The sequence below is a fragment of the Oncorhynchus clarkii genome, chromosome 5 (genome assembly GCF_045791955.1).
Source record: "Oncorhynchus clarkii lewisi isolate Uvic-CL-2024 chromosome 5, UVic_Ocla_1.0, whole genome shotgun sequence".
Taxonomy (NCBI): Eukaryota; Metazoa; Chordata; class Actinopteri; order Salmoniformes; family Salmonidae; genus Oncorhynchus; species Oncorhynchus clarkii.
In genome coordinates, this window is record NC_092151.1 from 40545759 (window position 1) to 40617847 (window position 72089).

At 43.5% G+C, this 72089-nt stretch overlaps 1 protein-coding gene across 1 annotated transcript; it reads right to left on the reverse strand.

Moving 5' to 3' along the window:
* Positions 1-10814: 10814 nt before the first annotated feature.
* LOC139408837 (uncharacterized) lies at positions 10815-26811 on the reverse strand. Its single transcript, XM_071153205.1, has 10 exons — positions 26688-26811; positions 21689-21764; positions 20838-21087; positions 20194-20489; positions 14533-19919; positions 14192-14408; positions 13725-13966; positions 13233-13502; positions 12840-12946; positions 10815-11883 (listed from the first exon to the last, which is right to left on the reverse strand). Exons 2-10 carry the CDS (start codon positions 21752-21754, stop codon positions 11666-11668), a joined length of 7053 nt encoding a protein of 2350 aa, XP_071009306.1. The 5' UTR covers positions 21755-21764; positions 26688-26811; the 3' UTR covers positions 10815-11665.
* Positions 26812-72089: the final 45278 nt, after the last annotated feature.

A 72089-nucleotide genomic window follows, 5' to 3' on the forward strand; every position in this document is an offset into this window, starting at 1 on the left:
TTTAGTGCGGAACCGCTGTCAATAATGTGGTGTTTATCACAGCATGTGCTTACCAAATGTAGAAAGCCCTACTATATTAATAGCGTTTGTCTGTGACTGCAAATAGGGAAAGAAAAACCACAGTCCGCTCCTACGTGTTAGCTCATGGACTGGACCGGTAGAGATGGTTTGGTTGAGTTGAAGCAGAGTCTGACAGCCTGCCTGTTTGTCTGTATGTGTCTGCCTGCCTGTCTGTCTGTGTCTCTCTCCCTCTCTGGGTTTTCGCCACCCTCTCTTTTTCTTTCTTTCTTGCCCTTCCTTGCAATAGAATAAAATGAGCCCCATAGTCCTGCTCTTTTGCTAAGATGCTCATTTGTTTTATTAAGTTATTCTGGATGTCGTGGCTCGTGTAGGTTGTGTTGTGGGGAATGGTTGGTACAGTATCTTGGCCAACCCTGGGTCCTTTTGGAGGGTATACTCAAACAATGACAAGAACAGCCCTCTGCCTTCCTCTGCCATGCTTTGGAACAGTCCACTGCCTTCCTCTGCCATGCTTTAGAACAGCCCACTGCCTTCCTCTGTCATGCTTAAGAACAGCCCTCTGACTTCCTCTGCCATGCTTTGGAACAGCCCACTGCCTTCCTCTGCCATGCTTTGGAACAGCCCTCTGCCTTCCTCTGCCATGCTTTGGAACAGCCCACTGCCTTCCTCTGCCATGCTTTGGAACAGCCCTCTGCCTTCCTCTGCCATGCTTTGGAACAGCCCACTGACTTCCTCTGCCATGCTTTGGAACAGCCCACTGACTTCCTCTGTCATGCTTTAGAACAGCCCACTGACTTCCTCTGTCATGCTTAAGAACAGCCCACTGACTTCCTCTGTCATGCTTTAGAACAGGCCACTGCCTTCCTCTGTCATGCTTTAGAACAGCCCACTGACTTCCTCTGTCATGATTTAGAACAGCCCACTGCCTTCCTCTGTCATGATTTAGAACAGCCCACTGCCTTCCTCTGTCATGCTTTAGAACAGCCCACTGACTTCCTCTGTCATGCTTTAGAACAGCCCACTGACTTCCTCTGTCATGATTTAGAACAGCCCACTGCCTTCCTCTGTCATGATTTAGAACAGCCCACTGCCTTCCTCTGTCATGCTTTAGAACAGCCCACTGACTTCCTCTGTCATGCTTTAGAACAGCCCACTGACTTCCTCTGTCATGCTTTAGAACAGCCCACTGACTTCCTCTGTCATGATTTAGAACAGCCCACTGCCTTCCTCTGTCATGATTTAGAACAGCCCACTGCCTTCCGCTGTCATGCTTTAGAACAGCCCACTGACTTCCTCTGTCATGCTTTAGAACAGCCCACTGCCTTCCTCTGTCATGATTTAGAACAGCCCACTGCCTTCCTCTGTCATGCTTTAGAACAGCCCACTGACTTCCTCTGTCATGCTTTAGAACAGCCTACTGCCTTTCTCTTTCATGCTTTTGAATTCGTCATGATCTCCTCTTAGAGGGAGTAGATTAACTGCAAAAACTTGCAATTTCAAGGTAGCATGTTTGTTCAGTCCTTTATCTGTCTTTAATGCGTGCTTCCAATCACAGAACCCTTTAATGGTAAAGGTTGAATCTAATTACGCAGACGCGCTGAACCGGAGTTTTTGGCAGAGGAAACAAAAGGCCATGTCCCCTTGAGTACTGAATACTCTTGCCAATCTACAATTGTGGTACCATGTATTAGCAAAAGACTGCTTCTTCCCTGAATACAATCTTACTGTAAACGTGTCTAATGTCACCTGAATGGGCTTCTCAACCCCAAGGTCATCTGGGGGTGCTCCTCTGGATGTGGGTGGTTATGACTCTGCTAGCTTCACCGTTGACAGAGACTAGTCTAGCGAAACTCTGTGTGCTAGCCGCATTGCCATGATCGCCAGCAACTGTAGCAGTGGCGTTTCAGCAGAACTTGTTGCAGCAGATGATGCATTCTTTTTAAACCAATATCAAATATCAATTTTTAAGGTAGCCAGGCCTACTTATCACTGAGACACACTGTTGTGTTTAACAACGCTCCACCCACTACTAATTCAAAATGGTGGTAAAAAGACACGTGATTTAATGATGCATGTGATACAGTGCCTTGCGAAAGTATTCGGCCCCCTTGAACTTTGCGACCTTTTGCCACATTTCAGGCTTCAAACATAAAGATATAAAACTGTATTTTTTTTGTGAAGAATCAACAACAAGTGGGACACAATTATGAAGTGGAACGACATTTATTGGATATTTCAAACTTTTTTAACAAATCAAAAACTGAAAAATTGGGCGTGCAAAATTATTCAGCCCCTTTACTTTCAGTGCAGCAAACTCTCTCCAGAAGTTCAGTGAGGATCTCTGAATGATCCAATGTTGACCTAAATGACTAATGATGATAAATACAATCCACCTGTGTGTAATCAAGTCTCCGTATAAATGCACCTGCACTGTGATAGTCTCAGAGGTCCGTTAAAAGCGCAGAGAGCAGCATGAAGAACAAGGAACACACCAGGCAGGTCCGAGATACTGTTGTGAAGAAGTTTAAAGCCGGATTTGGATACAAAAAGATTTCCCAAGCTTTAAACATCCCAAGGAGCACTGTGCAAGCGATAATATTGAAATGGAAGGAGTATCAGACTACTGCAAATCTACCAAGACCTGGCCGTCCCTCTAAACTTTCAGCTCATACAAGGAGAAGACTGATCAGAGATGCAGCCAAGAGGCCCATGATCACTCTGGATGAACTGCAGAGATCTACAGCTGAGGTGGGAAACTCTGTCCATAGGACAACAATCAGTCGTATATTGCACAAATCTGGCCTTTATAGAAGAGTGGCAAGAAGAAAGCCATTTCTTAAAGATATCCATGAAAAGTGTCGTTTAAAGTTTGCCACAAGCCACCTGGGAGACACACCAAACATGTGGAAGAAGGTGCTCTGGTCAGATGAAACCAAAATTTAACTTTTTGGCAACAGTGCAAAACGTTATGTTTGGCGTAAAAGCAACACAGCTCATCACCCTGAACACACCATCCCCACTGTCAAACATGGTGGTGGCAGCATCATGGTTTGGGCCTGCTTTTCTTCAGCAGGGACAGGGAAGATGGTTAAAATTGATGGGAAGATGGATGGAGCCAAATACAGGACCATTCTGGAAGAAAACCTGATGGAGTCTGCAAAAGACCTGAGACTGGGACGGAGATTTGTCTTCCAACAAGACAATGATCCAAAACATAAAGCAAAATCTACAATGGAATGGTTCAAAAATAAACATATCCAGGTGTTAGAATGGCCAAGTCAAAGTCCAGACCTGAATCCAATCGAGAATCTGTGGAAAGAACTGAAAACTGCTGTTCACAAATGCTCTCCATCCAACCTCACTGAGCTCGCGCTGTTTTGCAAGGAGGAATGGGAAAAAATGTCAGTCTCTCGATGTGCAAAACTGATAGAGACATACCCCAAGCAACTTACAGCTGTAATCGCAGCAAAAGGTGGCGCTACAAAGTATTAACTTAAGGGGGCTGAATAATTTTGCACGCCCAATTTTTCAGTTTTTGATTTGTTAAAAAAGTTTGAAATATCCAATAAATGTCGTTCCACTTCATGATTGTGTCCCACTTGTTGTTGATTCTTCACAAAAAAATACAGTTTTATATCTTTATGTTTGAAGCCTGAAATGTGGCAAAAGGTCGCAAAGTTCAAGGGGGCCGAATACTTTCGCAAGGCACTATAGGTCTAAAACCCTGTCAGTCATAATTACTAGAGCCTTTTGGGGAGGTCATTTAAACTTTATATGGCCTAAATATCATACATAAAGCAGTTCCATTCATCCATGTATTTTATTTGGAGGGGCCAGGAGGTACCGTAGGGCAGGCCAGACCCCCTAAGGTTCGCCCATAACGCTGACCCTGGATACTGATTGCAGGTATGTAGCTTACCCATAACCCACATCAATTAAACAACTATATAAACATGGTGACACAAAACATCTGTTTAAAGTAGGATATTTCTAAGTCTCAGTCTGCCAAACAGCAATAGCCAGTCATTTTCATCCATCACGTCACGGTTTGTATTACTTTAGGCTATCCTCCATATTTTCGACAGTCACAAAACGAGTCAGGCCAAGTAAACAGTCATAGGTTCAATCCCAAATCACCCCCTTCCACTCAGCCTTCCATTTGCACATCTACGCGCGCCTCCGTCACATGCACAAGTGTCCGGTAGCTGAGGGAGAGAAAATGATGGAGGGAGTAGGAGCTAATTAGGGCCCCTGACCGAGTCCTTAACGCTGCCAGCTTCAGAGAAAAGTGGTAGTTAGTCTTGAGTTTAAGCAACTTCACACAAAATATTGGCAAGGCATGCTAATTATGAGCCCCCTATGTTTGTTTGTGTCTGATTTCGAGCCTTGACATATGTAACATTTGAAATACCTCCCAAATTAAATATTTAACTGTTACTGATGTTTATATCTTGTAAAATGAAGGGGGAATTTTCTCATTTGAATATAATGCTTGTTTTATAATGTAAATGTAGATAGTATGCACTTCTTCAAAATAGTCAGAATTAATCTAAGATAAGTCAAGAAATCGGACATTAATTTTGACATTTTGCAGAGGATATTTACATTTTACACCTAAGGCGTTTGGTGCAGTACTTATCATAGAAATGACAACAAATATTTTTTTGAAGAATCCCTACTGTTGACCAACCACCGACGAAGGGGTGTAGACTTCGGCTATCAACTTTCGGCTTGCCTCAAGAAAAAATGTTGTGTACCCAAAAAGCCGAAAAACCCTTACCAGTCCAAAACAAAGAAAAACGTCACAAAATGTCGTCACAATATATGTACAAACTCTTCCGAACTGTTTAATCTGGGAAGCATGCGGACACCTTTAGGCTAATGAAGCCGACTGTAGACGAAAGTCGGCGAGTGAAGTCAGGAATACTGCATCTGTGACAGACTAAAGTCGGACACTGTAGTGGTTTTCCAACAGCATGGCTCAGATCAACATGGCAATGTCAACATCGCTGCTATTGTTTAAAAATGTTTGTCTTTATAATGTAAAAATAAACTTCTGTACCCCCCATATTCTGGTTTTCGCTCAGATTATGGGACGGCGGGTAGCCTAGTAGTTAGAGCGTTGGACATTGTAAACGAAAGGTTGCAAGATCGAGTCACAAGGTAAAAATCAGTTAACCCACTGTTCCTTGGCCGTCATTAAAAATAAGAATGTGTTCTTAACTGACTTGCCTAGTTAAATAAAGATACAAATGTACAATTATGGAAGTGTCACTGCAACCTTAAAGGTCCTCAATGATATCACCATTGCCCTTGATTCTAAGCAATGTTGTGCTGCTATTTTTATTGACTTGGCCAAAGGAGTATTGGTGTCTCTGAGCGGTCTTTGGCTTTGTTTGCCAACTACCTCTCTCAAAGAGTGCAGTGTATAATGTCAGAGCATCTGCTGTCTCAGCCACTGCCTGTCACCAAGGGTGTACCCCAAGGCTCGATCCTAAGCCCCACGCTCTTCTCAATTTACATCAACATAGCTCAGGCAGTAGGAAGCACTCACATCCATTTATATGTAGATGATACAGTCTTATACTCAACTGGCCCCTCCCCGGATTTTGTGGTAAAAACGCTCTACAGCAAAGCTTTCTTAGTGTCCAACAAGCTTTACCCTTAACCTTGGTCTGAAGACCTCCAAAACAAAGGTCATGTGGTTTGGTAAGAAGAATGCCCCTCTCCCCACAGGTGTGATTACTACCTCTGAGGGTTTAGAGCTTGAGGTAGTCACCTCATACAAGTACTTGGGAGTATGGCTAGATGGTACATTGTCCTTCTCTCAGCACATATCAAAGCTGCAGGCTAAAGATAAATCTAGACTTTGTTTCCTCTATCGTAATCGCTCCTCTTTCACCCCAGCCGCCAAACTAACCCTGATTCAAATGACCAGCCTACCCATACCAGATTACAGAGACGTAATTTATAGATTGGCAGGTAAGGGTGCTCTCAAGCGGCTAGATGTTGTTTACCATTCGGCCATCAGATTTGCCACCAATGCTCCTTACAGGATATATCACTGCACTCTATACTCCTCTATACTTGCTTTAATGCTTTAATGCAGGAAAACTTAAATCCGTTTTTACCAAATTTCTATCAGCATGTTAAATGTGCAACCAGAGGGGAAAAAAACTATTTACTCCACACACAGAGACGCATAGAAAGCTCTCCCTCGCCATCCATTTGGAAAATCTGACCATAATTATAGCCTCCTGATTCCTGCTTACAAGCAAAAATTATCTTATTGTGGCTTGGGGGCAGTATTTCGACATCTGGATGAAAAGCATGCCCAAAGTAAACTGCATGTTACTCAGGCCCAGAAGCTAGGATATGCATATAATTGGTAGATTTGGATAGAAAACACTATAAAGTTTCCAAAACCGTTAGGTCCGACCGGGAGGTGGGGCGACGCACAATTGGCCTAGCATCGCCCGGGTTAGGGAGGGTTTGGCCGGTAGGGAAATCCTTGTCTCATCGCGCACCAGCGACTCCTGTAGCGGGCTGGGCGCAGTGCGCGCTAACCAAGGTTGCCAGGTGAACGGTGTTTCCTCCAACACATTGGTGCGGCTGGCTTCTGGGTTGGATGGCGCTGTGATAAGAAGCAGTGCGGCTTGGTTGGGTTGTGTATCGGAGGACGCATGACTTTCAACCTTCGTCTCTCCCGAGCCCGTACGGCAGTTGTAGCGATGAGACAAGATAGTAGCTACTAAACAATTGGATACCACGAAATTGGGGAGAAAAAGGGGCAAATATTCAGCAACAAAAAATTTTATAAAAAAAATCATGTCTGTGAGTATAACAGAACTGATATGGTAGACAAAAACCTGAGGAAAATCCATCCAGGAGGTGGGATTTTTTTTGATGTGGGTATTTTCAATTGAATGCTTATAGAGTATCTAATGGGTTAGGACCCAGATTGCAGTTCCTATGGCTTCCACTAGATGTCAACAGTCTTTAGACATTGTTTCAGGCTTGTTTTCTGAAAAATGAAGAAGAATGAAACCTTTCTGTCAGTGGACTGTAGAATCATGCAGTGCTGGTTTTTGCGCGCCCTTCGTTGCAGTGCTGACCAATTGCGCGCCCTTCGTTGTTTTTCTTTTCTATTGAATATGCTATTGTCCGGTTTAAATATTATCGATTATTTCAACAATTGACAACCTGAGGATTAATTATAAACATCGTTTGACATGTTTCGACGAACTTTACCGGTACTATTAGGATGTATTCTTCTGCATGTTTTGACCGCTTTTGAGCCAGTGGATTACTGAACAAAGCGTGCCACCAAAACAGAGTTTTTGGGATATAAAGAGGGACGTTATCGAACAAAACAAACATTTATTGTGTAGCTGGGACTCTTGTGACTGCAACCATATGAAGATCTTCAAAGGTAAGTGATTAATTTTAGCGCTATTTCTGACTTTTGTAATTCCTTTACTTGGTTGTAAAATGTTTGTATGCTTTTGTAAGCATACACACATTTCATGTGTTGGTATGCTGGGCGCTGTCCTCCGATAATCACATGGTATGCTTTCGCCGTAAAGCCTTTTTGAAATCTGACAAAGTGGCTGGATTAACAAGAAGTTCATCTTTAAACCGATGTATAACACTTGTATTTTTTATGATTGTTTATTATGATTATTTCTGTTTTTTGAATTTGGTGCTCTGCAATTACACCCCATGTTGTCGAGGTGGGTCGCTAGCGGAACGGTTAAAGCAGGAAGCACCAGTGACTCGATCAATAAAAAAAGTGGTCAGATGAAGCAGATGCTAAGTTACAGGACTGTTTGCTAGCAGAGACTGGAATATGTTCCGGGATTCCTCCGATGGCATTGAGGAGTACACCACATCAGTCATTGGCTTCATCAATAAGTGCATCGAGGATGTAATCCCTACAGTGACCGTACGTACATACCCAAACCAGAAGCCGTGGATTACAGGCAACATCCTGACTGCGCTCACGGCTAGAGCTGCCGCTTTTAAGGAGCGGGACTCTAATCCGGAAAGCTTATAAGAAATCCCGCTATTCACTCAGACAAACCATCAAACAGGCAAAGTGTCAATACAGAACTAAGATCGAATCATACTACACCGGCTCTGACGCTCATAGGATGTGGCAGGGCTTGTACACTATTACAGACTACAAAGGGAAGCACAGCCGAGAGCTGCCCAGTGACACGAGCCTACCAGACGAGTTAAACTTCTTCTATGCTCGCTTCGAGGCAAATAACACTGAAACGTGCATGAGAGCACAAGCTGTTCCGGAAGACTGTGTAATCACGCTCTCTGCAGCCGATGTGAGTAAGACCTTTAACTTCTTTGGGCTCAATTACCGTTAACGGGATCAATTTGACAACATCCGGTGAAATGGCAGAGCGCCAAATAAAAAAATATATATAAAAAATATTAACTTTCATACATTCACAAGTGCAACACACCAAATTAAAGCTTAACTTCTCGTTAATCTAGCCACCTTGTCAGATTTCAAAAATACTTTACGGTGAAAGCAAACCATGTGATTATCTTAAGACAGCGCCCAGCATACCAACACATGAAAATTCAATTTCAACCCGCCACAACACAAAAGTCAGAAATAACGATTTAATTAATTCCTTACCTTTGAAGAACTTCTTCTGTTGGCACTCCAATATGTCCCATAAACATCACAAATGGTCCTTTTGTTCGATTAATTCCGTCGATACATCTCCAAAATGTCAATTTATTTGGCACGTTTGATTAATTAAAACACCAGTTCCAACTCGACCAGCATGACTACAAAATATCTAATAAGTTACCTGTAAACACTGTCCAAACATTTGAAACAACTTTCCTAATACAACTTTAGGTATTTTTTTATGTAAATAATAAACAAAATTTAAGACGAGATAAACAGTGTTCAATACCTGATAAAAACAACAAGAAGTGTGTGACCTGGAGCGCGCATCAAAACAGAGTGCACTAGGCTGGACCCTTGTTCTGAACTGCCGTACTTCTTCATTTCTCTAAAGAAAAACATCAACCAATTTCTAAAGACTGTTGACATCCAGTGGAAGCAATAGGAACTGCAAGCAAGTGCCTTATAAATCTAGATGCACATAGAAACCCATTGAAAACACTGTCACCTCAAAATAAATAATTCCTGGATGGTTTGTCCTCTGGGTTTCGGCTGCCAAATAAGTTCTGTTATACTCACAGACATAATTTTAACAGTTTTAGAAACTTTAGTGTTTTCTATGCAAATATATCAAATTATATGCATATCCTAGCTTCTGGGCCTGAATAGCAGGCAGTTTACTTTGGGCATGTTTTTCATCCGGACGTCAAAATGCTGCCCCCTACCCCAAAGAAGTTAAACAGGTCAACATTCACAAGGCCGCAGGGCCAGACGGATTACGAGGACATGTACTGCGAGCATGCGCTGACCAACTGGCAAGAGTCTTCACTGACATTTTCAACCTCTCCCTGTCCGAGTCTGTAATGCCAACATGTTTTAAGCAGACCACCATAATCCCTGTATAAGGGCACAAGGTGAGACCCAAATGCAGACACAGGAGGCAGATGGTTGAGCTCCGATATTTATTGTACCAAAAGGGGGTAGGCAAAAGACAGGTCGGTATACAGTCGAGAGTTTATAAACCAGGTCAGAGTCCAAACAGTACCAGGCGATAGGCAGGCTCTTTAATTTCTTGTTACTTTTATTTATTATTCTTATCTGTATTTTTTTAAACTGCATTGTTGGTTAGGGGCTCGTAAGTAAGCATTTCACTGTAAGGTTGTATTCGGCGCATGTGACTAATACAATTTGATTTAAACTGGTCATCTCTGTATATCCGTCGCAAGACCCACTGGTTGATGCTTATTTATAAAACCCTCTTAGGTCTCACTCCCACCCACCTATCTGAGATATCTACTGCAGCTGCCATCCTTCACATACAACACCCATTCTGCCAGTCACATTCTGTTATAGGACCCCAAAGCACACACATCCTTGGGTTGCTCGTCTTTTCAGTTCGCTGCAGCTAGTGACTGGAACTAGCTGCAACAAACACTCAAACTGGACAGTTTTATCTCAATTTGTTCATTCAAAGACTCAATCATGGACACTCTTACTCCTTTGTGTGATGTATTGTTGTCTCTACCTTCTTGCCCTTTGTACTGTTGTCTGTGCCCAATGTTTGTACCCTGTTTGGTGCTGCTACCATGTTGTGTTGCTGCCATGTTGTGTTGCTGCCATGTTGTGTTGCTACCATGTTGTTGTCATGTTGTGTTGCTGCCATGTTGTGTTGCTACCATGTTGTCATGTTGTGTTGCTACCATGCTGTGTTGTCATGTGTTGCTGCCATGCTATGTTGTCGTCTTAGGTCTCCCTTTATGTAGTGTTGTGTTGTCTCTCTTGTCCTATATTTTTATTTCATTTATTTTAATTTTAATCCCAGCCCCCGCAGGACACCTTTTGGTAGGCCGTCATTGTAAATAAGAATGTGTTCTTAACTGACTTGCCTAGTTAAAAAAAGGTTAGATAAAAAAAAAAAAAATGACAAAAATGTAATCATACACTCACAGACTGAAAACATAACATGTGCACAATTAATTAGTTAGAGAGAGATGGCACCGTCAGAAAGGGCAGCTCTGCTTCTAGCTCTTAAGCTAACAAGCATTTAGCTACACCCACAAAAACATCTGCTAAACATGTGTATGTGACAAATAAGATTTGATTTGAAAGACATAATTGATCCACTCGAAGGTGCACATTGCTAGTAGTCTTGCAAATTAAATCAGTTTATTATCAATAGCTTCAAATACAGATAATATTTTTGAGAATGCAAACATTTATTCAAATGGATTAAAACACCACCTTGGATTGAGTAAATATAAAATCATCCATAATCCAATAGTAAAGAAATCAAATACATGATAAACACTGCCAATGAGACCATGATTTGATTGTGAAACCACTGATGATGAGCATAAAATACATAGGCTCACTACTGTTATTTTATTGTTGCTCCTTAATTATTTGTTATATTTCTTTTTTTCTTAAAACTGCATTGTTGGTTAAGGGCTTATGAGTAAGCATTTCACTGTAAGGTCTACACCTATTGTATTCTGCGCATGTGACAAATACAATCTGATTTGATTTGATTTTAAAAGGTTACCATGATCATTACACTAAAATGGAAAGTAGGCTATATAATTCAATACTAAGAAACTAAAAACGTGAAATATTATGACATCAGTAAATATTATGACATTGAGAAATGAACTTTGCCACCCAGTATAGTATACAGTACTGAATGAAACAAAATGAAAAGTCAATTTACAGTTTACTGTAAAGAACCTACTGTTCTTTTAGCAAGCTTATATCTCATGCAACTTGCACATAAGTTACTGTATCTATTTTGAAAAGCCATAGGCTACCTTGTGGAAGCACAAACAAAAAAGTATAGTAATTATGCAGCAGTAGAAAGGTCAAATTGTCATTCACCTAAGGTTCAACAAGAAATTATTCACATTATGATTATACTGAATTCATGTAATTCATATGCTGAATATAAAAGTATGATTTTATCCCTGTCCTAACATGTCTCCAGTGGAGGTTGTGTTACTGGATGGCTGCAAGGATGTCGTTGTACTCTGGGGTGTCCGGGTCCATGTACTTCTTATCGGACACCCAGGACTTCAGCCTCGCCTGCTGATTCTGGTCGATGATCCCCTCTTTACAATGGTGATTCAGCATCTGATTGAAGCCAGCTTTGTAGTAGAACACCGTTCCTTCAGGAGATAAATCAATGGATCCCAGGGTAAGTGTATTGGGCTTTCCTAGAATAAAAACATAAACAAATTAATATTAAAACTTTCTGTGAAAATCAGAACAATCTAGTGAAGAATTTCCTATATAAGAAGGACAGACTTAAGGGATAATGCCCGGGAAGCCGGTGTTTGGAGGATACATTGGCAAGGGGATTGTTAAGAACGGCAAAACGTTCTAAATGTTCCATTGCAATACTGGCTGGCAACCTTCTTATCCCTTGCTTTTCTAGCTAACCAACTAATGCTAAGTTACAGTCACTTCAAAAAGTGCAGCCAGAATAACAGCAAAGTAGCTGCATTTGTATTTGTTTAAGCTGTTTTCTAGTGAAATTTATTTGGGCACATCCATAACAATGAGATAATGAGGCACGATTTCGCCTGGCATAGAATATGTGCTCACTCGTCAGGACACTGTTGTTCAGAGGAGCTAGCCAACAACACAGCTAAAACAATCACTTCAAACTGAAGCTGGAATGACTGCAAACTAGCTGCACTTCGTCTCGTTTGACTTTTGACATTTCATTGTATACATCCATAAAAAAAGATGCTGATTCATTATTTCGACTGGCTGAGAAACACTGCCTGCCTGTCTGTCTCGTCCCAACTCCCGACACGTTCATTACCATGGGACAGCTGGAGATTTGAATATTGAAACAACGTTGCAAATGTGGGAGAGACAGACAACAAGGCTCATACAAATCTTCGCTGTTGAAAACTAAATGTTAGTCTAAAAGAAATGAGAGATAATGTCTAGATGCTTTTATAGTGGAGATCAAGTTTAGAAATGGCCTGGCTGGGCTGATGAGACAGTGGATTGCGCAGTCAGATGGAACAGAGTAAATAGGCATTTTAACATCATAGATTTAGCCGGTGGTAACTTGTGGAATAGACACCGACTGGAATGTGGTTTTAATCAATTAGCATTCAGGATTAGACCCACCCATTGTATAAAGGACAATAATCACCTGCTTTGTCTCTGAGCTGGTCGGAAGCAATAGGATGAGCCATGATGAAAGATAACTTCAGTGATTTCTCCACATCTCCGCTTGCAAGTGTATCCGCCAGCAGCTTCCTATGAGTTTGGAAGGCCATGCACAGTGTTGTTAGGAGATTGAGAACATTACAAATAGGGAAGCAGCATAGATAGTAATTATTCAATTCCTTAAACACCACAAGAATGGAACTTTTCACATTGTAGCTAAATTAAAGGGCTGAAAGGTCTAAGAAGAAGAGGACCAGGCAGAAACCTTGCTTAAATTATATCAAAGTTTGTTTCTGTGTTTTTATTTCAGCCTCGGTTGTGTATCACAGGGAGAAAGGGAAGGGATGGATTGCACCTATATTAATAGATAATTCACCTGCAGATGACAGATGTCTTACTCCTTCCAGTGGTTAGAGCATTCCTGTGATGCTGTTTGAGAACCCGCATTGTGAGCAGGTTCCCTCCATTTTGATCTGATTCAATGCTGTTTATCATATCATAAAGCTTCGGATTCTTCTGTTGAAGATTTTTCATCTGAGATTTTTGGTCTCTGGCCAGCTTCAGGGAATTCTTTGGTGGGATATGGTCTGCCTCCACAATGCCTCTTTCCCCCATGTCGTCAGAGAAAAGTTTGGTCGTTTTGACGCTGATGAGGGAATAGAAGAGGAAGGGTTGTACTATGGAAGTACAATTCAAGTAAACACATCTATTTACACTATTTGTATGTCAATGCTTTATGAATTATTATATACATTTCTGGTCTTAATAATATATTCAAGTGTAAAAACAATGCAGGGTCATTATAATAACATTGGTAGATTTGAACAATGCCCATATATAAATTTTAAAAATGATTATGCTTAAATACCTTTTGTTAGGACCAACTAATCCAAGGTGGTACGTAAAGGCTATGTCATACTCATTTATCCCTGAGGAACTATAAGGACAATTCTTCATGGGCCTGATATCATGTTCATATTCCCCATCATTCGTCCGTTTTCTATTCCTGGCCCCTCCAACTATAGCATATTTTCCATGATTTTTCTCGAGTGCATCATAGGCCTTCTGGGTTTTAACCATTTCACTATAAGCCTGAAGGCTCCCTTTAATCTATGGGAAGACATAACAGGTATCAATAACTCCAATTACTCCACAACCAAGGTTAAAGATGCAATATGTTATATTCATTTATTTTATTCATACAGTTGGTATCTACCAACCATCTTAATTTCCTAGTGTTCTTTCGTTGGATTTGATGAAAATGACATATTTCAGAAAGTTACTTAGTTTAAGAATTATTGAAACTATACATAGACATGAGTAGGCGTACAGTACCTGGTCTTTAACATTGTTTCGTAGATTCACAGCTTGACTCGTGATCTCATCCTCAGACCTGTTAGATGTTGCCTGTGCTAGGGCATGGTACAGGCAGTTCTTGTTCTCTGAGCGCACAGGGATTACTTTGCCATCTTGGATGATGTCAAAGTGACCACTGTATGGACTTTCCACTCCTTGGATTCTGTCTTTTGCTTTAGAGAGGATTCCTTTCTCACTGAAAGAGCAGAAATAAAGAGCACCATTGGTTCTCATTAATGTAGTTCTAATGGAGAGATCCTAATTTTGGGAGATTTGCAGTATTGTTGATGAAGGTCTACCAAACAGTTTAGGACAAATACCTGTGTGTTTTCTCAGGCTCTTTGGTCAGTCGTAGAGTGATTTGGCCGGCTGAGCTGTTCGTTCCCGGGTAGGACTCCTCTGAGAGCGTTTTCCCATCTTGATCCACCACTTTCAACTGGATGCCTTTACCATGGAGCAGGTCACTGTTTGTGAGGACATACATGTCCAGGGCCGAGGCTGGTCGATTAACCTCACCAATCTTCTCTGCATAGTCCAGAAGTTCTTTTGTTTCAGTCTCTGACAGAGCTTTCCCAGCCTTCTGACTGGCTGACTTCATATAATGTTTATGCTGCCGGTCCTGGAAAAAGGCCTCAGTTTTGTGTCTGCCAAGTACATTGTCAACAACCTTTCCAGTAACTCCATTGAGCTTCTTCTTGAATGTTCCCGTCACAAAAGAGGACATATGACCAGCACAAGCATCTATGAACGCTTCGGAGACACTTTCCGAAATGGAGCTTAGGAGCTCATCCTTTAAGCGAATCACATCTGGTAAATAATGTCTGCCATCTTGGTCATACTGCTCCACATATCTTTGCTGCTCTTCAATTTCTTTTTTTAATTCGAGGACAAATATGTCATTGATAACATGTTCTGTAGGAATAGACCGAATCATTTGGACCAGGATTGTGGTGTGTTTAGCTATTTCTACACTTATTTTGACTCCTTTTGCAATAAAATGTGTTCCACTTTTTGCCACAAGGTCAGTTGCATTATTGCACACCTCAGAGAGTCTGCTGATAACATCACTGACTTGGGATGTGGTGGCATCAGTCATGAGGCCAGGAATAAGTTCTTTTGTCATAACTTGAACTAAATATTTTGTTTGTTGTTCAAGCTTTGAGTCAATCTTATAGTTGCTGCGGTTCTGCAAAGCTCCTTTAGGTACTGCAGAGCTAATGTATTCAGTGAGACTAAGACCTAGTTCGGCATTCTTTTTGACTGTTGAATTGACCATGTCTTTGAAAGCTTTTTCTAAAATTGTTTTAAAGATGGCCCCAATTCCAGCATCAATGGCATAGTTAATTCCTTTGATTACACCCTGCTTCCCTACCTCCTGAAGTGCGTACTTGGTTGCGTGTTTTAGAGCCATCTTCATGTTTGTAGGGGATGCCAGTTTCTTCGTTGCAGTCTTAATTGCATACTTTGCTGCTTTCTGTGCGGACTTGAAAACATGTTTTCCTGTGCCAATGATATCCTTTGCAACAGATGAGAGTTTCAAAGTACCGTTGAGGACATTATATGCTGTGATGGCAACTTTTTTAATGGCGTTGAACCCTGCGGAGAGCAGAGACATCCCAATGCTGATGCTTTTGGAGATGGCCCATTGTGCCCAATCGAACGTGCCCGATATCATGCCAGATATCCCTTCAATCATGTCAGAGACTCCTTCAGAGATGATACCTAAGCCAATCTGGGTTGCAGAGCCAAACGACAGGGCACAAACCAGAATTCCAAGGATGACCTGACACATACCAATGAAGAAACAGATCAAAGCATCAAAGCTGAACTCTGGCTTCTTTTTCACCTCAAACACAATGCTCAGGCCATTGTCATACAAGGCCGTGAGTTCATTTCCTGTGATGTAGTCTTGATTTTCGGAGAGGCTGTACACTGAGGATACCTCTGTTATGGCTGTGCCTTCACCCTCAAGCTCTTTAAGTTTATTTACTGCAAGGTCAATGTTAAGTATCCAAGCTTTGTGAATGCTCATCCTGGAATCTATTTGCTTTAGAAAGTTGCATTCTCCTTCATGATGTGGTTCAAAGTTCCCTCTTGTGGCAATCTGAAAAGAAACCATGGTATTTGTGGTTTCTGACAAGTAAACATCCACAGATGTCTTTGCCCTTTCCAGTAATTTCCATGCCTCTGTTTTGTAGCCATCTTTGCCCATGTTGATGGTGATGAAAGCTTGGTTGTACATTGCCACGGCACTGTAAAAAGGGTCACATTCTTCAACATCTTTCCAGTAGGACTTTGCTTCATAGTCACACTTACTTTTGTTGCGGAGGTGCAAGTCTGTTCTGCCGGTAGCCTGCTTAATGTGGTCATAGAAGTTTTGACTTTTTCCATTCAGCAGCATGTTGCCCCTATTTGTGATATGCTCAAGAAGGTCTGCTTTAAGAACACTGATATCTTCGTGCTGACGGATGTGCTCCTCGTGAAGGGTAAGCCACAACGCCCATGTTTCTTTCAAAGCATTGAGTGCAGGCTGGTAATCAAACTTAGGGCCTTTTTCTTTAAAACACTCAGGGACATCATTCGGCCCCATTCCTGACAGGTCATTACTCTCCTGTTTTGTGAAGTTGCCATGAAACTTGTCAAGAAATTCACAAAACGTGCCAAACAGGTCCTCTTTCATTTTTATTTCGAGAAGCTCATCTGTCTCCATATCTTTGATGCGTTGGACTTCGTACTCCTCTCTCAATTGTCTCATGATCTCCACAGGCTGGCCCTGGTATGCTGGGGCAAGGTTATCCCCACAGAGGATCATCTGGACCATGCCCGGGTTTCCCTTCCGACCAGTTCTTCCAAACACCTGTTTCTCCACTCTGCGACTGCCAGGGTAATGTGTCAGGAGGACGAAGAGGCCACCACGTATGTTGACATCCTGATCAACCTTGATATCAGTTCCACGACCTCCTAGGTTTGTGGCTATGATTACATGTCCCCCTCTGAATTTGGTTCTCTCAATGTTGTGTTTCTCACTGATTGTGTATAATGTGATGGGGGGATGTGGATTCTCGCCCTCTATTTTCTTCAGAAGCTCGCTTGCGGTCTTGACATCTTCACATACGACCAAGACAACCTGACCACTTTCTGCCACCCTCATTGCTGTCTTACAGAGGATCTCCATCCACTGGGCTTGCCCAGTGACCTGAATTGCTGGAAGCTCAACAACCTTCTTATGGCGATGAGCTGGTATTATGTAGCTGTCTGTTTCGTAGTGCCTTGCAAGGAAATCTTTGTCGGCATCACCCCCTAATGTCCCAGACACACCAAATATCCCATTCCCTTTCAGGTACTTTTGAAAGTAATGGAAGTTTGAAAGGTAATTAGTCACATTGGACAAAGGAGTGGTTGCCAGCTGGTGTTTCATCTCCAGAAACTGCTGCAGGCCGTCCCCCCAGCGTTTGTTCTTCTCCAACACTCCACTGGCCTGGAAGTCCACTGGGATGATAGCATGGTAGAGATGCTTGTCTCCAACAGCTTCCAACGTCTGATCAATCATGTACTCTCTGCCTTGTGTCATCATGATGGCTTTCAGGGCGTTTTCCACAAAGACTGGTAACTGATTCTCAAGGTACTTCTCAAGGAAAGAGGGGATCACAAGAAACTCTGAGTTTGACTGAGAGCTGCCAGAATATTTGATTTTAGACTTCAGCTCAGAGACTGTTGCCTTAATGAGTTTGTCTTCAGGTATGATCTCGCTGGCTCGTCCATTCTCGAGGAGAAGCATTTTGATTTCCAGGATATCAGGGTTGTTGTGCAACTTTTTCTCCTCAACCAGCACGGCTTTATTGTTTGTCACAGAGTAACAGTCAATGGCCACATTATTCTCCAGTGCTTTCTCCATTATGGTGAGCAGATCACACTGTTGAGTAATTCCAACTTTGGCCATGAATGTATCAACAGTTATCCTGTTCTCCGTTGTATCGTCTTTCTCTGTGTTCTCTAGAGCATGCATGAACATGTCAAAATCTTCATCTGAATAGATACCCAACTCCACTCCGGCTTCCAAAATGTGAAATTCAGAGAATTCTTTAGATGTCGCTGGACCGATAACAGCTAACTTTGCAGCCTTGTGAAAATGCTGGATTCCAGTTGCCCACTCAATCTCTCCAGTATCTTCCATCTCAATTGGCTGACACATAGATACCATGGCCCATATGCTAGCAAGGACTTGTCCAAGGTGCCTCAGGCCACTTGCCTCGTGGGATAGAAACGTCACCTGAACTCCATTGTCCAAGGTCATGTAGTCCACTTCATCCACAATCACCATGTCAAACCTCCTCTCCCCACGTGTGGTGTCCTTCTCGAATTCCTGCCTCAATGCGTCTGCTGCAAAGCTGGCAACGGTTCCGTAAACTAATTGTTTCCTGTAAGCCTCCTGTAGCATACTATCCCTGCTTTCAGGGGAGCTTCCCTGTATTTGTGGTGGTGGCACAACAGAGGATGTGACACCAAACATGTCATACAGTTTCTTCCACTCCTCTTGGTCTCGACGAGCAAGGACTGGAGAACTGGTCACAACGTCAACCTTAGTGCCACGGATGGCCTGGATGGTGGCAAACATAGCCAAGATGCAAGATTTTCCTTCACCTGTGCCGATTTCCAGAAGGATACCTTTTTTCCCTGTTAACTTTGGTAGAAGGAGCATGAGCAGTGATGCCAACTGAGTGAGTCGGGGAAAGTAGCCTTCTATTTTCTCAGCAGTGAGCAATGATTCCAGCGGAGTGATGCTAGGAAAGTAGCCTTCTATGTTCTTACCGTTTTGAGTGTAAATGGTTGAGCAGTCTTGCACAGCAATAGACATCCTTATTAGGACCTCCTTGAGAACAGCAAGGTCAGGGTTAGTAAAATCCAGTGACTTGATCATCTGCTTTGCTTCCTCTATCTTTACCTGATCCAAGTCCTCCTTTGCATGTTTTGGAAGTTCCTCTGTCATATATCCTAGAATTTCCTTCATTATGGACAATATTTTCTCTGGGTACTTTTCATTTTGCATTTCATTCACAATGGTGTCGGCATCCTTGTCCCCTTCTGCCTCAGCATACCATTGTAGAGAGTTGACAGGGTCTTTATCTTTCAGGGCAGTGAGAGTAGAGAGAAGATCCAGCTTGTTTGTCTGCACAGTATGAAGGATTGAGGTTGCTAACTCTTGGTTTATGCCTGAAACACCTCGCAAAAAGAGCAGAATTTCTGAAGGTGTCCAGATCATGTTGAAGAGAATTTGACTAAGGAGCCCCTTGTTTTTCTCTGACACCTCTGTGAACACATCAAGAATGCTCAGAACAAGTTGTTGAGCCACTGTGGGATTTGTGCTGTACAGCTGTTCAAGAAGACGGATGAGAAAGTCATACTTCTGGTCCCATTCAGGTAGTTGGTCCTCTTTACTGTCTGTGTCTGAGTCGTTGGTCAACGTTAGCTCTGTCACAGCCTTGAGGATGCTAAACTGCTCAGTGAGCGATTGCTCTCCTTGGCTGATAGCACGATCTATGGTCAACTGACACCAGATTGACAGTTGAGGTTCTCCAAAGTATTTAAGGGTTAGTTCATTCTGAAGATTTTTCATTCGGTTTTCAAGTTTGTCCTCCTGCATGCCTTTGTCTTCAGTGATCTCGTATTTCTTCAGAAGATCTTCAAACTTATTTTTCAAGTCCCCTGGCTAGAATGAAATGGTCCCAACACAAAAAAAAGTGCAAAGAAAAGGAATATTTTAGTACAGATGCACTAAAAGATGTATGTGTCATACTATAAACACTTTTTCTATTAGTGGTGTTTCCATGTAAATTGGCAACTGTATGTAAATATGAAAAAAACTGTATTTTCAGAAATATATAATATGTTTATCAATAAGTTAACACAACATTTATGTGAAACACAAAATCATTCATGCGAAATAAAACCTATTCTACAACCCTTTTTGAAATATCTCTTACCTCATCCCTTCTGATTGCTGCAGCGTCATCTTCTATCATCTGGTGTAGTACCTGTGTACGCTGGTGATGGCGCTGTTGTCCTTTTAGTCTCAGCTTCTGTCTCAGCTTTTCTCGTCCCTTTGACACCTTCTTACCCGAAAGTTCGCTCTCCCTTTCGATTTCTTGCTGGATCGCCATCTCCCTCTCCAGTTGCTCCTGGCGCCTCCTCTCCTCCTGCTGTTGTCTTCGTTGCTCCTCCTGTCTTCGCCGCTCCATCTCCTCCTGCTGCTGACGATTACGGTCTTCCTCTTGCTTCCCTGATGGATGAATAGAAATGACACCATATTCCCTTTGTAATGCACAGCGTTTGGCCAGAGACCATGTGGACATATAAGGTGGCATTTGAGACGTAGTAGCCAACAGCCAATGTTGTTCAAACAAAAATACTGATCAATAAGAAATATAGCAGCCCTGAGCCAATACTGCTATTTTCTGAACCAATACTATATTATTTGTATACTGTTAGGAATAGTCTTTACATTAATTGGCTCAGTTGCAAATGCTAGTTGCTGATATATGATGAATTGAGGGTATATGGTTTATTTCCAAAAGGAACATTTTGAATATGATAATGTAGCTCAGCAGATTTGTAAGAATTTACTTACCATAGTTTGGACATGTTGGACTATTAGACTCTGTGTCGCACAACAGCTGAATGAGTGAACGGCCACTGGTTTCTATAATAGTGAATGTTTGACTTCCGTCCTGCTTGTGACTGTTGAACTCATATGAGAAGGAGTTCCAACTGTGATTGTCATATCTTAACTTTAGGTAGCAATGGATCCCCCTAGAGTTGAGGTTTTCTTTTACACTACTACCCCTGCCATGCAACGTTCCACTGCCACTGCCACCTCCCTGGAAAAGAGAAAATCATTACCAGATATACATTTTAAATTCATAAATGTGTAAAGATTCATCTTCAGTGATCCAACTTAATGCTCATCAATTTTTGAGATTTGATCTCAAAATAAAATGTCCAAGTCTGATATTACACTGGTTTTCATTTTGACACAGGGACAATATTGATAAGCGCTCTGGCTTTTACTGCCAACAGCCACTTTCAGGTAGTCCACAATACTTAAAGGTAGTCTATACTCAGCAAAATGGCATTATCATACACAATGGGCGGACTTTATTCATTTTAACAACAACAACAGAATTCAACTCTAACAACACTGCCATTATTAGTTCAGCTCTTCATAATGTTTACCTTCCTTTGTGGCATGCCAGCATTGGGAAGAGACAATAATCTATGTTTATAAATATCATGATCAGGTATTTCACAGAGCACCTTACACTCAGCAAAATTACATTACTGCCGTTATCAATTACCTTGCCATATTTAAATTCTATTGATTTTGTTGTCTGTAAGAAAGTTTCCCGTTCGCAACAGAAGTGTCACTACATTACATTACGTTTTTAACTATCATGATTTTACAGTGACTCAGATACTTACGTCTCCGAGAAGTTCGTAGTGCCAAGTGTAAGGGGTTTGGTTCCTTATAGACACAGAGGCCCCCATTATTCAGAATCTGTTGGGAAAAAACAGCCTTACACCATGCAGACCTATTGCTATTCCTACTTATTCATTGTTTATTAATTCCTATTAATACAAGTTGTATTTATTTATTCATAATTTACAGTGGTTATCGACGGGATTATTTTGAAAAGTACAACAATTCTCTTATAGGAAACATGAACTATCAAACTTGTGTAGCTCCCCGCAGTCTCCGCAAGCATCACTTTTGGGGCATAAACATGTCAAACAAAAAGTAGCAATAAATGTTTTCTTGAAAATGCTGTTTTTAGATAACTATGATGTGTAATGAAGATATACAGTATATCTAATAGCATGACATTTAATATTGTTAATAGTTGTTAACATTTGAAAAAAAATTAGAAGTATGTGTATTGGCCTACTTGATAACTTGTCGTGAAGTCGGCATTAGTGGGACATCAGATGTAGTGGGACATTTGTGTTTGAGGGTGCTGTACTATAGTAACTTTGCAAACCAATAACAACACATGTTATTGGGTTGTTTCTGCTTGTGTCCTGTGCATAAAACATTTCTGGTGTCAGCGTTACATCACTTTAGCTTGTGTGGTCAGGTTTCTTAGATCAGGTGACCCGTTGAAAACAAAAAAACCTGCCATACTATGATACCTTGCGCTATAATGATAAGTTTGTCATTCTGTCAATTATTATCATTCAACCAACTATCATTTATTGTTAAAATGAATAATGATTTGAAACATAATAACCAGTCATGTAAACAGCTTTTATATTTTATGAAAATTTGATTTATATTACTGTCCCACTTCCCGTGAATGGAGTTTGAGTAGTGGAACAGGTACCTTTTTCAACTATGCACAAAATAAACCTTTAATCATTTAAAATGTAAATTCCTTCATTAGATATTCTAAAGTACATTGGAATATGTTGTTGTAGTTGTTCATAATATCTCAAAATCTAGTCTAACTGCTAAATAGGCCAAGCACATAAACCGCATAGGATGAGTGGAAGAAATTAAAGGGAAATAAAAAGGGGAGTGAAAGAAAGGAAGGACTGGTTGTCACGACTCCTACCGAAAGTGGCTCCCCTTCCCGTTCGGGTGGTGCTCGGTGGTCGTCGTCACCGGCCTACTAGCTGCCACTGATCTTTTCCTCCCCCTCCTTGTCTGTTTATTAGGTACACCTGTTGTTAATTAGGTTTATTAGTTGGGCTTTATTAGCCAGCCGGCCCGCCTGCTGGGTGTGCGGGATTGTTTTATGTGTACTCATTGTACATGCCTATAAGTCACGGTTGTTTGTGTACGTGAGTTGTTTTTGGGACTGTTTAGTTCCCCTGTGTTTTGGGGCATTTGTTTTGGGTGGCGTCTGTTTTCACCTGGTTGGTGAATAAAGAAGTAGCGCTACTCTGAACTCTCTGTCTCCTGCGTCTGACTCCTTCCTCCACTACACCCCGGGCATTACAATGGGGAAATGTATTTGCACCGTAATAATTCGATATTAGGCTAAATTGATTATTGCAGTAGGCAGATTATGCAATAGTCATGTCGGCCTAAACACCTTACTCTGTTTATCTTAATCAGGGTAAGGTCAAAATCAAGTAAGCTTAAAACACCTGGTTTTCTGAGTGATCTTTAGAATTTTTAGGACATGTAAACTAGTGATGCGGGTTGGCTCATAACCCGTAGATGAGTTTAAGGTCATTAAATATTGTGTGGATGAAGACGGGTGCGTGGCGGGCGGGTTGGATAAGGACAAAACAATAGGCTACCTAAAAGAAATCCATAAATGTATCATTCTTGTACAAATTATTTATAGGCGAGCGGGTTACACACAATACCCCATAATAACAAAGCAAAAACTGGTTTTTAGAAATTTGTTTTTACTTTGTCATTGTGTGTGTGTGTGTGTAGATTGATGAAGAAAAAAATTATTTAATACATTTTAGAATAAGTCTGTAACTTAACAAAATGTGGAAAAGGTCAAGGGGTCTGGATACTTTCCAAATGTACATGTTACAAATTGTAAAAATATAGGCTACAATATATTAAGAATTTGAAAAACATACAATATGTTACGAATTTGCAAAACTTATCAGGGTTAGAGTTAGGTGAAGGGTTAGTTAAAAGGGTTAGGGGAAGAGTTAGCTAACATGCTAAGTAGTTGCAAAGTAGCTAAAAAGTAGTAAGTAGGCTCGTTGAAAAGTTGCATATTAGCTAAAATGGTCAAGTTGTTCAGGATGAAATTCGAACTTGCAATCATTGGGTTGCATGACAACTTTTGTTTTAACCTTAAGTAAAACCATCTGTCTTATGTGACCAGACCAAACATAACATATCACACTATTATCAGTGTCCCGGATATACATTGGCTATATTAGTCTAGTCTATGAGACCAGGTTGCCTGTAGAGGTGCTATCTTTATCAGCATCATACAAACTGGTAGTATTTCAACCACATTAAATTAGCCTCCAAGTCGAACTGAAATATTATCAGAACCATGTTGAGTCGTTTATATTTCCATAAGACCGGTCAAACTGATACCTTTTATAGATTGCATTTTATCCCGGTCCCTAAACGTCTTTGATCAGCGTAAGTATCAGCAATAACAGAGAACTTTACCGATAGGCTAGATTGAAGCATTCATTCCATCGATTTGTGACATTATTCTGGTGAGCAAGGGTTTATATAGTCTTCTAGGTTAACACATATTGACAAAAGAGAAGCTGCATGTATCTAATTATAGACAAGTTAACTAACAAATAGTCTACCAAAATGTCGGAAATTATAGAGAGAAACATCTAAATCTGGCATAAAATCGTTCTGCCATCTCATACTATAGCCTACGGGCATTTTCTATGTTAGTGGGTTAGGGTCGAGCCTCAGATTGTCACTTTATCACATATAGTCAGGCGGTTGCGGATGTGTTATTATTAATTGCGGACGTGTACAGTTTGCTCACTTGCGCACCACCAATGTAAACACGTTATGCACTGTTCGGGTGGTGTGTTTCATCTGAGCACGCTGGTGTGTTTAATCTGAGCATGCGCTAGCACAACTGAAGTAGTTTTCACATGCAAACTTTATATGTCCGAACTCAGAATCAAATATGCTTCCCAAAAATAACATGTTTTCGGTGGTAGAACGTTTATCTTGATTGGTAATTTCGACTGTTATCTGAGTGCCATCAGTTTGCCTGATTTCAGATGTGTCCATGTAAATCGTTCTTCTTGCAATATGCATGTAAACGTTTTAACCGAACTACTATATTAATCTGACTATCCACATGTAACTGTAGCCTACTCACTGACATGTACACTGAGCAAAAATATAAATGCAACATGCCACAATTTCAAAAAGTACAGTTCAGGATATCAGGAAATTGAAATCAATTCACCAGGCCCTAACCTATGGATTTCACATGACTAGGAATACAGAGTATGCAGGCCATGGAAGAACTGGGACATTTTCAGCTTCCAGGAATTGTGTACAGATTCTTGTGACATGGGGCCATGCATTATCATACTGAAACATGAGGGGATGGCAATGGATGAATGGCGCAACAATGGGCCTCAGGATCTTGTCACGGTATCTCTCTGCATTCAAATTACCATTGAGTGCGCTTGTCGTCCGTAGTTTATGCCTGCCAATACCATAACCCCACCGCCACCATTGGGCACTCTGGTCACAATGTTGACATCAGCAAACCGCTTGCCCACACGGCTCCATACATGTGGTCTGCGGTTGTGAGACTGGTTGGATGTACTGCAATGTTGGAGGCTGCTTATGGTACAGAAATTAACATAAAATTCTCTGGCAACAGCTCTGGTGGACATTCCTGCAGTCAGCATGCCAGTTACACACTCCCTCAAAACTTGACACATCTGTGGCATTGTGTTGTGTGACAAAACTGCACATTTTAGAGTGACCTTTTAATGTCCCCAGCAAAAGGTGCACCTGTGTAATGATCATGCTGTTTAATCAGGTTCTTGATACGCCACACTTATCTGGTGGATGGATTATCTCGGCAAAGTAGAAATGCTCACTAACAGGGATGTAAACAAATTTGTTGACAAAATTTGAGAGAAATAAGCTTTTTGTGCATGTGGAAAATTTCTGGAATATTGTATTTCAGCTAATGAAACGTGGGACCAACACTTTACATGTTGTGTTCATATTTTTGTTCAGTGTAAGAAACTGAGGAAAGAAAGGAGGCTGAATTTATGAAAGGGGCATTTGGGAAATAATAGAGGTGTTTCAGGGTCAAGTAAAAGCTGTGCAGACTCCTTAAGTTAGGTTTTCACCCAGACCTTGGAATGTCCCCAAATACATTTCCCAATAGTATGGAGATGGTTTAGTACAAGGTCATTGACACAAAATGGTAAAAACAGAGTGTGTTATTTACAACCGTCAACAAAGTTACAAGTGCCAGGTGAAGTGGGACACCAATGTATTTCTTATGAGAAAATAGTGTCCCACTTCATCAACTTAATTAAGTGTCCCACTACAACTTAAAGCCACGCTTTAGCAAAAGTATGGGTCTGATGTTGTTTTAGTGGTTGTACATAATACATGATCAACTTGTTTCATCATAAAAATGCCCAAATGCCCCTTTTTTGAAACTGCATTGTTAGTTAGGGTCTCGTAAGTAAGCATTTCCCTGTAAGATCTACCTGTTGTATTCTGTGCATGTGACTAATAACATTTGATTTGAGATAAGACCTTAATTAATGAAATTAACATCACTTGAGTAGGGGTAGACTGATTTTGATTGTGTACATAATCATCTACCAAAAAGTGTCCCACTCATGCATATATCACCCTACACATAAATAGCCCATTGAAAACAATTCCATTTCATCCAGTTAGTTTTAAACATAAATCAAAGCCTAAAAAAGAGTTGTACTTTGTAGAATAGTCTACACAGTGAACAAGATTTGAACTAACCTTTTCCTCTGCCTTCCCTCTTCTCTGTGTTCAGTCAGCGCTCTGAGAAGGTGAAAATAAGGACTAAAAACACCTCTAACACAGTGAACTTTGAGACACTGCACAGCTTTTTATGTACTTTTCTCTGAAGCTGATCTTGACCTGACACAGCCAATAGCCACAGTGGTTTCACTTTCACATTTCAAAGACCAGCCTCCTTGTTTTACTTTATCCATATACTTGAAGAGGAGAGATTACTGTATTCTTTACAGCTGTTTATGCACTCTTGCTCTCACCGTACAGTATATGCGTTTTAAGGAGAACGGTTTATTAGAGGTTGTAAAAGATCATGTAAACATACATTTTGGTCAATTTCAACATGACGTGTTGGTGATGAAAGAAAGAATGAGAAATTGTGATAAGTTTGTTGTAATCAATATAACGTTTAAACAATTAGAGAACCAGTTTTTTTATTCCTAAAGATACTAAATACAAGACTGCACTACACTTCTGTGAAAGGGCCGCTTAACCACATGACGTGCTTAAAGTAAACAGGCCAGAAAGACACTTTAGCACCGTGATGTAACTTTGTGGTGTAAAACACAGGTGACGTGAACATGGGATGTGGCTTCAAATGAAAAGCTGTTTTTTAAATAGCCCACTCTGTTAATATATAAAAAAAATTGTTTTTAACCTGGCGATTCAGTTAGGAAGACATTCTTATTTGCAATGAAGGCCTACTGGGGAGCAGTGGGTTAACTGCCTTGTTCAGAACAAAAGATTTTTACCTTGTCAGCTCAGTGATTCAATCCAGAAACCTTTCGGTTACTGGCCCAACACTCTAACCACTAGACCACCTGCTGCCCCCATAAATCTTTTGCATTGGCCGGGAATCCGGCCGGGAAAGTATTCAGACCCCTTGACTTTTTCCACATTTTGTTACGTTACAGCCTTATTCTCAAATAGATTTTTTTTTAAATTCCCCTCTCATCAACCGACACACAATACCCCATAATGATAAAGCAAAAACTGTTTTTTAGAAATTGTTGCAAATGTATGAAAATAAAACACTAAAATATCACATTTACATAAGAATTCAGACCCTTTACTCTACTTTGTTGAATCACCTTTGACAAGCTCTGTGAGCTTGGATGGGGAGCGTTGCTGCATCGTTATTTTCAGGTCTCTCCAGAGATGTTTGATCGGGTTCAAGTCCGGACTCTGGCTGGGCCACTCAAGAACATTCGGAGACTTGTCCTTTAGCCACACCTGCGTTGTCTTGGCTGAGTACTTAGGGTTGTTGTCCTGTTGGAAGGTGAACCTTTGCCCCAGTCTGAGGTTCTGAGCGCTTTGGAACAGGTTTTCATCAAGGATCTCTCTGTACTTTGCGCCGTTCATCTTTCCCTCAATCCTGACTAGTCTCCCAGTCCCTGCCGCTGAAAAACAACCCCACAGCATGATGCTGCCACCATGCTTCACCGTAGGGATGGTGCCATGTTTCCTCCAGACATGACGCTTGACATTCTGGCCAAAGAGTTCAATCTTGGTGTCATCAGACCTGAGAATCTTGTTTCTCATGTTCTCAGAGTCATTTAGGTGCCTTTTGGCAAATTACAAGTGGGCAGTCATGTGCCTTTACTGAGGAGTGGCTTCCGTCTGGCCACTCTACCATAAAGGCCTGATTGGTAGAGTGCTGCATTGATGGTTGTCCTTCTGGAAGGTTCTCCCATCTCCACAGAGGAACTCTGGAGATCAGTCAGAGTGACCATGGGGTTCTTGGGTCACCTCACTGACCAAGGTCCTTCTCCCCCGATTGCTCAGTTTGGCCTGCGGGTCAGCTCTAGGAAGAGTCTTGTTGGTTCCTAACTTATTCCATTTAAAACCAGTTAGAGATTGGGGACAGTATTTCCACTTTGGATGAATTGCGTGCCCATAGTGAACTGCATCAAAATCTGTCCTAAATTGCTCATATATGCATATTATTATTAATATTGGATAGAAAACACTCTGAAGTTTCCAAAACCGTTTGAATTATGTCTGTGAGTATAACAGAACTCACAGGGCAGGCAATCTTCCAAACAAGTTTTGAAATCCTGAAAGTTGGGGCAACTTTGACGTCATCGCCCCTTCCCTTCCCAACAAGTTATGGATCTGGAAACACTTCCTACGTCTTCCACTAGATGTCCTCATTCAGTAGAAAGTGTAATGGAGCATTTGCTGTGAACTTTGACCTAATGGGAAGGAAAGTATGCCATTTTGTTGTGGCGCGTTTGTCTTTGATTGCTACGGCTGTTCCAATCAGCCCCAGATGAAAATGAATGATCCGGTTGGAATGCTATTGGATATATATGATTATAACATCCTGAAGATTGATTATGGACTTAGTTTGACCAGTTTCTTCGACCTGTAATATGTCTTTTGGAAGTTTTGGAAGTTTTCATGCAAAGTTATCCTGGACCAGAAATCATTTTTTGGCCATGTGAGCTGAAAGTGATAGCAAATGCTGCTACTTGGACACTAGAATTGAACATTATGAAACAAAACGATTTATTGTTGAACTAGGACTCCTTGCACTACATTCTGATGAAAGATCATCAAAGGTAAGGGAACATTTATGTTGTAATTTTGTATTTCTGTTGACTCCAACATGGCGGAGAAATATTGTTACGTCTGAGCGCCGTCTCAGATTATTGCAATGTTAGGCTTTTTCCGTAACGTTTAAAAAAAATGTGACACAGCGGTTGCATTAAGAACCAGTGTATCTTTAATTATACAGTGCCTTGCGAAAGTATTCGGCCCCCTTGAACTTTGCAACCTTTTGCCTCATTTCAGGCTTCAAACATAAAGATATAAAACTGTATTTTTTTGTGAAGATTCAACAACAAGTGGGACACAATCATGAAGTGGAACGACATTTATTGGATATTTCAAACTTTTTTAACAAATCAAAAACTGAAAAATTGGGCGTGCAAAATTATTCAGCCCCTTTACTTTCAGTGCAGCAAACTCTCTCCATAAGTTCAGTGGGGATCTCTGAATGATCCAATGTTGACCTAAATGACTAATGATGATAAATACAATCCACCTGTGTGTAATCAAGTCTCCGTATAAATGCACCTGCACTGTGGTAGTCTCAGAGGTCCGTTAAAAGCGCAGAGAGCATCATGAAGAACAAGGAACACACCAGGCAGGTCCGAGATACTGTTGTGAAGAAGTTTAAAGCCGGATTTGGATACAAAAAGATTTCCCAAGCTTTAAACATCCCAAGGAGCACTGTGCAAGCGATAATATCGAAATGGAAGGAGTATCAGACCACTGCAAATCTACCAAGACCTGGCCGTCCCTCTAAACTTTCAGCTCATACAAGGAGAAGACTGATCAGAGATGCAGCCAAGAGGCCCATGATCACTCTGGATGAACTGCAGAGATCTACAGCTGAGGTGGGAGACTCTGTCCATAGGACAACAATCAGTCGTATATTGCACAAATCTGGCCTTTATGGAAGAGTGGCAAGAAGAAAGCCATTTCTTAAAGATATCCATAAAAAGTGTTGTTTAAAGTTTGCCACAAGCCACCTGGGAGACACACCAAACATGTGGAAGAAGGTGCTCTGGTCAGATGAAACCAAAATTGAACTTTTTGGCGTAAAAGCAACACAGCTGAACACACCATCCCCACTGTCAAACATGGTGGTGGCAGCATCATGGTTTGGGCCTGCTTTTCTTCAGCAGGGACAGGGAAGATGGTTAAAATTGATGGGAAGATGGATGGAGCCAAATACAGGACCATTCTGTAAGAAAACCTGATGGAGTCTGCAAAAGACCTGAGACTGGGACGGAGATTTGTCTTCCAACAAGACAATGATCCAAAACACAAAGCAAAATCTACAATGGAATGGTTCAAAATTAACTTAAGGGGGCTGAATAATTTTGCACACCCAATTTTTCAGTTTTTGATTTGTTAAAAAAGTTTGAAATATCCAATAAATGTCGTTCCACTTCATGATTGTGTCCCACTTGTTGTTGATTCTTCACAAAAAAATACAGTTTTATATCTTTATGTTTGAAGCCTGAAATGTTGCAAAAGGTCGCAAAGTTCAAGGGGGCCGAATACTTTCGCAAGGCACTGTATGTAGAACATGTCTCTTTATTCAAAGTTTATGATGAGTATTTCTGTTATCTGGCGTAGCTTTCTATAATTCCTCCGGATATTTTGGAGAATTTTCTGAACATGGCGTCAATGTAAACCGAGATTTATGGATATAAAATGCATATTATCAAACAAAACATAAATGTACTGTGTAACATGTCATATGACTGTCATCTGATGAAGATTTTCAAGAGGTTAGTGATTGATTTTTTTTTAATCCTGCTTTTGTGGTTTTTATCTTTTGCTGGAAAAAATGGCTACGTTTTTTCTTTGGTTTGGTGGTGGTCTAACATAAATAAATATATGTTGTGTTTTCGCCGTAAAACATTTTAAAAATCTGACACGCTGGGTTGATGAACAAGGTGTTTATCTTTCATTTGAGGTATTGGACTTGTTAATGTGTGGAGGTTAAATATTTCTAAAGAATATTTTTGCATTTCCTGCGCCACCTTTTCAGCTGAACGGGGGGGGGGGGGTTCCCTGTTTTCTCGGGAACCTTCAATGCTGCAGTATTTTTTTGGTACACTTCCCCAGATCTGTGCCTCAACACAATCCTGTCTTGGAGCTCTACATACAATTCCTTTGATGATCTGACATACACTGTCAACTGTGGACCTTATATAGACAGGTGTGTGTGCCTTTCCAAATCATGTCCAGTCAATTGAATTTACCACAGGTGGAATCCAATTCATGGAGGCAGGTAGCCTAGTGGTTAGAGTGTTGGGCTAGCAAACGGAAGGTTGCTGGATCAAATCCCTGAGCTGACAAGGTAAAAAATATGTCCCTCAGCAAGGCAAGCCACTGTTCTCCAGGTGCCATGGATGTTAATTTAAGGCAGCCCTCCTCACCTTTCTGCTTCAGAGGGGTTGGGTTAAATGTGGAAGACACTTTTAATTCAATGTGTTGTCATATAACTGACTAGGTACCTTTCCTCAATCAAGTTTTAGAAACATCTCAAGGATGATCACTGGAAACAGGATGCACCTGAGATCAATTTCTAGTCTCATAGAAAAGGGTCTGAATACTTTGTCATTAGAATAATGCTTGAACAAAAAAAAAGTTGAATATGTGCTTTATTTTCCATAAAGAAAAAAATGAAGACATTTAAATAATCTTCCACTTTGACATTTTGGAGATGGGAAAGGGGCCGATAAACCGGGGGGAGAGTGTGCGGAATTCCACCCGGACGGGCAGATCCCGGGTGGACAGCTATACCTTCTACCCGAGACGTACCGGGGAGATAGGGGTCCGGTGGTGATCCGCTTGTCATCTATACCTGGAGGTGGTCTCGAGGAGGGCCGACCGGGCTCTCTTCCAGGTACGACAACAGCGGCGGACAATCTGGGCAGAAGGTATGCCGATTTCTTCTTCCTGCTCAGGGAACACCCCAGGGAACACTGAATAGGAGATAGGCCCGTGTCAGAGCAAGGAAGGGTGTTGCGGGCGTATTCGACCCACACAAGCTGCTGGCTCCAGGTGGTGGGATTGGAACCCAAAGGACAGTCTGACCGACGACCTAATGAAGGTGCAGAATGACTTCCAGAACGGACGCGAAATGAGGACCCCGGTCAGAGACCATGTCTACTGGTAGTCCATGGATCCAGAAGACGTACTGCACCCGTCTCTTTGGCAGAGGGTAGTTTGGGGAGAGGAATGAAGTGTGTGGCTTTGGAAAAGCAATCCACCGTAGTCAGGATGGCAGTGTTGCCATCAGACAGGGGAGACCCGTGCCAAAGTCAAGGCAGATATGAGACCAGAGACGATGAGGGACAGGCAGAGGTTTGAGGAGACCAGCTGGAGCTTGCCGAGGAGTCCTGTTCTGTGCACAAACTGTGCAAGCAGCGATGAATGCGGACACGTCAGGGACCATGGTAGGCCACCAAAAGCGCTGTGGCACAAAGGCCAGGGTCTGACGGGAGCCCGGGTGGCAAGCAAGCTTGGAGGAAGCAAGCTTCCAGGACCGCAGAAAGGACAACGTCAGGAATGAACATCCGGTTTTCAGGGCCCCCCTGGGGTTCGGCTGGGAACTCTGCACTTCACAGACCTGCTTCCCTATTCCCTAGCTGAGTGCCGTCGCCAGGCACGAAATGGGAAGGATGGTCTCGGGTTATGGGGTCGTAGTCGCGGGGCTATAGCGGCGGGACAGTGCATCTGGCTTGACATTCTTGGATATGAGAGGGAGAAGTTGAACTGTGTGAACAGCAGGGCCCATCTGGCTTGCCTGGAGTTGAGGCACTTGGAGGTGCGGAGATACTCCAGGTTCTTGTGGTTGGTCCACACGATGAATGGATGTTCTTCCCCCTCTATCCAGTGCCTCCATTACTCCAACACCATCTTCACCGTGAGAAGCACATGATTCCCCACATCGTAGTTCCTGTCCGTGGCGTTGAGGCAATGTGAGAAGAAGGCGCAGGGATGTAGCTTGAGGTCCAGGGCAGAACGCTGGGACAGTACAGCCCCCACTCCGACATCAGAAGCATCAGCCTCCACCACGAACTGACGGGATGGGTCAGGACGAACCAAGATGGGAGCTGTGGTGAAGCGATGTTTGAGGTCCCGAAACACCCAGTCAGCAGCTGGAGACCACGTGAACGGAACCTTGAGCGAGGTGAGTGCTGACAGGGGGAAAGCCAGGGTGCTGTAACCCCGGATTAAGCAGGGATAGAAGTTGGCGAACCCCAGGAAATGTTGCAGCTGCACCTCGGAAGTAGGCTGGGGCCAATCAACCACCTCTCTCAACTTCCCCGGGATCCATTTGTGCACACCCTGCAGCGATGATGTAACCCAGAAAAAGGATGGTGGAGCAATGGAACTCGCACTTCTCTGCTTATACAAACAGCTGGTTCTCCAGGAGGTGTTGGAGGACCTGTCGTACGTGGAGCACATGTTCTTGGGTGGAGCAGGAGAAGATCAGGATGTCATCGATGTAGACAAAGACGAACCGGTTCAACATATCGCAGAGAACATCATTGGCCAGAGCCTGGAACACAGCAGGGGTCGTTGGTGAGGCCAAATGGTATGACCAGACACTCGTAGTAACCGCTGGCAGTGTTGAAGGCGGTCTTCCACTCGTCCCCTTCCCGTATCCTCACCAGGTGGAAGGCATTCCGTAGATCCAGCTTGGAAAACACGGTGGCCCTCTGGAGCGGCTCTATCCCCGAGGAGATGAGGGGTAGGAGGTAGCGGGTCTTCACCGTTATGTCGTTGAGACCCCAGTAGTCGATGCACGGGCGCAGGTTCTTGTCCTCCTCCACAAAGAATAACCCTGCGCTAGCAGCTGAAGAAGAAGGACGGATGAATGCAGCTAGGTAGTCCCCAATGTAGGTCTCCATCGTCTTGGTCTTTGGTCCCGACAGAGAGTACAGTCGTCCTCGGGAGAGTCGTGCTTGGGAGAAGGTCAATGCCGCAGTCATAAGGTCAGGGCGACTTCCGAGCCCCCAGGAAGGCGTCCCAGGGCAGGTTGTGCTGACTTCAGGCAATGGGTGTGGCAGAACGGGCTCCAGCCCATGATGGCATCAGTCGACCAGTTAATGAGAGGATTGTGCCGCTGGAGCCAGGAGAATCCCAATACCACGGGAATCTGAGGAGAACTGGATAGCCTCGCTGTGATTCCCTGACACAGGTCGGTTGATGGGAGTGGTGTTGTGGGTGACCCAGCCTACAGATCGCCCGTCCAGCGCTCCACAATAGGTTCCTCTCACTGGTATTGTCAAGACCCTCGTGGGTGTGGAAGTGTGTGTGTGTGAATGGGATAGCACTGCAGTCAGGTGGTTTTCGGGTTGGGCCTCTATGTCCCCCCTCCCAGCAGTGTCTTCTCTCTTCAACTGCTGACCTTACAGTGCCTTGCGAAAGTATGCGCTTTTAACTGACCTCTGAGACTATCACAGTGCAGGTGCATTTATACGGAGACTTGATTACACACAGGTGGATTGTATTTATCATCATTAGTCATTTAGGTCAACATTGGATCATTCAGAGATCCTCACTGAACTTCTGGAGAGAGTTTGCTGCACTGAAAGTAAAGGGGCTGAATAATTTTGCACGCCCAATTTTTCAGTTTTTGATTTGTTAAAAAAGTTTGAAATATCCAATAAATGTCGTTCCACTTCATGATTGTGTCCCACTTGTTGTTGATTCTTCACAAAAAAATACAGTTTTATATCTTTATGTTTGAAGCCTGAAATGTGGCAAAAGGTCGCAAAGTTCAAGGGGGCCGAATACTTTCGCAAGGCACTGTATATGGAGTTGAGTTCCACAATCCTCATTGTCCTAGTTCCTCAGCAACTGGCCTGCCTTATCAGGAACTGAAACCAAACCGCCACCCTTTGCCTCCTTCCTTATAAATATTGAGCAATAACATGTTTGATCAGAATATCAACTTTTGGCACTTCCCCTTGTCTCACTCAGTACTTTGCATACCCAAAGTTCCTATTCACCCTTCATTGACCCTTAACATATACATTTCTTATAAGTGTAAAGTTATCAATACGTTCTAATATGATGACAGGAATATGTATATTTCAAGACAGAATCCAACAGGTGGAAAAGTGAATGTTTCTCTGTCTCCCAACTTCATAATTGCATTGATCTCAGTAGAGTCATGTTTTTAACTTGCCTTATGTTTGACAGCCACACTTCAGGATAGTCAGACAGGGCAGACGGGGAATCTCCAGCAGAAGATTGAGGGTCTTTACCTCAGTGTGAAACAGAGGAAACACTACCTCTACCGTTTGATAGGTAAGCCCCAACAACAATATGACCTCAAACACATTATTAATCAAGCAGTAAAACTGATATGTGAAAGAAAATGCATTTGTCATACATATCAGACCATGTTTATGATCAAATGTAGGCATGATGTATGTTATTCATTCATCTAATGCAAAACATTTCATTAAACTGAGAAATTACATGACAATAAACAACAGATTATCTTCTGAGCCATAACTCTGCATGCCTTGTACAGTATATCATAATTCTATGACAGATCTGTCAGAGTGGATTCTAATCTCTTCACCCAATAGACACAGTTATACTAAGTAATTCTTAAGTTCCCCACAATTTTTAATGTATCTGTATTTACACTCCAATATATTAAACAATTTATTTGTGATTCTTTGGCGTCACATTTTGGTTTCTAGTTACTTGTGTCCATGGCTGTGCCACAGCTGTGTGGTTGCGCCCCGACAGTGACAAGTGGCAAGCAGGACATCCTGATTGGAATAAAAAGTAAATATGTGGTTTTTAAGGACTTTACTTCTATTTACATGTTTTTAAATAATGTAATTAATTACTTCCTAATAATTACTCCTGACTCAGGCTGGTACAACCTGTCCCTACCTGCTCTGAACTGCTCCGGGTGTCTGAGACATTGGACAGTGGGGCTGGACGTACTTGTAAAGAGTGGCTACTGGCCAGCCACCGTGACTCACCAGACCATCTTCACAGTGGACCTCTTCAAGTCCTTTAAAGACATGAAGGGGTTGGCCCCAGGATTCTCCCATCAAGCCTTTGTGGGAATGCTTAATGGAAGAACAAAGCACTTTGGCAGGGTAAGTGTGTATCCACTGTTCTAATAATATGATAATTTTAATGAATTAGCTGTTAATATTTGTCCCTAATATAAAAATTGCCCCCTACTTATACCGCTGTATGTTTAACATGTTATTAGAGTGGAAAGATATGTGGTGACACATTCCAGAAGGCATTCCTTGAGTGGACTTTCGACACGGATTGAAATAGACACGTTTTGTGTAAGCGATCTCCTCCATTGTCCTGCCTGGTTTGGATGGGAAAGCCTCAAGGTTTTTACTACCTTCTTATGTGTTGTATGTTTTGTTCAGGGAATAATTATACCTTCTTAAAGTGCATGCTGTTCTTTTTGTAATGAAGTATATGTTTGTGGTGATTGAGGTGGTTAATTTCTGTATTACCAAATGAGGAGAGAGACAAACTTCACACACCAGTCAGAGTTATACTTAAACTACATATTTAATAATAAGAGCTTTGCAATAGCACTGACTTTCAACTATTACCCATTTCTAATGAACCGTTGATTGTCAACAAAATGGCTACTGAGATTTTTTATAAAATCGATCCACCCCCCTTCTCGACATGACAAACCACAGATATTAGGAACAGTTCACAAAGGAAGACTTTTACTTGAGAGAGGAGTATCCCATAGCCAGATAGCATTCACTATAAATTATCATTCAGTTTGGTCCCTAAAACGAGGTTCTAATCTCGTTCCTGGTACTTCATAGAAGAAAGACACCAACTCATCCGTTGGCATAAATCACCACCAACTCTAGATACTCCCATCTCAAGCAAACCCCTCTTGACCCCACTCCTGGACAAGCTCACTGAGGGGAGTGAACTTCTAGGTCATACACAATCCCAGGATAAGTGCAACATCAGAGAGGACATACAATGGTTCCAGACACTGCCATACACACCTCCCCCCAATAGAAAAGGAGGGAGTGACTTGCACACAGACATTGTGGAGACAAATAATTGTTTCCCCATGAATCACTCCATCCCTTCACATGGTTTAAGAATAGGTAAAGACACATTCACATATGAAAACAATGTTCCATCCTGTCCTCTTCCCTTTCTGATATTCTGCATAGCAGCAAGGACATGTGAAAGAAAAGCCTGACCTCTCCCCTCTCTGGGCCCCAAGTAACTGAGCCCCAGCTGAGGGAAGAAGTGCAACTGCCAACACCAGAGTCCAAAAGGATATATTCTAATAACAAGTATATCACATAAGCATATTATGCAGATAAGACATCTTAATTATCTATGTTACCCAACTAATTATGATTCATCCGCCACATTCCCCTCTCAAGGGACTCTGCCCATTCTGGAGAACCAGAAGAGTAGCATGGTACCTTACTAACAGTAGTTGCAGAGTATATGAATTATAAAAATAAAAAAACACAATCAAAATTTAAAGAAAATAGAGAATCAAATCCCTTCAATATCGAGTACCTTATTTCCATATAAATTTACAACCTTTATACTACAAGACAGACTTGCACATGTTTAATCATACAGAATAATACATTGTTGAAGACATAAAATTAAAAAAAACAACAGAACAAATAAATGCTCCAGTGGAAAATAGTCACTCTCCAAGCACCAAACACTGACTGAACCCACCCTAACGGATTCCAGTCGATGTCAGGCTGGTGTTCCCTTTTGAGAACACCACTAAGCTCTTTCAAATGTTCCACTACAATAGTCAAATATTAATCTCCCTGGGGTATGAATGTATAGCAGTGATCTCCTATAATTTGACACACCCCTCCTTCATGTGCTAGCAACAAGTCAAGTGTCACATCCCATCCCCGTCGCCAAATGTGGTGGTTAATTTCTGTATTACCAAATGAGAAGAGAGACAAACTTCACACACCAGTCAGAGTTATACTTAAACTACATCTTTAATAATAAGAGCTTTGCAATAGCACTGACTTTCAACGATTCGCCATTTCTAATGAACCATTAAGGGTGTCAACACTATGGCTACTGAGATCTTTTATAGCAAAGATCCACCCCCCTAGTCGAAATGACAAACCACAGATATTAGGAACAGTTCACAAAGGAAGACTTTTACTTGAGAGAGGAGTATGGTCCCTAAGACGAGGTTCTAATCTCGTTCCTGGTACTTCATAGCACAAAACCACCAACTCATCCAATGGCATAAATCAATTGTCAACTCTAGATACTCCCATCTCAAGTAAGAGGGGAGTGAGCTTCTAGGTCATACACTATCCCAGGATAAGTGTAACATCAGAGAGGTCATACAATGGTTCCAGACACTGCCATACACACCTCCCCCCATTGTGGAGACAAGTAATTGGTTCCCCATTAATCATGCCATCCCTTCACATGGTTTAAGAATAAGTAAAGACACATTCACATATGAAAACAATGTTCCATCCTGTCCTCTTCCCTTTCTGATATTCTGCATAGCGAAAAGAACATGTGAAAGACAAGCCTGACCTCTACCATCTCTGGGCCCCAAGTAACTGAGCCCCAGCTGAGGGAAGAAGTGCAACTGCCAACGCCAGAGTCCAAATGGATATATTCTAAAAACAAGTGTATTACATAAGCATATTATGCAGATAAGACCTCTTAGTTATCTATGTTACCCAAGTAATTCTGATTCATCCGCCACATGCTATATTCCAGTTGGTGTAAATTTCAGAAGATTAATTGTCAACTAAAAATTCATTTTCCATGAAGAAAATTTGTGGGACAGTGATTTGTCATTTTGCTTTTTCCAAATCCCTCCGAGACACACACAGACACATACACAGAGAGGTTGGAGCAACACGATCAGATGACTGGGAGTTGAGCCAGCAACCCACCACTCTAGGCTACTTAACACATCTAGGCGGTTTGGATTGATGTATTAATTTGTGATGTAATCTTGCAGTCTGACTCTCTATCTAGTGTTGAGAAGGGCTTCTATTATGGTGTCTTTTGAGGAAAAGTTGATGATGTGATCCCTCGTCAAACATGTCCATACAAAGACCAATCATTTATCCATTCTCACAGTTTCTATAACATAGCTTAATGTCACCCAGTTTAGAACTTGATCCTTTTAAGTTAATCTCTGAACATCACTGTGATTTTCATGTTGTAGACACCAGGCAAAGGAGTGTGTGTCACGTCAGAGTGGACAGCGGCCAAAGAGACGTCAGGAAATGAATCTGCCAAAGTAGAAGGAGGGCCTTGTGATAGCAGTTTGCCGACACGACGTGCTCCTCAAGGCCCTCAACATGGACAGAGGAGAGATATATTCTATGCATCTGCAATGTACTTGCAGAAAGAGCTGTCTTCTGCTGGAACTGTGGGCTTTTTATGCTGCTGTGTTGCATGCAAATACTAGCCATATTTGCAGAAAGTTGTGCAGGCGTGTCCAGAGTTGGAAGAGCTTCTAAAAATGCACCTTCTCCTTTCCGTTATGCCCTTGCCTATTTTGATAAAGGTTAAATAAAATACAAAATAAACACAACCAGAGAGGAAGTCGAACAGGTGAACAGTTTTATGTCCAGAGCTGCTGTCACGACAAAGTACATGTCCAAGGCTGTTAAGTGTATTATAATAACATAACTAATGCTGAAAAGGTTTAGGATTGAAACAGAATTCCCTTAAAAATGTTGAACTACTAAATGGTCCTTTATATTTCAGCTCCAGCACACTTCAATTAAAATGATAAACCTAATTGCCCCTCTCCTGGACTGTCACCTTGCCATGTTGGAGAGGCTTGCGTACTCCAATGACCCTGAGCGCTAAGCCAGAGGCGGTTAATACTCCCGGCAGGTGCAACGAAGCCGGCCAGGTCGAAGGGTAGGAGGCAGACGAAGCAGTCCATGGTCCTCCATGTTGGGGGTTGGGCGTGGGGCTAACTACCCCACCCCGGAAAGAAACAGAAACATTGATGAATGGAAAATAAATTGCCCCATAGCAGGACATTTTTTTGGACACATGTTACTGCTAAAGGGAGAAGCTGACAGTGAAGGACATTTACTTTTTGGGATTAACTGATGATGATACGATGATGTTACGTAATGTTCCTGTAATTGCAATCTTTACGTTGATTGGTTAGGCACAGAGTAGTAAATGATTAGAATAGCAGACTAAAGACAGACATTATTACAATATTGGCAATGGACTGGAATAAGAGGAAGTTGATGAGGTCCAGCAGTGGCCTGAAGGTATTTTAGGGTCCAAACAAATAGAGCAAAACTGAAACGTACAACCAGAAAAAGCTCAAACCAAGTTTATTCTACCCACAAGCATATATTTCTACCTTCTGACTAGGCGGAGATGACACCTTACATGTCTAAGATAAACACTCCTTCTCTGTTGTTAGGCAGAAACCCAATAGGTTCCTCTCACTGGTATTGTCACGACCCTCATGGGTGTGGAAGTGTGTGTGTATGGGATAGGACTGTAGTCAGGTGGTTTTCGGGGTGGGCCTCTAAGGCCCCCCTCCCAGCAGCGTCTTCTGTCTTCAACTGCTGGCCTTATATGGAGTTGAGTTCCTCATTGTCTTAGTTTCTCAGCAACTGGCCTGCCTTACCAGGAACTGAAATCAAACTGCTACCCTTTGCCTCCTTCCTTATAAATATTGAGCAAGAACATGTTTGACCAGAATATCAAATTTTGGCACTTACCCTTGTCTAACTCAGTACTTTTCCATACCCAAAGTTACGATTCACCCTTCATTGACCCTTAACATATACATTTTTTTTTCGTGTAAAGTAATCAATACATTCTAATATGATGACAGGAATATGTATATTTCAAGCCAGAATCCAACAGGTGTAAAAGTGAATGTTTCTCTGTCTCCCAACTTCATAATTGCATTGATGTCAGTGGAGTCATGTTTGTAACTTGCCCTATGTTTGACAGCCACACTTCAGGATAGTCAGACAGGGCAGATGGGGAATCTCCAGAAGAAGATTGAGGGTCTTTACCTCAGTGTCTTTACCTCAGTCTTTACCTCAGTGTGAAACAGAGGAAACACTACCTCTACCGTTTGATAGGTAAGCCCCAACAACAATATGACCTCAAACACATTATTAATCAAGCAGTAAAACTGATATGTGAAAGAAAATGCATTTGTCATACACATCAGACCATGTTTATGATCAAATGTAGGCATGACGTATGTTATTAATTCATGTAATGTAAAACATTTCATTAAACTGAGAAATTACGCCCCGATAGTGACAAGTGGCAAGCAAGACATCCTGATTGGAATAAAAAGTAAATATGTGTAACGGTATTCGTCGTCGGATGAATAGGAAGAGGAATCATCGAACCAAAGCGCAGCGTGGTAAGTGTTCATACTTTTATTTTAAACTGAACACAATAACAAAAATAACAAAGCGAATAACCGAAACAGGTGCAGAAGGTGCAGAACACTAAACAGAAATTAACTACCCACAAAAATCCTGAGGGAAAAAGCTATCTAAGTATGGTTCCCAATCAGAGACAACGATAGACAGCTGTCCCTGATTGAGAACCATACTCGGCCAAAACAAAGAAATACAAAAACATAGAAAAAGGAACATAGAATGCCCACCCAAATCACACCCCTGACCAAACCAAAATAGACACATAAAAAGCTCTGAGGTCAGGAGGGCGACGCTGGAGGCTCCGGACTGGAGGGTGTCTCTGGAGGCTCCGGACTGGGGAGCGACTCTGGAGGGAGGAGACGCTGGGGAGACCTATAGGAGGCCTGGTGCATAGAGGAAGCACCGGATGAACCGGGCGTTGGAGCATAGGGTTCAGTGGAAAGATATGTGGTGACACATTCCAGAAGGCATTCCTTGAGTGGACTTACGGCAAGGCTTGAAATAGACAAGTTTTGTGGAAGCGATCTCATCCATTGTCCTGCCTGGATGGGATGGGAATCGCAAGCAATAACGCTTCCATAAATCCTCAAGGTGTGTACTACCTTCGTATGTGTTCGATGTTTTGTTCAGGGTATAATTACACTTTCTTAACTTCTTGGCGCACTGATCCCTTTAGCGGGATCATTTTCGTCAACATCTGCTGAATTGCAGAGGGCCAAATTCAAATTGAATTACTAAAAATATTTAATTTTCATGAAATCACAAGTGCAATATACCAAAACACAGCTTAGTTTGTTGTTAATCTTAAGCCTATCCCTCCTTTTTCGAACATTTTGTTAAAAATCGCGCAACTTTTCAGCGTCCTGCTACTCATGCCAGGAATATAGTATATGCATATGATTAGTATGTGTAGATAGAAAACACTCTGAAGTTTCTAAAACTGGTTAAATCACGGCTGTGACTATAACAGATCGTGTGTTTCATCGAAAAGCGCAAGAAAAACTGCTCACTGAAAGCTAAAAATAATATCCATGCGTCACTTTCATGGATTGTTAAAAGGGCACAAAATTAATTATGGACCTGCATGCAATTCCTACAGATTCCACACGATGTCGCCATTGTCGTCATTATCCGGGGAGTTATTTGTTGGTAAAACCAACTAACTGGATTCCATTTCTTCCGGTCTCCGCCAGGATGTTTTGAAGTGCACATTTTCGGCCATTGATTTGAAGACGAGGAGCTATTGAATACACATCGCCCCGTGATCATTTTGATAGATTATAAACGTTTACTAATACCTAAAGTTGGATTACAAAAGTATTTCGAAGTGTTTTGTGAAAGTTTATCGTCGACTTTTTTAATTTTAAAAAATGACGCTGCGTTTTAAAACAATGTTTTTTTCTGAATTACACAGCTTCCATAGATGGCTATTTTGGGTATATATGGACCGATTTAATCGAAAAAAAGACCCAATAGTGATGTTTATGGGGCATATAGGAGTGCCAAGAAAGAAGCTCGTCAAAGGTAATGAATGTTTTATATTTTATTTCTGCGTTTTGTGTAGCGCCGGCTACGCTAAATCTTTTGTTTACGTCGCTTTCAGGCATTTTGGGGTGTTGCATGCTATCAGATAATAGCTTCTCATGCTTTCGCCGAAAAACATTTTAAAAATCTGACTTGTTGGCTAGATTCACAACGAGTGTAGCTTTAATTCTATACCCTGCATGTGTATTTTGATGAATGTTTGAGTTTTAACGAGTACATTTAGCATTTAGCGTAGCGCATTTGCATTTCCAGGTGCCTAGTTGAGACATCTGCGTCTCAAGTAGGAGCAAGAAGTTAATCCACCTGTTGTATCAGATTTCAAAAAGCTTTACAGTGAAAGCAAACCAAGCGTTTATGCTAGGGCAGCTCTCTCAGCAGACAAAACATTACAAACAGCTAGCAGCAAAGTAAATTGGTCACGAAAGTCAGAAAAGCAATACAATTAATCGCTAACCTTTGAGGATCTTCGGATGTTTGCACTCACGAGACTCCCAGTTACACAATAAATGTGTGTTTTGTTCCATAAAGATTATTTTATATCCAAAAACCTCCATTTGAGAGAGAAAAGGTCTGCTCCAAGCTGCTCGCGCATGCAAAAATCTAAGGACACTCAGCTATCCACTGACCCAATGTGATAATTCTCGCTCATTTTTCATAATAAAAGGCTGAAACTATCTCTAAAGACTGTTCACACCATGTGGAAGCCATAGGGAAAGATATCTGGTGTATATCCCTTTAAATGGAGGGAAGGCATGCAATGGAACAGAGAGGTTTCAGAAAAACAGCACTGCCTGGTTGGATTTTCCTCAGGTTTTCACCTGCAATATCAGTTCTGTTATACTCACAGACAATATTTTGACAGTTTTGGAAACTTTAGAGTGTTTGCTATCCTAATCTGCCAATTATATGCATTGCTTCTGTGCCTGAGAAATAGGCAGTTTCATTTGGGTACTTTTTTCATCCAAACATCAAAATACTGCCCCCTAGTCTCAAGAGGTTAAAGTGCATGCTGTTCTTCTTTTTGTAATGAAGCATATGTTTGTGGTGATATATTCCAGTTGGTGTTCTTTTCAGAAGAAGATTCATTGTCAACTAAAAGTTCATTTTCCATGAAGAAAATTGTGGGACAGTGATTTGTCATTTTGCTTTTTCCAAATCCCTCCGAGACACACACAGACACATACACAGAGAGGTTGGAGCAACACGATCAGATGACTGGGATTTGAACCAGCATCCCACCTCTCTAGGCTACTTAACACATCTAGGCGGTTTGGATCATGTACCAATTTGTGATGTAATCTTGCAGTCTGACTTTCTATTTAGTGTTGAGAAGGGCTTCTGTGATGGTGTCTTCCAAGCGAAAGACGATGATGTCATCCTTTGTCAACTTGTTTCTTTTAAGTTAATGTCTGAACATCCCCGTGATTTTCATGTTGTAGACACCAGACAAAGGAGTGTGTGTCACGTCAGAGTGGACAGCGGCCAAAGAGACGTCAGGAAATTAATCTGCCAAAGTAGAGGAGGGGTTTGAGATAGCAGTTTGCCGACACGACGTGCTCCTCAAGGCCCTCAACATGGACAGAGGCGAGATATACTGTATGCATCTGCAATGTACTTGCAGAAAGAGCTGTCTTCTGCTGGAACGGTGGGCTTTTTATGCTGCTGTGTTGCATGCAAATACTAGCCATATTTGCAGAAAGTTGTGCAGGCGCGCCCAGAGTTGGAGAAGCTTCTAAAAATGCACGCTCCCCTTTCCGTTATGCGCTTGCCTATTTAAATAAAGTTTAAATAAAATACAAAATAAACACAACCAGAGAGGAAGTCGAACAGGTGAACAGTTTTATGTCCATAGCTGCTGTCATAAGAAAGTACAAAGTACATGTCCAAGGCTGGTAAGTGTAATATAATAACATAACTAATGCTGAAGAAGGTTTAGGATTGAAACATAATTCTCTTAATAATGTTGAACTACTAAATGGTCCATTATATTTCAGCTCCAGCACACTTCAATTAATATGATACACCTAATTGCTCCTCTCCTGGACTGTCACCTTGCCATGATGGAGAGGCTTGCGTACTCCAATGACTCTGAGCGCTAAGCCAGAGGCGGTAAATCTCTTACCTAGAAACGTGAAGGCAAACCAGAACTGAGATTCTGGTGCCAAAGGAATACTGAAAATGCATTCGTCAAATCAATCGTGGTATCGCCCCCAACAGAGTAGTAACATTAGGAACCACCGGGGCACGGGCAAAAACTGCATCGTTCACAGGCTTTAAGTCCTGGACCAATCCCCTATCACATTAAGGTTTTCTAAGAGTCAAGATAGGGGTGTTACAGGGGGATTCTGGACAGGAAATTAAAGTGCCATTAGCTAACAGGGATTCATGAACAGGAGTCATACCTGCTATTTCCTCCCTACCGAGTGGATACTGTGATCTACAAGGGCGCCTGGTATCTTTAGGAGTGACCACCATTGGCTCAACTCCCTTTATTCTCCCAAAATCATATTTGTCCCTTGCCCATAGGCATTCAGGGACCCCTCTCAGGAGGGGGGAGTCTTCACTCAACAACATGATATTGGTAGAAAAAAGAAACCTGATCATCACCATGCACACACCTCTCAGTTCGCGTTTTCTCCCAGTCTATAGCATCAACCAAGCATTTCATCCAAATTCCAGTATCCACCCATTCTACTCTGTCTGATTTTGCCAGGGGCACATGTGGTGCGCTATCCTCAAACAGGTAGCGCTCTTTCTGTGCAGGGGTTAGATTAACCCCTAAAGCACAGAAATCACTGCTACTACAGTGCCTTGCGAAAGTATTCGGCCCCCTTGAACTTTGCGACCTTTTGCCACATTTCAGGCTTCAAACATAAAGATATAAAACTGTATTTTTTTGTGAAGAATCAACAACAAGTGGGACACAATCATGAAGTGGAACGACATTTATTGGATATTTCAAACTTTTTTAACAAATCAAAAACTGAAAAATTGGGCGTGCAAAATGATTCAGCCCCTTTACTTTCAGTGCAGCAAACTTTCTCCAGAAGTTCAGTGAGGATCTCTGAATGATCCAATGTTGACCTAAATGACTAATGATGATAAATACAATCCACCTGTGTGTAATCAAGTCTCCGTATAAATGCACCTGCACTGTGATAGTCTCAGAGGTCCGTTAAAAGCGCAGAGAGCATCATGAAGAACAAGGAACACACCAGGCAGGTCCAAGATACTGTTGTGAAGAAGTTTAAAGCCGGATTTGGATACAAAAAGATTTCCCAACCTTAAAACATCCCAAGGAGCACTGTGCAAGCGATAATATTGAAATGGAAGGAGTATCAGACCACTGCAAATCTACCAAGACCTGGCCGTCCCTCTAAACTTTCAGCTCATACAAGGAGAAGACTGATCAGAGATGCAGCCAAGAGGCCCATGATCACTCTGGATGAACTGCAGAGATCTATAGCTGAGGTGGGAGACTCTGTCCATAGGACAACAATCAGTCGTATATTGCACAAATCTGGCCTTTATGGAAGAGTGGCAAGAAGAAAGCCATTTCTTAAAGATATCCATAAAAAGTGTTGTTTAAAGTTTGCCACAAGCCACCTGGGAGACACACCAAACATGTGGAAGAAGGTGCTCTGGTCAGATGAAACCAAAATTGAACTTTTTGGCAACAATGCAAAACGTTATGTTTGGCGTAAAAGCAACACAGCTGAACACACCATCCCCACTGTCAAACATGGTGGTGGCAGCATCATGGTTTGGGCCTGCTTTTCTTCAGCAGGGACAGGGAAGATGGTTAAAATTGATGGGAAGATGGATGGAGCCAAATACAGGACCATTCTGGAAGAAAACCTGATGGATTCTGCAAAAGACCTGAGACTGGGACGGAGATTTGTCTTCCAACAAGACAATGATCCAAAACATAAAGCAAAATCTACAATGGAATGGTTCAAAAATAAACATATCCAGGTGTTAGAATGGCCAAGTCAAAGTCCAGACCTGAATCCAATCGAGAATCTGTGGAAAGAACTGAAAACTGCTGTTCACAAATGCTCTCCATCCAACCTCACTGAGCTCGAGCTGTTTTGCAAGGAGGAATGGGAAAAAATTTCAGTCTCTCGATGTGCAAAACTGATAGAGACATACCCCAAGCGACTTACAGCTGTAATCGCAGCAAAAGGTGGCGCTACAAAGTATTAACTTAAGGGGGCTGAATAATTTTGCCTGCCCAATTTTTCAGTTTTTGATTTGTTAAAAAAGTTTGAAATATCCAATAAATGTCATTCCACTTCATGATTGTGTCCCACTTGTTGTTGATTCTTCACAAAAAAATACAGTTTTATATCTTTATGTTTGAAGCCTGAAATGTGGCAAAAGGTCGCAAAGTTCAAGGGGGCCGAATACTTTCGCAAGGCACTGTATATAAACCCTCACACTGCACTGACTCATTCTGTAATGTATCACACAGCCATTGTTTCTCATAATGGAAATCTCTTGTCAATGGTGAAAAATGGGAGGTGCAATGTAAGCCTGCTTCAGACATGACACTGCCCTCGTAGCCCCAATGGGTTTTGGCTATTGAAAAAACACGAGCAAACACGCAAGCCTCAACGGTTTTCTCTACTCTCGGAAGGGTGTGACACTTTAAAAACAAATGCTCTTGTTGCTCTGAGGATTTTAGCACAACTGTCCCTGTCTCCTCATCACGTCAAAACTCCTCCTCCTGTCCCTGTCCTGGATTGTACAGGGTTGTCTGTGCCGGCGACCCCGTCTGCCAGGCTCCAGGTTGCCAGGCTCCAGGTTATCCTCTGCCTGATGGGACTCCTTGTGGACCCCACTGTTGATGTTGCTCGACCACGTGAGGTGGCCCGACCTGCCATTGGTTGGAGGGTGGCTGCCACGGCTGTTGTTGGAACGGGGCTGTCCATGCAGGTGCTCTTTTGACTCCTCTTCTTGCCCCCTCCCTTTGGGCCCCTCTTCTCGGCCCACCCCTGCCGTGTTCCTCTGTGGATTTGTTGGCTCGGAGCAGTCAGCAGCAAAATGACCTGGGTTCCTACAGTTGTAGCACTTGCGCACACCACCTCCTTGTCCTGTCCCTGCTGGGGCTGCTCCCTGGTAAAACATTATCTGGGCAGCCTGTAGTTTCTGTGTCTTCACTTTTTCTTCCTTCATCTTTTCTTCCTTCTGAGTACTTTGTTGTCTCCCAACTGATGCAGGTAGTCCTCACAGCATTCTCCTGGCCCGGTGTCAGACCCCTCACCAGGGTGTCTTTCAGCAGATCCCCATATGCATGTTAGTTTGTTCTGATACCACTGTGTAGCCTGAAACAGGTCTCAAGTCTCTTTCTGAAAGCCTCCAGAGCCTTGTCTTTCTTTATAGTGCATTCTCTGATGGTAGTCCAGTCGGTCTTAGTTGGATACATCTCCACAATCCTGGCCAGCAGCGCCGTTATCTGGTCCTGATACGCACCATTCTCAGCCCATAGGTAGTTGCAATCAAACTGTCCCTGTACATCCGGCCCACCTGAGTCCCAGTTTCTTTTTACAGATATGGGCTATCTCAGCAGCAGATGGTTTCTACTGACCCACTAATACATCTGCTGAATATTTCACAGTGTCCTTATTTGGGTCTGGCAGGTCTTCTACAATGTTTTTGATTTCATCATGTCTCCACGTCCTCTGGACATACACAATGAGGCTCCATGCTGCGGCGGCAGGAATATTAGCAATATCAGGTCGAGGCTAAGGGTTGGGACAGACCATCAGAGGGTATTGTCGATACATGTCTGATGCTGGGTCGTACGGGGAGGGGGTAGAGACACGCCTCTCCGTCCTGGCCTGTAGACGGTCCTTCAGCGGGGGAGTTGGGGTACCCCTCCGTCCTTACTTTCCTCACTGGAGCTGAGTGGAGGAGCATTGAAAAAAGGATTGTTGATCTTCTTACCCTTCTGGCGTGCTCCCCCCACCGTGCCTCCAGTGGGACTGGCCGGGGTCACTCCAGACCCATTCACGGTGATTGATCGTGCCAGACGATCAATCACCGTGGTGTTGGGAGAGACAGGGGGTGGGGCTGCAGGGACAGTCTCTGTCATCATCATCCTTCCTATTCCTTCTCACTGTTTAATCTTTCCCCTTCTTTTCTCCTTCCTCAGTCTGAACTACCATATTCTGACAGGGTTTTCCTCGAAATGGGTCCTGTCTCTTCTTTCGTTTGTCAGCTTCCTTTTTCCCATTTCCTGAATTTCACCCAGTCCATTTTATCATTTTTCCCGAGTTTACCTTCCTTCTCTATCAATTTCTGTCCCACTTAGTGTCCCTGTCAAAGGAAAACCACCCTCTCTATGCCATTCTGTTTCAGAATATCCCTACCCCATTTATCTACGATAACCTTCAGGGCTCCAGTAGGAGGGTCCGGAATGCCTGGTTCTTTGCACCCGCGCGCACCCATGGCTCCTTAGTCACACACACACACAAACACAAAATCTCTCTCACACACACACACACACACACACACACACACACACACAGGGAGAGAAAAACAGTTATAACAAAAATTCCTTAGGTACTCACACAGAACTAAAATGATCACCCACACAGGACTGGTCAGATGTCCACACAGAACATCAGAACATAATTGAAAGGTTACCCACACAGAATCAACCTACCTCGCTCACACAGAACTCTCCTACAAAGATTACCTACACAGGATTTCAAACCCTGTCTATATGTACAGGGAAACCCTGTTATCAAAATATTACCTAGTGGTCCCAAAACAAAACAGCCACACAGGGTAACCCAGGGCATACCTGACTAGCACATTTAAATAGACCGCACCAATCCCCACTGTGATCAATTCAGTGTCAGGACGGCTTTAGGTCGCCTGCAACCGACCAGTGGCAGAGTTTCTTTGAGTCCACAAACTCTCAGATTACTCTCCTCTGACTCGGCCATGCTTACGCCTCCAAGGTGCCCCCCTCTCACAGGAATACACACTCAGAGCCCACGTAACAGAGGCTATTGTTAAAAAACTCAACTTCAAGCCTTGTTTGCTCACCTCTTTAAAAAAAAATGTAAACAATGTTCGGGATGTGGTATCCACTCAGCTTGCTCCCTCTCAGATCCTAGGTTGGTCCATCTGCTCCGTTCTCAAAGTGTGGTCTCCCTGAGATCCCAAGTTTGAGGGATCCCTTGTGCACGATTTACCCAGGTCGTCAGGAGCCGTCACCGATTGAAGATTCACATCCCATCCCCGTTGCCAAATGTGGTGGTTAATTTCTGTTTTACCAAATGAGAAGAGAGACAAACTTCACACACCAGTCAGAGTTATACTTAAACTACATCTTTAATAATAAGAGCTTTGCAATAGCACTGACTTTACACGATTCGCCGTTTTTAATGAACCGTTGAGTGTCAACACTATGGCTACTGAGATCTTTTATAGCAAAGATCCATCCCCCTAGTCGACATGACAAACCACAGATATTAGGAAAAGTTCACAACTTTTACTTGAGAGAGGAGTATCCCATAGCCAGATAGCATTCGTTATAAATTATCGTTCAGTTTGGTCCCTAAGACGAGGTTCTAATCTCGTTCCTGGTACTTCATAGCACAAAACCACCAACTCATCCAATGGCATAAATCAATTGTCAACTCTAGATACTCTCATCTCAAGTAAACCCCTCTTGACCCCACTCCTGGACAAGCTCACTGAGGGGAGTGAACTTCTAGGTCATACACTATCCCAGGAAAGTGCAACATCAGAGAGGACATACAATGGTTCCAGACACTGCCATACACACCTCCCCCCAATAGAAAAGGAGGGAGTGACTTGCGCACAGACATTGTGGAGACAAGTAATTGGTTCCCCATTAATCATGCCATCCCTTCACATGGTTTAAGAATAGGTAAACACACATTCACATATGAAAACAATGTTCCATCCTGTCCTCTTCCCTTTCTGATATTCTGCGTAGCGAAAAGAACATGTGAAAGACAAGCCTGACCTCTACCATCTCTGGGCCCCAAGTAACTGAGCCCCAGCTGAGGGAAGAAGTGCAACTGCCAACACCAGAGTCCAAATGGATATATTCTAAAAACAAGTGTATTACCTTAGCATATTATGCAGATAAGACATCTTAGTTATCTGTGTTACCCAAGTAATTCTGATACATCCGCCACATGATTTTTTAATGTATTTTTTATTTCACCTTTATTTAGTTCTCATTTACAACTGCGACCTGGCCAAGATAAAGCATAGCAGTGTGAACAGACAACAACACAGAGTTACACATGGAATAAACAATTAACAAGTCAATAACACAGTAGAAAAAAAAGAGAGTCTATATACATTGTGTGCAAAAGGCATGAGGAGGTGGGCGAATAATTACAATTTTGCAGATTAACACTGGAGTGATAAATGATCAGATGGTCATTGAATTGAAATTTAAGTATTTTTTTTCGTATGGGATTTCAGTCATCTTCCTGTCGCAATCCGATGACATAAATTACATTGGCTTCAGAAAGTTTTCATACCCCTCAACTTATTCTACATTTTCCTGTATTACAGCCTGAATTCAAAACGGATTGGGAAAAAAAGATGATCGCACCCATCTACACACAATACCGAAAGTTACTCATGTAACCATGGTGCAATTAGCTAGGCACTATGCTAATCACTCAATGGGATATCCTTCCACCTGGCGGCAGGATGAGTCGAGATTAATATCCTAGTAATTCCGTGCTACGGGTGTGATTCACTTGCCCCCCCCCCCTCTATAAATACCTGGGCACCTAGCATCACTTCCTCAAGACTCTTCCTGAAGCTACAAAGGGAACCGCCAGCTGGACTAGCATAGTCACTAGCTCATAGAACCGTTACATGACTAACCTTTTTCTCTTTCTCTTGAGGGACTGTGCCAGTCACTCAAGGGGATGACCATACCAAAGTAAGTCAGTTCCCGTAAGACACAGCCCCGCCACGCAAAGTCCCCATTTCTATGGGCACAAGCACTGTTCATGACAAACTGTTCACACCCCTCGTTGGTGGAGAGAATTTAGCAATTTTAAAGCTTATTTCCTGCAATTCTACACATTTTGCCATGGGGTGCAAAGAACATTTAGTAGTTTTAGAGCAAATTGTATTGCAATTCTATACATTTTGCCATGTCTAATATGTAGTAATGTGATATTTGAGTGACAAAAAAAATTGCAACAATATCTATGGGCTAAAAAAAAAAATACATATACTGAACAAAAATATAAACGCAGCATGCAACAATTTATACGATTTTACTGAGTTAAAGTTCGTATGAGGAAATCAGTCAATTGAAATACATTCGTTAGGCACTAATCTATGGATTTCGCATGACTGGGAATACAGATACAGTATGTATCTGTTGATTACAGATACCTTAAAAGAAGTGGGCCTCAGGTACTCGTCACAGTATTTCTGTGCAGTCAAATTGCCATCAATAAAATGCAATTGTGTTCATTGTCCGTATCTTATGCCTGCCCATACCATAACCCCACTGCCACTATGGGGCACTGTTCACAATGTTGACATCAGCAAACTGCTTGCCCACACGCAGTTGTGAGGCCAGTTGGATGTACTGCCAAATTCTCTAAAACGACGTTGGATGCGGCTTATGGTAGAGAAATGAACATTAAATTCTCTGGCAACTGCTCTGGTGGACATTCCTGAGTAAGTACGCCAATTGCACGCTCCCTCAACTTGAGACATCTGTGGCATTGTATTATGTGAGAAAACTGCACATTTCACATTGGCCTTTCATTGTCCCCAGAACAAAGTGCACCTGTGTAATGACCATGACGTTTAAATCAGCTTATTGATATGCCACACCTGTCAAGTGGATGGATTATCTTGGTAAAGGAGAAATGCTCACTAACAGGGATGTAAACAAATTTGTGCACACAATTTGAGGGCAATAAGCTTTTTGTGCATATGGAACATTTCTGGGATATTTTATTTCAGCTCATGAAACATGGTATCAACACTGAACATGTTGCGTTGATATTTTTGTTCAGTATATAAAAACGGTTGCTGACATGGGCTAGTTGATCTGGACATTTCCGACAAGTTATAAATAGCACCTTGTGCATTCTACTATTACACCTTTCAAGAGTAAAAGCCAGACTGAGTTCCACAGGATACAGACTGTGTACATCAACATCATGAGCCCCAGGGGGCATGGAGGTGGATAAGGCTGTTAGCACAATTTCCCTGTTCATGTGACCTGGGGGCAGGACCTTAGGTAGGAAAGCAGGATTAGGTCGTACAGAAACGCTCGCCTTACCTGGGCCTAGACGATAACACTCTCACTGACAGACAAAGTTTGGAGTTCTCCAAAACTCTTGGTAGAGTATAGCCTCTTCCTCGACCACTCATAGGCCAGGGCATCTAGGGGGGGGGGGGGGGGAGACATCATGTCTGCCACAGTGTTCAAGATCCCTTGGAGCTGTGCAGCTCTTAGTGAGGTCAGATTCTTCTGTGACAACAGCAGAAGGGTATTTTCCATCTTGTGGAGGGGGATAGAACCCAGACCGCCTTGGTGGTTATGTACGCTACCACTATGGTGCTGTCGGTCTGTTCCCAGCACATGTTTGTCCTGCAGTTGTGGGAGAAATTTGAGCAGTCTGCTCTCAACTCCGGCATGTTGATGTGGAGCTTGGACTAGCTGGAACTCCATGCCCACTGGCTGCCCTCCCCATGAATACCTCTCTCCAGCCTGTGAAGAAGGCGTCTGTTTGAACCAGTTCCCTCCGATAGACTCTGCCCAGGCGAATCCCACCTGAAAGGAATTTCAGGGATTGTGTGCCTTCCTTGGACACAGTCAGGCGACAATACATGTGTTCCTTGGTATGTAAACCTTGAGTATTGAACCGCCTCTGCAGGGGTCTCAAGTGAAGAAGGCCCAATGGGGTCAAAAGAGAGGCAAAGAACTAAACTTTCAGCTCATACAAGGAGAAGACTGATCAGAGATGCAGCCAAGAGGCCCATGATCACTCTGGATGAACTGCAGAGATCTACAGCTGAGGTGGGAGACTCTGTCCATAGGACAACAATCAGTCGTATATTGCACAAATCTGGCCTTTATGGAAGAGTGGCAAGAAGAAAGCCATTTCTTAAAGATATCCATAAAAAGTGTTGTTTAAAGTTTGCCACAAGCCACCTGGGAGACACACCAAACATGTGGAAGAAGGTGCTCTGGTCAGATGAAACCAAAATTGAACTTTTTGGCAACAATGCAAAACGTTATGTTTGGCGTAAAAGCAACACAGCTCATCACCCTGAACACACCATCCCCACTGTCAAACATGGTGGTGGCAGCATCATGGTTTGGGCCTGCTTTTCTTCAGCAGGGACAGGGAAGATGGTTAAAATGGATGGGAAGATGGATGGAGCCAAATACAGGACCATTCTGGAAGAAAACCTGATGGAGTTTGCAAAAGACCTGAGACTGGGACGGAGATTTGTCTTCCAACAAGACAATGATCCAAAACATAAAGCAACATCTACAATGGAATGGTTCAAAAATAAACATATCCAGGTGTTCGAATGGCCAAGTCAAAGTCCAGACCTGAATCCAATCGAGAATCTGTGGAAAGAACTGAAAACTGCTGTTCACAAATGCTCTCCATCCAACCTCACTGAGCTCGAGCTGTTTCGCAAGGAGGAATGGGAAAAAATGTCAGTCTCTCGATGTGCAAAACTGATAGAGACATACCCCAAGCGACTTACAGCTGTAATCGCAGCAAAAGGTGGCGCTACAAAGTATTAACTTAAGGGGGCTGAATAATTTTGCACGCCCAATCTTTCAGTTTTTGATTTGTTAAAAAAGTTTGAAATATCCAATAAATGTCGTTCCACTTCATGATTGTGTCCCACTTGTTGTTGATTCTTCACAAAAAAATACAGTTTTATATCTTTATGTTCGAGGCCTGAAATATGGCAAAAGGTCGCAAAGTTCAAGGGGGCCGAATACTTTCGCAAGGCACTGTATGCCTGCAGCAGAGTGACCGCTTTCATGAGACGAGCCACTGGGGCTAAAGTCAGGAAGGTGTCCTTTAAGTGGTCGTCAGCAGCCCAATGAGGTCTCCCGGAGGACAGCAGATAGACCTACCATTGATCTCCTTGTCTGGGAGGACCATAGCTGCAACAATGGGGTCCATGACTGGGTACTGGTCCTGTCCCAAGTCTTTGGAAGAATCCATGAAGGTCCAAGGCTTGTACTGGCTTGAGACATGGAACTGTGAATTCACCTTAGCCCAAGTTTGACGCAGTTTATTGGAGAACCTGGGGCACTGAGGAATGTACACTCTTCTCCGGCTGCTTTTAGGGTCTGGATTATTAACCAGAGCATTCAGAACCCTAGAGAGGAGCTCCTGCATATCAGCTGATGAAGAGTGAGCTTCACTCTCAGCCCTCTCTGAGCCGTGATTTGATGATCGAGAACCAGCCTGAGAGGTCTCTTCGTCAAATAAAATAAAATAAAATTGTATTGGTCACATACACGTGGTTAGCAGATATGAATGCGAGTGTAGCAAAATGCTTGTGCTTCTAGTTCCGACAGTGCAGTAATATCTAACAATTCTCCAACAACTACTTAATACACACCAATCTAAAAGGGTGAATAAGAATATGTACATATAAATATATGGATGAGCGGCATGAGCAAGGTGCAATAGATTGTATAAGGTACAGTATATACACATATATGAGATGAGTAGTGTAAGATATGTTAACATTATTAACCTCTCTAGGCTAGGGGGCGGTATTTTCACGTCTGGATGAAAAGTATGCCCAAAGTAAACTGCCTGCTACTCAAGCCCAGAAAACACTCAGAAGTTTCTAAAGCTGTTTGAATGATGTCTGTGAGTATAACAGAACTTACACTAATCAAAAAAATAAAGGGAACACTTAAACAACACAATGTAACTCCAAGTCAATCACACTTCTGTGAAATCAAACTGTCCACTTAGGAAGCAACGCTGATTGACAATACATTTCACATGCTGTTGTGCAAATGGAATAGACAACAGGTGGAAATTATAGGCAATTAGCAAGACACCCCCAATAAAGGAGTGGTTCTGCAGGTGGTGACCACAGACCACTTCTCAGTTCCTATGCTTCCTGGTTGATGTCACTTTTGAATGCTGGCGGTGCTTTCACACTAGTGGTAGCATGAGACGGAGTGTCTGTCAGCGTAGTGTCCAGAGCATGGAGGTGCTACCAGGAGACAGGCCAGTACATCAGGAGACGTGGAGGAGGCCGTAGGAGGGCAACAGCCCAGCAGCAGGACCGCTACCTCCACATTTGTGCAAGGAGGAGCAGGAGGAGCACTGCCAGAGCCCTGCAAAATGACCTCCAGCAGGCCACAAATGTGCATGTGTCTGCTTAAACGGACAGAAACAGACTCCATGAGGGTGGTATGAGGGCCCAACGTCCACAGGTGGGGGTTGTGCTTACAGCCCAACACCGTGCAGACGTTTGCAATTTGCCAGAGAACACCAAGATTGGCAAATTCGCCACTGGCGCCCTGTGCTCTTCACAGATGAAAGCAGGTTCACACTGAGCACATGTGACAGACTTAACAGTCTGGAGACGCCGTGGAGAATGTTCTGCTGCCTGCAACATCCTCCAGCATGACCGGTTTGGCGGTGGGTCAGTCATGGTGTGGGGTGGGATTTCTTTGGGGGGCTGCACAGCCCTCCATGTGCTCTCCAGAGGTAGCCTGACTGCCATTAGGTACCGAGATGAGATCCTCAGACCCCTTGTGAGACCATATTCTGGTGCGGTTGGACCTGGGTTCCTCCTAATGCAAGACAATGCTAGACCTCATGTGGCTGGAGTGTGTCAGCAGTTCCTGCAAGAGGAAGGCATTGATGCTATGGACTGGTCCGCCCGTTCCCCAGACCTGAATCCAATTGAGCACATCTGGGACATCATTGCACCACAGACTATCCAGGAGTTGGCGGATGCTTTAGTCCAGGTCTGGGAGGAGATCCCTCAGGAGACCATCCGCCACCTCATCAGGAGCATGCCCAGGCGTTGTAGGGAGGTCATGCAGGCATGTGATGGCCACACACACACTACTGAGCCTCATTTTTACTTGTTTTAAGGACATTATATCAAAGTTGGATCAGCCTGTAGTGTGGTTTTCCACTTCAATTTTGAGTGTGACTCCAAATCCAGACCTCCATGGGTTGATATATTTGATTTCCACTGATAATTTTTGTGTGATTTTGTTGTCAGCACATTCAACTATGTAAAGAAAAAAGTATTTAATAAGAATATTTCATTCATTCAGATCTAGGATGTGTTATTTTAGTGTTCCCTTGGTTTTTTTGAGCAGTGTATTTGGCAGGCAAAATCCCGAGGACAAACCATCCAGGAAAAAAAAGGTTTTGAGGTCACTCTCTTTTCAATGGGGTTTTCTATGTGGATCTAGATTTCTAAGGCACTTGCTTGCAGTTCCTATCGCTAACACTGGATATCAACAGTCTTTAGAAATGTGTTGATGTTTTTCCTTTGAGAAATGAAGAAGTAGGGATGTTCAGAATGAGGGTCGAGACTAGTGTACTGTTGTGGTTGGGGCGCGCGACCTGAAAGCTCGCTCCACTTTGTTTTTATCCACTATTGAACGCAGTTTATCCCGTCTTAAATTTGATCGATTATTTACGTTAAGAAAACAAGAGCAAAGAGAAAGAATTCGGCAGACAGGGTGGGAGGGTCGTCAGATCCTTGACTAGTCTCTCAAAGCACTTTATGATGACTGGAGTGAGTGCTACAGGGTGGTAGTCATTTAGTTCAGTCTTGGTCATGGGGCGGCAGGTAGCTTAGTGGTTAGAGCGTTGGGCCAGTAACCAGAAGGTTGATGGATTGAATCCCCATGCTGACATAGTAAAAATCTATTGTTCTGCTCCTGAGCAAGGCAGGTAACCCACTGTTCTCTGGGCGCTGACGATGTTGATGTCGATTATTGATTCAGAATAAATGCAGAATACACATTTCAGTTAAAGTAAAGATGGAGATAGCATCAGGATTTGGTATTAAGTCTTCAACGTAGCCTGTCGAGCTGAGAGAGAGGAGCTGTTTAGACCAAGAGGCTGCATGGGCCTCCAATTCATCCAGAGTAGGTCCCCTGTCCTTCTTGGACTGCTTGGTGGGAGAGCCCGCCAAGGGTTGTCTACACTTAAGTCTGCTCCCGGAGCCTCTAGCATTGTCTCCATCATAGCTAATTATGCTTCACATAGGCAGGGCCCATAAATAGCACAATACATGCAGCTGAAGGGGGAATTCATAGCCTGAATGGCATGCTCTAAGCCTAGGCACATCATACAGGTGGAATGGGCATCAGCCGAAGCAAAGCCAGCATTGCATTTATTGCATGTGTCACGCCCTGGCCTTAGTATTTTGTGATTTCTTTATTATTGTGGTTAGGCCAGGGTGTGACATGGGTGATTATGTGTTTGTCTTGTCTAGGGGTTTTGTAGATTAATGGGGTTGTGTTTAATATAGTATTCTAGGTAAGTCTATGGTTGCCTAGAGTGGTTCTCAATCAGAGGCAGGTGTTTATCATTGTCTCTGATTGGTAACCATATTTAGGCAGCCATATTCTTTGAGTATTTCGTGGGTGATTGTTCCTGTCTCTGTGTTTGTTGCACCAGATAGGGCTGTTTCGGTTTTTCACGTTTCTTGTTTTTGTATATTGTTCATTTTTCATTAAAGATTTATAAAGATAACCACGCTGCATTTTGGTCCTCCTCTCTTTCACCAGAAAACCGTAACAGCATGGATAATTTTCTCGCTTTCTGGACAGATGTAGAAATACAAATATGTCTTATAGAACCGATAATCTGTATAACACCCCTTTAATACTATACCAGGTGTAAGTAGAAAGTAGTTCTCTTCTCAGTGCAATATGTGAATTAAGTAATAATATATTCTTTAGATACCAGAAAATATTAGGGAAATTCCACTTACAATCCCCAAAAGGTATGGATGTGCAGAGCCAAACTCAACTGACACATTAACCGACTATGTGTGAGGAGAGGTCCTGAGAACAGACTGACCAACTCTTGAGAGATTAGTGAGGCAAGCGCCTTGAATCTCACTCCGGCAACCGCTGCAGCTCGTGCCAGTAAGGGAGTATGCTGGCTAGGAGAACTACTTGATTGCATCCACCGTGGAGCCCAGTTTCATAATTGCACCATATGTCCCAGCTGCTTGCTGTAGTTTTGAAGTAATCACGAAAAAACAGGACTTATTTTAGGGCATTTTTCACTCTGCCAGCTCCTGTTAGTTCTATTGAGTACCGTGGCACCAACTAGCCTTCCAAAAGTTCTATTCCCAGCTAATTATTCTATGTAACAATGCCTACTTTGCTATTGTTGGCAATGAGGCCTGCCCACGTTGCTGGTAGATAAAATGTAAACAACAGAAAAATACTCATGGAACTCTGAGGTTGTCCCGTGGTTTACTATAGGGAAATATAGGTATGTATGTCTATTTTGCCAAATATTTTGCAATGTGTATGTTTAGATTTTTTCCAATTGGACATTTTAAACATCTCCTCTTTCTAATTATGTAAGGCTGGGCAGCGTACTCCGTTGTCATCAAATGCTAGCCCCGAAATAAATTTTCCCCTTGGAACGCTCCCCCATTGTTTTCCTATGGATAGGAATGCTGGTATATTTCGCAAAATATCTCGCAATGTGTGTATTTAGATTTTTTTCAAGTCGGACACCATTTTAATCAGGATAATCTCCTCTTTCTAATTACATAAGGTTAGGCAGCATACTCTGCTGTCATTGATCGCTAGACCAGAAATAGTCAAAAGTTGCAATTTCTTCCCTGCTTCCTCATTATGCAGACATAAGGGTAGGCGCAGTACCCGGCCTCAATCTCCAGAGAGAAAAGACTAGCGTCCAGCCGACGCTAACAAGCAACAGGTAACGCAATTAGCTGGGAGGCTAACAGGAGGACAGACGAGACAACTAAGCCTCGCGTTGTGAACAGGTTGGCCCAACCCGTTCACACTACTTCGTTGCACGGTGTCGACCTGTAAGGAAAAATCTTAACAGACGTCAAAACACTGCAGCGCACTCCTGGGAGGAGCAAGTTTCGCCCAGAATGGAGTATACTATACCAACGACAAACTCACCTACGGAGTCTTCTTCCACTTCTCACTCACCTGCGTAGCCGAGGGAAGAAAAGAGGACTTGATGCGACGCGCCCAGGTATTTATAGGGGGGGTGGGCATGCGTATCACACCCTTGGCACGGAATTACGCTGATATTAATATCTCGATTCATCCTACCCCCAGGCGAAAGGATATCCCACGTTCATATCTTTGCCACATTTCTTTTGCAATTTTACTTTAATGCCTTATTACAAACAGGATGCATGTTTTGGTAATGTTTTTGTTCTCTACAGCATTTCTTATTTTCACTCTGTCATTTAGGTTAGTATTGTGGAGTAACTACATTGTTGTCGATCCATCCTCAGTTTTCTCCTACCACAGCCATTAAACTCTGAAACTGTTTTAGAATCACCATTAGCCTCATGGTGAAATCTCTGTGCGGTTTCCTTCCTCTCCGGCAACTGAGTTAGGAAGGATATCTGTATATTTGTACTGCAAAATGTTTACTCCTGAACTTATTTAGGCTTGCCATAACAAAATGGTTGTTGGCGTGGGCAGTGTTCATGGAATTCCTTGGGAAGTCCCTACCCTACACCTTAACCTTAACGCCTACCCTTTCCTTAAACATAGACTGTAGTGGCGCATTTGAAGATCAGGAAGTGTCTTTTCAGCATGTCCCTATCTTGCTACATGGTGTTTTTGGAAACATCGTACGCAAACTTTGAGCTTTTCTAGGATGTGACGTTGAGGGCTAGCTCAGTGCTGCCCCCCTTAATTGAGTATCTCAAGTTGAAGGCCGATGAGGTACTGCAGGCTGCCATTAGCACCTACATTATCCTTTTAACTTCGGCTGCATTTCATTTTAAAGTAATCAGTTCAAGGACAAGGTTTTGTGTGCTGTTCATTCTACAGTACAAGAGCAAGGTAATGTTGATTAGAAAGTCTTTACTTAAGCATGACTCGGTAGCTTGAATACAGCTCCGTTCAGTGATGAGTAATGCCTAACTTGGCTCGCTAGTACTATATAGTATCACACTCAGATGCACATAACAGCAGCGCCATCTATTGGCTTGGCCACATCTCGTAACATCCTCCTTTATACAACACATGAAGATAACTGCTCCTCGATTCATAAACAGGAGAACTAGGGTTAGACCCTTGCCAGTGAAAACATCACACTGTTAACAATAACATAACTGTGTTTTTATTCAAGTACCATCAATAAGCATCAACTTTAAAGCCAATAAGCAGACTACCCTCTTCCCAATTACAATTTTTTTTACCAACAATTTATAACCGTTACGATTAAACAACACAGGGTCTGGAGTATTTCACAGGCGGCCTGATATTTGCACTGATTCTGGTGTGTCTCAGAGTTATATTTTCAGGCAGTGGGGCTGCTTCCATATCAGCAGCCTGTTGTTCACCACCTGCTTGGATGGCATGTTCGTGCCATGGTCCCCAGTCATCCTCATCCATGTTTGTTTGGTGGTCGTTCAGGGGGATCCTGAGTTGTTCAGTCACTGCACAAATGTCTTTTCTGTTTCTGCTGTATTTTTTAGCATTTGCTAGTATTTCATACGACCGGTCACTGGGTTGATCAGTGCATATGCCCAGCGTCCAATTGCTGGCTGAGTTGTTGGGGTGGAGAGGAACCCTTACTGTTTGTCCTTGGATGACGATGGGCCTAGGTTGTTGGGGTGGAGAAGAACCCTTACTGTTTGTGGATGATGTTGGTCGTGTCATAGTGGTGTTTTGCTGTCAGCCCTTTTGCTTGTTTTCTTGGAATGACATTTTGTACCACTTGGGGTTCGGGCAGTTTTTTCCATGGTGGGTAGGATCGTGCGTATGCGTCAGGACATGAGTCGCTGTACCGGAGAACTGTTAAGTCCCTCTGTTGGAGTTTTACGCCATGCCAACATTGCTTTCCATGGGTCTTCACCATCCATCGCAGCCTTTTTTCGGAGCATTTTGGCAATTTTCACCGCTGATTCTGCTTTGCCGTTGCTTTGGCTGTGATATGGTGATGATGTCACATGTTTAAAGTCCCACTCATCAGCAAATCTTTGAAAGTCCATTCCGGAGAAGGGGGGGTCCATTATCACAAATAACTGTGTGGGCAACGCCATGTCTGCTGAACTGCTTTTTGCAGCATTCAAGGATGGTGTCTGATATAGTGTACTTCATCTCATTGAGCTCCCAGTAGTCCGAGTGATAATCAACCATGATGAGATAGTTACTTTTGTTGAATGTGAGTAAGTCCATCCCTGTCATGGATGGACTTACTCATAGTCCTTCCATTCACCAGCTCCGGAGGTCTACGTCACCGGCCTTCTAGGCATCACTGAACTGGATTCATTACCACTGTCTTGTCTCATTACTCACACCTGGTTCCCATTCCCCCTGATTAGCATGTTATTTTTGTGCCCTCTGTTCTCCGTTGTCCTTGTCGGTTATTGCTACCATGTCCGTTGGTCCTGTGAGTACCTGTGCTATTGTATTGGCTACCATGCTACGTGTATTTGTGCACTTTATTTATTTAGAGGTTTGTACCTCGCTCTTTTGTTTGGGTGAAGAAAATAAACCCTATTACGTATTCCTGCACCTGTCTCCAATCATTAGACAACGTGACAGAATAACCAACCCAAATAAATGGAGACAGCAGGAAGGACTGAGCTATCGACCATCGGAGAGACAGTCCAGCATCACGAGGACCGTCTCTCCAGATTCGGCAGCACCATGGAAAGCGTGCTGGCAAACATCCTGCGCTTGGAGGGGAATGTGCCGTCTCCAGCACCGGTTCTGGCACCAGCCCCCACACCACAACCTGCCTCTGTCCCATCTGAGCTGGCCCGCGGAATACCCCTTTCCCTCCCGGAGTGCTTTGACTGTGCGCCAGCAAGATGCAGTGGCTGTCTACGGGAAAGACAGGGTTGCCACCGTCATCTCGGCATCGACCGGGCGGGCCCTGGACTGGGGAGCTGTGGTCTGGGAAATGGGCAGACCCGAGGTCGAGTCCTACAAGTGCTTCACCTTCCTATTCCGCTCAATGTTTGATCATCCTATGGAGGGCCGAGAGGGGGGTGAGCGCCTACTCCGACTACGCCAGGGATCTAGGAACACCTCTGAGTTCGCACTGTAGTTCCGGACCATCGCGGTCTCCACCGGATGGAACGAGTCGGCACTGGTGCAGTTAGCCTGCCGTGATGACAACCTGTCACTCGACCAGCTCATCATCATGGCGATTCATTTGGACAACAATTTGCAGTCCTGACGAAGACCTGCGTGGAATCCGGAGCCCATAGCTACACCTGCTCTGTGGCCAGAGCCAATGGAGGTGGGCTTTGCACGTTTGCCCGAGGTAGAGCGTAGGAGAAGGAGCAATCTGGGCATCTGTTCCTATTGTGGGGAAAGGGGTAATTTCTCCCTGACCTGCCCTCTAGCCCCAAAAAGGCGAGGAGGTGACAAGCTATGGAATTCTCCAACCCAGGTAGGAGGCAAGATCTCCCCTTCTTTTCTGTCAACTCAACCAGCGTGTTTTCCCAATAAATTCCCTGAATACCCTAGTCCCTCACTCCCGTTAGCTCTGATTTGATTCCAGAGCTGCCGGGAATCTTTTAAATAGCCCACTGGCCACTGCATTACGCATTCCTTTGGTTCCCCTACAGTCACCAATTTCGATTTGAGCCCTGGATAATTGTCCAATAGGGACAGGGCTTGTACATCACATCACTGTTCCAGTTTCTCTGCTGACCCATGACCCTCATTTAGAAAATATCACCTTTTTGATTATCGACACCCCCACGCACCCCGTTGTTTTAGGTCTCCCCTGGATGAGTTGGCATAACCCTGTTATTTCCTGGTCCGAGAGGAAACTGCTGGGTTGGTCGCAGGAGTGTCAGGGGAAGTGTCAACACCACTACGGTGGAAAGTCCGGACCATGCACCTCAAGTGGAGTTACCGGAGGAATTCCAGGATCTGCACCGGGTTTTCTCTAAGACCCAGGCTACATTCCTGCCTCCTCTTCGCCCCTGGGATTGTGCCATTGACCTGCTGTCTGACGCAGCCCTCCCGAGAGGACACGTCTACCCTCTCCTATGCCGAGACAGAGGCCATGGAGACCTACGTACAGGAGAGCCTCCAGCAGAGCTTTATCTGCCCCTCTACATCACCAGCCTTCTTAAGCTAATCTTTGTTAAAAAGAGGGGGACTACGCCCCTGTATTGATTATCGAACACTGAATAAAGCCACCGTCAAGTTCAGCTATCCTTTACCCCTCATCCCCACCATCATTGAACAAATGCACGGGGCGCAGTAATTTATGATACTGGAATTAAGGAGCGCCTACAATCTGGTGCGCAATCGTGCAGGTGACGAATGGAAAACTGCCTTTTCCATGACCACGGGCCATTACGAGTATCTCGTACTGCCTTTTGGCCTGTCTAATGCTCCTTCAGTCTTCCAGGCCTTTATTTCCGAAGTGTTTCAGGACATGCTGGGACTGGGCGTGGTGGTTTATATAGATGACATTTTGGTCTATTCTGCTGACTGTGTCCATCATGTCTTGTTGGTCAGGTCTGTGCTGGGAAGACTGTTGGAGCATCATCTATATGTTAAACAGCAGTCCAGTGATTCCTGGGGTTCGCCAACTATTTCCGGAGGTTCATCTGGGGCTTCACAGTGGTCGCGCCTCTTACCTCCCTGCTGAGAGGAGGTCCTCAGCTGCTTCGTTGGACGATAGAGATGGAGAGAGCGTTCGAGACACTGACGACATGCTTTACCACTGCTCCCTTGCTGGCACATCCCGACCCTTCACTTCCCTTCATCGTCGAGGTGGGTATCTCCGAAGCAGGAGTTAGGACAGTGCTGTCCCAGCACACCGGAACCCCACCAAAGCTGCGGCCCTGCGCCTTCTACTCCAAGCAGCTGTTCCCCGCCAAGAGGACTACGACGTCGGGGACCGAGAACTCTTGGCGGTCATGAAGGCTCTGAAGGCATGGAGGCACTGGCTGAAGGGGTCCAGACAACCTGTCCTGGTGTGGACGGACCACCGCAACCTGGAGTACCTCAGGGCAGCGAAGAGGCTAAACCCGAAACAGGCCAGGTGGGCTCCATTCTTCGACAGGTTCCAATTCACGCTTTCTTATAGGCCAGGCTCAAAGAACGTGAAGGCGGACTCCCTGTCTCGCCTCTATGACGCAGAGGAGAGAGAGGGAGAGGAGACCCCCATCATCCCTCCATCCCGTATCATCGCACCAGAGGTGTGGGATGTGGACTCCAACATACGGCAGGCCCTGCTCACGGAACCCACACCTGCACAGTGCCGGTCATCCTGGGTTAAGCTGTACCATTGCCTGCCTGACTGAGAAGTACTGGTTGCCCACCTTGGCTAGGGACGCCCGGGTTTACGTCTCTTCCTGCTCCATCTGTGCTCAGTCTATGACACCCAGACACCTTCCTTATGGAAAGCTCCTTCCCCTGCCGGTTCCACAACGACCCTGGTCTCACCTCTCGGTGGACTTTGTCACTGACCTTCCCCACTCCCAGGGGAACACCACCGTTCTCGTCATTGTGGACCGGTTTTCCAAAGCTTGTCACCTCCTTCCTCTGCCTTGGCTCCCGTCACCCATGCAAACCACAGAGGCTCTTTTTATGCACATCTTCTGGCACAACGCAATCCCAGAGGACATTGTGTCAGACCTCACATGTATGGAAAGCGTTCATGGAACGCCTGGGGATCACGGTCATTCTCACCTCTGGGTACCGTCCTCTGAGTATGCGCAGAACTCCCTCCGTGCCTGATCCCCTCGCTGAGGCTGGACCCAGTGACGCCCCGCCTCCTCCTCTGGACATCAAGGGAGGCCCGGCGTACTCGGTCTGTGAAGTCCTGGATTTTAGGCATTGGGCGGGCATCTCCAGTACCTCATCGGCTGGGAGCAGTATGGCCCAGAGAAGCGGTGTTGTGCTTCTGCGGTGGACTTCCTGGACACTTCGCTGACCAGGGATTTTCACCATTGGCGCCCTGACCAACCCGCACCGTGTCCCTGTGGTTGTCCCCGGGGGGGTACTGTCCCGGATCCCCCCAGTACTGCTGCTCATTCCGTTTACCAGCTCTGGAGGTCTACTTTACAGGCCTTCTAGGCGTCACTGAACTGGATTCATTACCAAAAACCCCGGACTATCTTGTCTGTCTTGTTCCCATTCCTCCTTATTAGTATGTTATATATGTGCCCTCTGTTCCCCATTGTCCTTGTCGATTATTGGTAACATGTCCGTTGGTCCTGTGTGTACCTGTGCTGTTGTATCGGTTTCAATGCTACGTGTATTTGTGCACTTGTTTTCTGGGTCTCGACTCTTTTGTTTGGGTGGAGAAAATAAAACCACCTGTTACGTATTCCTGGGCCTGTTTCCAATCATTAGACAACGTGACACAGCAGCGCAAGTGGTATAGTCGATATGTTTTTTTTTTACCCCTTTTTCTCCCCAATTTCGTGGTATCCAATTGTTTGTTTTTTTAGTAGCTACTAACTTGTCTCATCGCTACAACTACCATACGGGCTCGGGAGAGACTAAGGTTGAAATTCATGCGTCCTCTGATACACAACCCAACCAATCCGCACTGCTTCTTAACACAGCGCGCATCCAACCCGGAAGCCAGCCGCACCAATGTGTCGGAGGAAACACCTGGCAACCTTGGTAAGTGTGCACAGGAGTCGCTGGTGCGCGATGAGACAAGGATATCCCTACCGGCCAAGCCCTCCCTAACCCGGACGATGCTGGGCCAATTTTGCGTCGCCCCACGGACCTCCCGGTCGCGGCCGGTTGCGACAGAGCCTGAACCCAGAGTCTCTTGTGGCACAGCTGGTGCTGCAGTACAGCGCCCTTAACCACGGCGCCACCCGGGAGGCCCATATAGTCGATGTGTTGATAGAACTTCGGCACCCTAGTCCTCAGATTTGCTTTGTTAAACTCCCCAGCTACAATAAATGCAGCCTCAGGATATGTGGTTTCCAGTTTGCATAAAGCCCAGTGAAGTTCTTTGAGGATCATCAAGGTATTGGCTTGACATGGGATGTAAACGGCCGTGGCAATGACAGAGGAGAAGTCTCTTGGGAGATAATATGGTCAGCATTTAATTGTGAGGTATTCTAGGTCGGTGAGCAAAATGACTTGAGTTCCTGTATGTTCCTAGAGTTACACCACGAGTCGTTAATCATGAAACACACCCCTCCGCCCTTCTGCTTCCCGGAGAGATATTTATTCCTTTCTGTGCGATGTACTGAGAATCCTGCTGCCTTTACCGACCCCAGCAGAGTATCCAGAGAGAAACATGTTTCCGTGAAACAAAGTATGTTACATGCCCCAATGTCTCTCTGGAAAGAAATCCTTGCTCTAAGCTCATCAACTTTGTTATCCAATGACTGAACGTTAGCAAGTAATATACTCGGAAGCGGTGGGTTGTGTGACCGTCTCGAGTGCCTCCCTTCCGCAAGCGAGGTTTTGGGTCAGCCTCTGGAATAAGGTCAATTGCTCTGGGGAGAATGAACAAAGAATCTCTTCCAGGGAAGTCGTATTCCTGTACATAATGCTGGTAGTTCTGGTGAGTTACCGCCGCTCTAATATCCAATAGTCCTTCCCGGCTGTATGTAATGTCACAAAACATTCCTGCGCTAATAATGTAAAAAAATAGTACAGAAAAAAAACAAAATACTGCAAAGTTGCCTAAGAGCTATTCCTGTCCTGCTGCAGACAATCCCCTACACCTCACTGCACCGCATTTTCCCTGCAAAGTCTCTCAAACTGCTACTCAAGGTAGTCGCACACGGAGGCACTGCAAAGTCTGCCTGTCTGGCACCAGGAGAAGGAAGCAGAGGAGGTTGACAAAGTACATGTGTTGAGCTTGCGACACACCTATGTGTTTCACCATGCTTTTGGGAGTATCATATGCTCAAGCACTATTGAGCACATCTGAAGCAATTAGTGACTGACTGACCTGACAGGTGACCTGCCACGATACTATGCCTTTAGAGGTGGGGGGGTGGAAATACAGTTGTTCAATCACTGCATGAATATGAAATATGGGTTATGCGTATTCTTTTTTTTTTCCTTTAGTAAAACAAGTTTTTGTTGTTGTTGTTCAACCACCACCAATACTTCAATAAAATAGACGACTATTACATATTGGCCTAAGTGTTTTCTTGCTGTGTTTTCACCCAGTAAAACTGGTAAGGAGTGTACACTGGCATACAAAAGCTGGCCTCAATCTTCAGCTCGAAAGATGTCCAGCTCCAGTTATGATATTGGCAAATACAGTTTGTGGTTTCTGAAAGTACAGAATAAAGAGGAATTATTAGTAATTAGAATACAATATCAGGATACAGCAATACAACAATATTACAAAGAACTAACATAACACTGCCATAAAAATGATAAATTGCATTGATAAAATCACAAATAGAGTTTTACAACAAAAACAGTAAATGTTGAGCTCCACAAGGGGTAGGGCAGAGCAGAGCTATGCTAAACATGCCAAATGAAAGCAAACCATTGTCATAAGGCCAGGGTAGCTTCAAAAGACAACACAAGCTAATACTTCTCTTACGCAATTAGCATTGTTTTACAGAGCTAATAGAAGAATGTAGCTAGCTTATCTCGCATGTCTGCAGTTATGAAGAATACACACAAATATATTATGTTCCATACATACAGTGAGCTGCAGTAGAAACGACATAACACAACATACAGAAACTATTATAAACTAATAAGGGACTTACATTTAAAGAAACGCACACATGTCCAAAGTTATTACCATGTAGTAATGAAAACAACAATGAATGCGATGCCGGCACCAAAGGGAAAATGTGAACACGTGTGTGAAGGTCCCATTCTGACTGGAGATGCATAAATGTCTGCAGAGAAACAATTGGGAAGTGCTTGGGGAAGTTTGTCCGGGTCAGTACTGCCTAAAAAATAAATTGACCGCAAAAGTAAAATGGCCTACTTTAATGTGCATTGATGAGGAGGCGGAACACACCTCAATTCAAATCTTCCGGCGCCGACAGAGATGGCCGCCTCGCTTCGCGTTCCTAGGAAACTATGCAGTTTTTTGTTTTTTTACGTGTTATTTCTTACATTAGTACCCCAGGTCATCTTAGGTTTCATCACATACAGTCGAGAAGAACTACTGAATATAAGATCAGCGTCAACTCACCATCAGTACGACCAAGAATACGCTTTTCGCGACGCGGATCCTGTGCTCTGCCTTACAAACAGGACAACGGAGTGGATCCCATGCAGCGACCCAAAAAAACGACTCCGAAAAAGAGGGAAACGAGGCGGTCTTCTGGTCAGACTCCGGAGACGGGCACATCGTGCACCATTCCCTAGCATTCTTCTTGCCAATGTCCAGTCTCTTGACAACAAGGTTGATGAAATCCGAGCAAGGGTAGCATTCCAGAGGGACATCAGAGACTGTAACGTTCTTTGCTTCACTGAAACGTGGCTTACTGGAGAGACGCTATCCGAAGCGGTGCAGCCAACAGGTTTCTCCACGCATCGCGCAGACAGGAAAAAACATCTTTCTGGTAAAAAGAGGGGCGGGGGCGTATGCCTTATGACTAACGTGACATGGTGTGATGAAAGAAACATACAGGAACTCAAATCCTTCTGTTCACCTGATTTAGAATTCCTCACAATCAAATGTAGACCGCATTATCTACCAAGAGAATTCTCTTCGATTATAATCACAGCCGTATATATCCCCCCCCAAGCAGACACATCGTTGGCTCTGAATGAACTTTATTTGACTCTTTGCAAACTGGAAACCATTTATCCGGAGGCTGCATTCATTGTAGCTGGGGATTTTAACAAGGCTAATCTGAAAACAAGACTCCCCAAATTTTATCAGCATATCGATTGCGCAACCAGGGGTGGAAAGACCTTGGATCATTGTTACTCTAACTTCCGCGACGCATATAAGGCCCTGCCCCGCCCCCCTTTCGGAAAAGCTGACCACGACTCCATTTTGTTGATCCCTGCCTACAGACAGAAACTAAAACAAGAGGCTCCCACGCTGAGGTCTGTCCAACGCTGGTCCGACCAAGCTGACTCCACACTCCAAGACTGCTTCCATCACGTGGACTGGGACATGTTTCGTATTGCGTCAGACAACAACATTGACGAATACGCTGATTCGGTGTGCGAGTTCATTAGAACGTGCGTTGAAGATGTCGTTCCCATAGCAACGATTAAAACATTCCCTAACCAGAAACCGTGGATTGATGGCAGCATTCGTGTGAAACTGAAAGCGCGAACCACTGCTTTTAATCAGGGCAAGGTGTCTGGTAACATGACCGAATACAAACAGTGCAGCTATTCCCTCCGCAAGGCTATCAAACAAGCTAAGCGTCAGTACAGAGACAAAGTAGAATCTCAATTCAACGGCTCAGACACAAGAGGCATGTGGCAGGGTCTACAGTCAATCACGGACTACAGGAAGAAATCCAGCCCAGTCACGGACCAGGATGTCCTGCTCCCAGGCAGACTAAATAACTTTTTTGCCCGCTTTGAGGACAATACAGTGCCACTGACACGGCCTGCAATGAAAACTTGCGGTCTCTCCTTCACTGCAGCCGAGGTGAGTAAGACATTTAAACGTGTTAACCCTCGCAAGGCTGCAGGCCCAGACGGCATCCCCAGCCGCGCCCTCAGAGCATGCGCAGACCAGCTGGCCGGTGTGTTTACGGACATATTCAATCAATCCCTATACCAGTCTGCTGTTCCCACATGCTTCAAGAGGGCCACCATTGTTCCTGTTCCCAAGAAAGCTAAGGTAACTGAGCTAAACGACTACCGCCCCGTAGCACTCACTTCCGTCATCATGAAGTGCTTTGAGAGACTAGTCAAGGACCATATCACCTCCACCCTACCTGACACCCTAGACCCACAATTGGCTTACCGCCCAAATAGGTCCACAGACGATGCAATCTCAACCACACTGCACACTGCCCTAACCCATCTGGACAAGAGGAATACCTATGTGAGAATGCTGTTCATTGACTACAGCTCGGCATTCAACACCATAGTACCCTCCAAGCTCGTCATCAAGCTCGAGACCCTGGGTCTCGACCCCGCCCTGTGCAACTGGGTACTGGACTTCCTGACGGGCCGCCCCCAGGTGGTGAGGGTAGGCAACAACATCTCCTCCCCGCTGATCCTCAACACTGGGGCCCCACAAGGGTGCGTTCTGAGCCCTCTCCTGTACTCCCTGTTCACCCACGACTGCGTGGCCACGCACGCCTCCAACTCAATCATCAAGTTTGCGGACGACACAACAGTGGTAGGCTTGATTACCAACAACGACGAGACGGCCTACAGGGAGGAGGTGAGGGCCCTCGGAGTGTGGTGTCAGGAAAATAACCTCACACTCAACGTCAACAAAACTAAGGAGATGATTGTGGACTTCAGGAAACAGCAGAGGGAACACCCCCCCTATCCACATCGATGGAACAGTAGTGGAGAGGGTAGCAAGTTTTAAGTTCCTCGGCATACACATCACAGACAAACTGAATTGGTCCACTCACACAGACAGCATTGTGAAGAAGGCGCAGCAGCGCCTCTTCAACCTCAGGAGGCTGAAGAAATTCGGCTTGTCACCAAAAGCACTCACAAACTTCTACAGATGCACAA

What these genes read in the sequence shown, in the direction of transcription:
- LOC139408837 (XM_071153205.1), bottom strand. Translation starts at nt 21,754, where the DNA reads ATGGGGGCCTCTGTGTCTATAAGGAACCAAACCCCTTACACTTGGCAC. An exon ending in GAGCCTGAGAAAACACACAG is followed by an intron (nt 14,409 to 14,532) that starts GTATTTGTCCTA and finishes CTGCTCTTTCAG; the next exon opens with TGAGAAAGGAATCCTCTCTA. An exon ending in CCAGCTCAGAGACAAAGCAG is followed by an intron (nt 11,884 to 12,839) that starts GTGATTATTGTC and finishes TTTTTATTCTAG; the next exon opens with GAAAGCCCAATACACTTACC.